Source organism: Pelodiscus sinensis, chromosome 12, assembly GCF_049634645.1.
Source record: "Pelodiscus sinensis isolate JC-2024 chromosome 12, ASM4963464v1, whole genome shotgun sequence".
NCBI lineage: Eukaryota > Metazoa > Chordata > Testudines > Trionychidae > Pelodiscus > Pelodiscus sinensis.
Genome location: NC_134722.1, coordinates 24675368 through 24747456, shown reverse-complemented (window position 1 = coordinate 24747456; position 72089 = coordinate 24675368). Strand labels below are relative to the sequence as shown.

The 72089-nt window shown below is 41.6% G+C and overlaps 1 long non-coding RNA gene across 2 annotated transcripts; it reads left to right on the top strand.

Annotated features, from left to right (window-relative positions):
* The first annotated feature begins 18801 nt into the window (after positions 1-18801).
* LOC142831072 (uncharacterized) lies at positions 18802-60925 on the top strand. Of its 2 annotated transcripts, XR_012906699.1 has the most exons (6): positions 18802-19038; positions 24594-24687; positions 26051-26252; positions 33033-33134; positions 53847-53915; positions 54587-60925. It is a non-coding gene; the product is annotated as an uncharacterized LOC142831072 (long non-coding RNA). The 2 variants fall into 2 exon arrangements; XR_012906700.1 differs by lacking the exon at positions 26051-26252.
* The last annotated feature ends 11164 nt before the right edge of the window (positions 60926-72089 follow it).

The following is a 72089-nucleotide window of genomic DNA, read 5'->3' as shown; positions in this document are numbered from 1 at the left end:
AGGATATGTAGGAAAATGACTAAAATAAGGGGTACCAATACAGTCAAAATTGAATGTTTGCAGCTTGTCTGGTTTCTTTTCAGTCTTTGCTCAGTTATGCTTATGACAATTATGGGGCACAGATACTGGCCTACTTTGAAAAGGGTGTTTTATGCCTTTGCAGTTAGACCAGTACAATGAGGAAGAGGCCATCAAAATTGTCCTGGCCAGAAAATACATGATCACATTTATTGAACATAGTATTACAAACGAATCAGACTAAAATATTAACTATGAGAAGATATCAGATTTGCAGTTCACTTAATTGTCCCCTTTTGGGGGGATTTTTGTTCGTATCTGATCTTAAATCTATGTTTTCTCTATTTTAAATCAGAACTGGCTGCAACTCCATCTTAATGTGTAGAAAAACATAAGAAAAACGTACTGAATGCTACTGTCAAACTGATGCTAATACATTCAGAGTTCAAGTCTTGGTCTACATTAAACCATCCACTTTTGAGCAGAAGTCTCCATTGAAAAGGAGTAGTTCTGCCTAAATATTGATACCATGATTTGGTCTCTTGTTTTGAAATTGTAAACTGAGCATTCTGTTTATTATTTTTAGAGTAGGACATTTCCCCCCCAATATGCACATAATGAATGACTATCTAGAATAACAGCTTATATTTAAAAGAGGTGCTCCATCATGTGCATTGAGTGAGGTCTCGCTCTTATAGAGAAATTAATTTGTGATCATGTCATTAAAGACTTATTATTTCCAGGTGACTTTTTTTTTTTTTTTTTTGGCTAAAACGTTTCTCACCCAAAACTATAGATTTAGGTTGTCTGAAACATTTTGTAAATTCATGTTAATGTTGTCGAATTGGTTTGGGCTAAACAAACAAAAGAGACACAATCATGGCAATGTTCCCCTTCCCATATCCAGGGTACTCATCTGGGATGAGGGACATCCAGATTCAGATCCCCATGCTAGAACAAGGACTTGAACTGAAGCCTCTTCCTTCCCAGGGGAGCATTCTAACCCAGGATCTTGAGTATTGACTGTTTCAGTTAAGTAGCCTGTTGATGTTTTTCAATCTTGCATTAATGACTGGAATAGTTATTGGACAAGAGAGCGAATGACTCTACCTATAGTTTGTTAGTTAGGGCCCTCAATTCATTATACAAAGTCAGAGGAGCCGACAGCCTCTCTGGGACTCTGGAAAAAGTTGGAGGGGCCTGGCTCCACTCTCCTGAAGGGGTGGGGTCTCAGGCAGAAGGGGCAGAGCTGGGTCACCCAGCTTGGAGTGCCAACCAGAGCATGGTGAGAAACCCCCCCCCCCCCCCCACACACACACACACACAAACATCCAGCCCTCAGAAACACACACACAGCGCAGGGTGTAGACTGAAGCAAAATGCAGGACAATGTAGCACTTTAAAGACTAACAAGATGGGTGTAGACTGTTATCCCAGAGGCACTGGAAAGGGCTCCTAGGTCAAAATTTTGAGTGGAATTCTGGCAGCTCATCTGCTGCTGCTTTGGAAGTGGTCTACATTGCTAGGATAACCTCCTGTCCTGAATTGGGGAGGGACAGTCCTGAAATGCAGCATTCAAGTCTCAGTCCTGGGCTGAATGACTATAGGACAGGATTTATCTTGGATTCCCTCTGGCACTGCTCAATGTCTGCTGAAGTTCCTGAGCAGTGTCAGACTTTTCTTAGGGACAGGGACAGAGGTAGGCCTCCTCATTACAGATCACACGCCTTCCCACACAGGGAGCCAGGACACTAGTCAGAGGATACTCTTGGGCACTCTGATACCTTTCACTGGGCAAGTGGAGGGTCTGAGCTTCCCACAGCAGCCGAGGTTTCCTGGATGGATCTTACCATGGCCTGGTTTTGGCTTCCAGCCTTGAGGGTATGTGGCCTCAGTGGAAGAGGAGGAGCAGTGGTATGTCCTCAGGAGATGGAATGGAGCAAAGGTGGGGCCAAGGAGAGTGCATGGCTATTGCTGGTGTTCCACTTTTGAATTTTGAAAAGTTATTCATTCTAAGGCCTGGCCTTTTCAATGTTTATGTTGAGTTATTATTTTGGCAGCAAAATTTTCTGAGGCACACAAGGAAGAGAAGAGAGGAGAGGTGAGGAAAGGAGAAGAGGCAGTTATAATCAGAAATGTATTTCATAGAATAATAGGACTGGAAGGGACCTCGAGAGGTCATCAAGTCCAGCCCCCTGCCCTCAAGGCAGGACCAAGCTCCGTCTACAACATCCCTGACAGATGTCTATCTAACCTGTTCTTAAATATCTCCAGAGAGGGAGATTCCACCACCTCCCTTGGCAATTTATTCCAATATTTGACCACCCTGACAGTTAGGAATTTTTTCCTAATGTCCAATCTAAACCTCCCTTGCTGCACCTTAAGCCCATTACTACTTGTCCTGTCCTCAGTAACCAAGAGGAACACATTTTCTCCTTCCTCCTTGCGACACCCTTTTAGATATTTGAAAACCGCTATCATGTCCCCCCTTAATCTTCTTTTTTCCAAACTAAACAAGCCCAGTTCATGAAGCCTGGCTTCATAGGTCATGTTCTCTAAACCTTTAATCATTCTTGTCACTCTTCTCTGTACCCTTTCCAATTTCTCCACATCTTTCTTGAAATGTGGCGCCCAGAACTGGACACAGTACTCCAGCTGAGGCCTAACTAGTGCAGAGTAGAGTGGCAGAATGACTTCACGAGTTTTGCTTACAACACACCTGTTGATACAACCTAGAATCATATTTGCTTTTTTTGCAACAGCATCACACTGTTGACTCTTATTCAACTTGTGGTCCACTATGACCCTTTAATCCCTTTCCGCCATGCTCCTTCCTAGACAGTCGCTTCCCATCTTGTATGTATGGAACTGATTGTTCCTTCCTAAGTGGAGCACTTTGCATTTCTCTTTATTAAACTTCATCCTGTTTACCTCTGACCATTTCTCTAACTTCCTAAGGTCATTTTGAATTATGTCCCTATCCTCCAAAGAAGTTGCAACCCCACCCAGTTTGGTATCATCTGCAAACTTAATAAGCGTACTCTCTATCCCAATATTTACATCATTGATGAAGATATTGAACAGTACGGGTCCCAAAACAGACCCTTGCGGAACTCTACTTGTTATCCCTTTCCAGCAGGATTTAGCACCGTTAACAACAACTCTCTGACTACGGTTATCCAGCCAATTATGCACCCACCTTATCGTGGCCCTATCTAAGTTATATTTATATCTCAGGGTATGTCTACACTACAAAGTTAGTTCGTGCCCTTAAAGGGGCACGGGCTGGCTACGGTGCCCTTCCCAGGTGCAAGCCTGCCAGCACCCAGCCAGCAGACCCTGCACCTGGCACGGCACAGAGCCACCCACCCGATGCCCCCCAGCCCTCCCCCTCTTCCCGGGACCAGGCTGGCGGCTCCCGGGAGCTTGCCCTGGACCGCAAGAGGCGGGCACCTTCCTGGGCTAGTGCGGACATCGTGGATCTCGTCCACGATCTCTGCACTAGGCACAGGAAAGTGGCCAGCTAGGGCAGGAGAGCTGCCAGCCTGACCACCCAGGAGCAAGTGTGCATGAAAATCAAGGGGGTCCACTGAGACCCCCGACCCTGAGCCCTGAGCTTACAATGGCCGTCCTGGGTCAGACCAAAGGTCCATCTAGCCCAGTAGCCTGTCTGCCGACAGCGGCCAACCCTAGGGACCCTGGAGGGGATGGACCGAAGACAGTGACCAAGCCATTTGTCTCGTGCCATCCCTCTCCAGCCTTCCACAAACTTTGGGCAGGGACACCACTCCTACTCCCTGGCTAATACCACTCCATGGACCCAACCTCCATGACTTGATCTCACTTCCCTTTAAACTCTGTTCTAGTTGTAGCCTTCACAGCCTCCTGCAGCAAGGAGTTCCGCAGGTTGACTATTTGCTTTGTCAAGAACAACTTTCTCTTACTAGTTTCAAGCCTGCTACCCATTCCTTTCCTTTGGTGTCCTCTAGTCCTTCTTTATGGGAACTAATGAAGAACTTTTCTATATGCACCCTCTCCACCCAACTCCTGCTTTTAGAGACCTCTATCCTGTCCCCTCTCCGTCTCCTCTTTTCTAAGCTGAGAAGTCCCAGTCTCTTTAGCCTCTCTTCATATGGGACCTGTTCCCAACCCCTGATCATTTTAGTTGCCCTCCCTCTCCCACCCTCTCTCTTCCCCTTTCCCACCTCCTTTTCCCGGTCTCCCCCAGTTTTGTTCAATAAAGACAGATTCCATTTTTGAACACAATTGTCCTTTATTTTGTACATCAAGAAAAGGGGCTAGGGAAGGGTAAGTGGAAGGAGGTGAGGGAGGAATGGGGTACGAGCCCCCGATGGGGAGGACTGGGCTGGCTCTGGGGGCTTCTGGGAGTGGAAGCTCTCCTGCAGCCCCCCAATTGCCCCCTCTCCCCAGATGGCAGCCTGCGGCAAGTGCAGCCGGGCTGATGGCCGAGTGGTGTGATGTGCCCAGTGTGGGTACTCCGGGCACTCCAAGCCAGAACTTCTTTGCAAGCGGGGCACCCCTTAGAACTGTGTGTCCGGGGTGGGGGTCGGGACCCTTTAAGCGCAGCCCTCGGCTAGCCTGAGACAGCATCTCCATGCTCTAAGTCCTCCTTTTATGCCCTGCTGGCACTGCTTCCGGCCACCCTTAAGCCCTGTTCAGAGTCCACTCAATGTGGACTTGCTAGTTCGAATTAGCAAAACGCTAATTCGAACTAGTTTTTAGTTCTAGACGCGTTAGTTCGAATTAGCTTAGTTCGAATTAACTAATTCGAACTATGTTAGTTCAAACTAGCGCTGTAGTGTAGACGTACCCTTATCTATTTATTTTATACCTCAAAATCTCAATGAATTTCATGGGACAAAGAAAACTCACTTCTCTAGCTGCAGGGCTTTTTACCCCCACCACATTTCAAGGTCCTGCTTCAAGCAATAATACAGATATTAATGATTCTCTAAAAAAGTCAGAAAGAATTCTTTGTAATGGAAAATGTTAGTCAACCAACTTACAGTGGTCATTCCAGCTCCCCAATAATATCAATGGAACATAAAACGAGAGTTTTCTACTATGAAGATGCATGCCAATGTTCCAAAACTGTGTGAGCAGTGGGAGGTGGGAGAGGAATGGAGCATGAAGGACTCATGGATGGGAGAGCAAATTTATTTATTAAGATGTGTGAACCATTTAATAACAAGTTGGTTTGTTTTTACTTTCCTGAAGTGGGGATTCACTTTCAAAAAATTAGTAAATGAGTAGGGTCCTCCTAGTACTTATTTGACATGATATATATATATATATAATTTCATGGCTTTTACAGGATTTTCAGTAAGAACATTTTAGTGTTTACAGTGCAGAATATTTCAATTGTGAGCTAAATTCTTTCTAGCTCATTCAAGGTTTTGACATTTGTAAGTCTTTGCTTGCTCCTGGAGTATTTTTAATGGCTCATATTAATTCAAGGTGTCCCTTTATGCACTTAAAATAAAAAAAATCTTTTTAATGACATTTCCATTTATTCAGAATTATTATTTAAAATCCTAAATTAGCATTCTGCACTTTGGTTGACAGAGCCATTACATTTTGTTCTGAAAGAGTTTAGTTAATTTTAAATTATTAAACCCTATTGGCTGCATGAAGTGAGCATCTTTAAGCAAATTTCTACATTTCAGGTGTATGATAAGAGAATACAAGTACAAACTGGAATAGGATCTGTTTGTCTTTTTGCCTTGCATTTTTATATATGGCACAGTTATTATTCTGGGTTTCACCTGCTGTCCTGGGGTAGCTGAAGCTAAATAACAGATGAACATGCTAACAGCAATATAAATAACAACCTGTCCTATGTCTGTCCCAAGACGCACAGATGATGTTGCTTTTCAAACTAAAGTCAGTGAAACTGACATAAGTAATTATGAGTATGTTTTCTGAAGGAACATGCTTTGATTTTAAAAAATCAAGCTAACGTTAAAAAAGAGAACACATACATTTATTTATATAGGAAAATAATTAGTTCTGTTTATAATCTTTTTTGCCTTAAATTTAAAAAGTAGTAACTAAACTTTTATTTCAATATATTTGGTTGCAGCAGAATTGTTTCAGTTTTGGACTTCAAAGACATTTGCTTCCTGTCAGTTGTTGTAGGTGTCATGGTTTGGGTAAGACCACTGACTTCAGCATGACTTAAGTCATCCACTGATGGTTGTTCCTTCAGGCTCCTGAACTGAGGACATGACTTACGCTACTGTTTCTTTATCCCACAGAGCAATCATCATCTTTCTTAGTACCAGCAGAGTAATTCCTTACATACGTGAAATCCAATGTATTAACTGTAAAGCAGAGATTTTTTTTTCAAAATTACAGTGTGCCTGAAATCTCATCACCCTGGGGCCATAAAGGGAAATTGAAAATATTGTAAGCAAACAATGTTGTTGAAATGTAATTAACTGATTAAATTAACTTTGTGAAGTTGCACTTTTAGTGTGTTCTAGGTATCTAGCAATCAGCAACATCTAGAGCAGTTCACTTACTGTGATTTCAGATGAAATTTGCTACAAATTATAGCTCTTGATCTAATTTTTTTTTTTATTCTGAAAACAACCATGATAATGTACATGCATTACTAGTTTTCTGATCTTCTGAAATTTGAGCTACATAGTCTTGGTTTTACAGATTTATCAGGTGAAACAATTGGGCTAATATCACCTTCATTTAATTAAGATGTATTTTAAATGGCTTGCTGTAGCCCCGGAAATATGTAAAATCTTCAAGACATTTTTAGCAGATAGATGTGGCTTTGTTTCACAGACTTGTTGACGTAGCAAAGAAATGTCTTGTTAGCATGAAAGGTCCCTTAGTGCTTTAAAAGAGATTATGCTGTTTATGTACTAATGTTTTCGTTGATTGCCTAACTCTGCCATTTGTGGGGGCAGGAGAAAATTGTAGTAGTGTTGCCTATGGGACTGGCGTAATTCAAATACTCTAGAACTAGAATTCTAGTTCTTGCACTCATAGTACTGCTCTTATAAAATGCAGTATTTTTCTAAACACAGTACTCTCCAGAAAAGCGCTGCACTATTAGTTACTTTCACATACATGCAGCAGTAGACACATTCACAAGAAACTATACACTGACTCTGAGTACAGATCTGATCCACAGTTCACTGAAGTCGCTGAAAAGACTCCTGTTACCATCAATGGGCTTTGAATGAGACCCTGTAGGAATTTAAATCCTGCTGCTGTGATAAAATAAAAATTAGACTAATGTGAAAGGCAGCCTGCTGCCTCAAGGTTTCCACAGGGAGGGCTGTCAAACATAGTATTTCTGAAGTACCCATGCATCCTGTGGTCAGCATTTAAAAAACAATCAGTGTTTGCTAACAATTTATGGTAGTATCTGAGATTGTCTATTGAGGTACCACTCTTAATAAATGTGCATAAAAAGTTAAGAGGCTGATGAGCAACTTTCCCTCCAAAAGTTATGATCTTTGCAAAATGTAGATTATATATAGAATGTTACCAAATATATATAAGAAGCTCAAGTCCTGACCAAAGAGTTTACTGTGTTACTCAGAAAAATATTACATATGACAGCAGGTTACAATGAAGATGGTTTGTGGACATGGTCAGTGAGGTTAAGGCAGGGAGGCTGAACAAAAGGAGTGGGTTAAATCTTATTCATGTTGTATTTGCCTCCTGTGTATACATGAAATAAATATTAATAACCACTTATGAATATTCAGTATAAGCTTAATATTCCTTTGTGCCTGAAAGTTTGCTTTTGCTTTAGCTTTCTCTGTCAAACCTGGTGTTCAAAGGGTTATGTAGCAATTGTTGCTGAATAACGTTTACATTTATCTGCTGTAAAATAGGCTGAATAGTACCAAAGAGTGTCGTGTTCAGTTTCAAAATGCCACAAATAACAGATTTATAGATTTTTCTAAATACATTATTTTAGCTTGACAGCATTAATCATTCATGCTTCCTTCTTTCATTTTTCTACCTGCAATGGATTATTGAAACAGAAAATAACAACGGGAAAGGCTACAAGCAGTATCAAAATGTCAAGTTTGTACTTACAGTTGTATGTACGTAGACAGGGTCAAGAGCCTCAATTATTTGTATATGTACACAGTGGTACTACATGAAAGGTTATGTCACCTGCAGCTATTTTCTTGCAGATTTAAATAGGACTGATATTCAACTCCACAGTCAGCCACTGACATGGAACATAGAATTGTAAAATACTATGAACTCTCATGTCAGGACCTAAAATATGAACTGGGTGATTGTAAGGTGTAGCTGTGGGCAATGCTACATACTGCAGTGTAAATCCTTTAAATTACTTTGTTATCCCTGACCTGTTCTTTTCATTTAAACGTAAGCCAGGAACAAGATAGAAGTACTTTTACAGGAAAAAAAATTGTCAGTTTTTAAATGAATTTTTTTTGCTTGTTTCTTTGTTTTTGGTAATGTCTCATCTTTTTATAACTGTTAAGCGCAATATGATAATTTTTTAAAAAGAGAATTTCTCTAATGATAACTGATCATTAGCCATTTGACAAAACTGATTTAGCAAAATTATTTGGAGAAGTGGAAGTTACTTAGCAAATGTCATGAAGGTTATCTTATTTCAGAAACCTTTATAAAAATTAGATTTACAACTTTTGTGATGTAGTTCTTTATGGGCAAAATTCACTACTGGGCTGAAGATCAGCACAAGATCTGTGCATCACATAAGCCTTATTTAAGGGCTCCTACTTGTCTTTCGACTGATTGTACCTGATACCAACTTCATTTTGTTGGTTTATGGCTGGTAAGGGTGGATCTAAGACTTATTTTGCTCTTCATTTATCCTTTTTTCCTTAAAAAACCCACCTCTTTTTTTTTTTTAATCTGCTTCTCTGTTGATAAAGTATTAAGATCTCACAGTTCAGTAAAGGAGCTGAGAGAGTTTGTTCCCTAGTTAAAATGTATTATAATTCTCTCATTAATTATATAATCTTTACTGTCATAGATGCCCATATACTTCATATTGTAGAAGAATGATTGTATTATATTCATATATGGATAATTGTATGCATATAGGTTTATAGATTCATATAACAACGGTGCAACACAATACATACACACAAGGGGCAGAACTAGGTCTGTAAAATCAACTTTAGCTTGTACTGGAAGCCATAGACTTCAAAGGGACTAGACTTGTCCCTGAAAACTCAGTTGTGTGACTCTAATATTGTATTAACATTGTTGCTTTGAATTTCAAATCTGTGCCTGGTATCGCAGTGTAATTATTGCTAGAAAATAACTATGTCTTCATTGTAAAAAAAATATTGAGGCTAATATAAGTGAAAAATAATCTTGTCGACTGCCATATTTGTTGAAAACAGTCTAGGGTGGAGGGGCATACATTAGCATCAGTCTCTCTGTCTGCAGTCAGGTGGCACCAACCACTGGTATTTATTGAGCTAATAAGATGATTGTTGCAAACCTGTTTTGAGATATGCTGTTCACTTAGCAATTATACTAATGTATCATACCAATTTGTACAGTTACATCACTAAAAAATTCAGTTCATTTCAGATTTTATGCAGCCTTCAAATACAGACTTCACTGTCTCAGACTCTACTGAAAGTAGGTGAAAGCATTAAGCATCACTAAATGGATGTATTTTCCAGAACATGCAGTTAAGCATGAAAAAAGTTTGTTCACTGTTTCTTCTGGAGGAAAAATGTTCTGTTGTCTATGCAGCAAGAGATTGTAGCTGCCATTATGTAACTCACTGTCTAGTTTTCATCTTTCTCACTGTCAGAATGTTTGTTATAATCATTTAACTTCAAAAATCATTTGCACACGCTTAAGGGACAATTGATTTGAAATATATTCCTGTTGTCATATACGTTTATATCTCTTAAAAATACATATTTTAGGAGAAAATCCAGGGAAACTGCTCCTACCTATGTAACTGAAACAATAAGGGGGAAAAAACTTTTTAAATACTTACATGCAAAGGTAGTTGTATTTAAGTCAATGGGAGCTTCATTTGTGAATAAGGATCACTAATGTCAGTACTAGGTTTGGGTCCACAAGAAAAGATCTCTTTTCTTACCTTTTATTTAAACTTTTTTATTTATGCGGCCAGGCATTAAAATAAGAGGTAAGAATTCGCCATTTTTTGTAAAAAGTAGAGGAAATATCATGTTCCTTTCTCTGGTTTCTGTCAGCCACAGCACTCTCTTCTTCTTAGCTGGTACAGTGAGAGCTCCCTCTCTTGTTTCAGTCTTCTTTAACCACACTGGGCATGTCTACACAGCAGGGATAAAGCCAAAATAAGCTACACAACTTGAGCTATGTCAATTGAGCAGCTTAAGTTGAAATAGCCACCGTGGCTGTTCTTAAGTTGTTCTGCTTTTACTGCAGGTGGGAATAGCTTAGCTCCATAATTCATATTAAAAATAGTTTAATGCAATAGTGGCACTGATGGGCCATGGAGAAACCTGTCCTGCTCTTGCTGGTCAGTTAATATGTCAAATGACATAGTACTGAATATCATTCTGCAGTCATTTTGAATCAAAACTAATTTCCAGCTTCAATGTAGGGCCCCATCTCCATCCAGTGGAAGATGCAAATTGGTGAAATGTTAGATATTCCCAAACATGGGAGGCAAAAATGCTGCAAATTACTTCCATATGTGAATGTAGAGATATATAACTTGCTAGGAAAAATGGGCCAACATACACTAATGATATTATAAACATTCACAATTCTATTTTTATTGTTTAAGTAAAGAACTAATAGCTGGCAGTCGGAAATTCATTATCAGTATTGATTCCAGCATTGAGTGCAAGCTTAGTAGGTTTTAATAACAATGCAGCATATTTCATATTTGCCATATTCACAATTCTACTACACCTATATCTGTATTGCTGTGTGTAAGAGATAATTATGAGAAATACCACACACTTAACAAGGAGCTATACATACATAGTGCATGGCGTTCCTAGATTTTTTTCATTAAAAGTAACTACAGGCAGTCCCCGGGTTACGTACAAGATAGGGACTGTAGGTTTGTTCTTAAGTTGAATCTGTATGTAAGTCGGAACTGGCGTCCAGATTCAGACGCTGCTGAAACTGACCGCCAGTTCCGACTTACATACAGAATCAACTTAAGAACCCCAAGCGTCCCCAAGTCAGCTGCTGCTGAAACTGATCAGCGGCTGATTCCAGGAAGCCCGGGGCAGAGCAACTCTGCCTCGGGCTTCCTGTAGTCAGCGCTGGTCAGTTTCAGCAGCAGCTGACTTGGGGACGCCTGGGGCAGAGCACCTGGGGTGCTGCTGGGTTGCTCCAGTAGCGCTGATCCAGCGCTACTGGACCAATCCAGCAGCACCCCGGTTGCTCTGCCCCAGGCGTCCTGATTCAGCCGCCGCTGAAACTGACCAGCAGCGGCTGAATCAGGATGCCTGGGGCAGAGCAGCTGGGAAGCTGCCCGGTTGGTCCAGTAGCGCCCAGAGCGGCGCTTCAGGACCAACCGGCAGCGCCCCAGCTGCTCTGCCACAGGCGACGGAGAAAAGCCTAGTCTGCTGGGGGGAGGGGCATACTAGCTGTGCCCCCCCCCCCCAGCAGACCAGGAAGACGCGGGCGGTGGACCGAGACGCACCGTGGTCCCGCCGCCCGGGTCCTCCGCAGCTTTGCTCCCAGTCTCCCTAGTCTGCTGGAGACCAGCAGACCAGGGAGACAGGGAGCAAAGCCTCTGAGGACCCCAGCAGCGGGACAGCCGCAGCGCGCCTGGGCTGCCCCCCTGCCAGCTTCCCCCGCGGCTTTGTAAAGCTGCGGGGGGGCCCGCGCAGCGGAGCAGCTCAGGCGCGCTGCGGAGGGGCTCGCGCAGCTTTACAAAGCCGTGGGGGAAGCCAGCAGGGGGGCAGCCCAGGCGTGCCTGGGCTGCTTCGCTGCCAGAGCCCCTCCGCGGCTTTGCTCCGCGGCTTCCTGGTCTGCAGACCAGGGAGACGTGGAGCAGCTTTTCTTGCCCGGAAGTACACGGGTGGCGGGACCACGCGGTCCCGCAGTCCGTGTTCGTAACTGCGGATCCGACATATGTCGGATCCGCGTAAGTCGGGGACTGCCTGTATCAGATATTTCAGTTCCTTCTTGTCTTTCGTGATAACCAATATACAGTCTTTCATATGTGTTCATTTTTTTAATTGTATCCTTTGGTATATATGGTTGTGACTATTTTCTTCCACTACTTCATCTGAGGAAGTGGATCTGGCCCACGAAAGCTCATCATCTAATAAACCATCTTGTTAGTCTTTAAAGTGCTACATAGTCCTGTATTTTGTTTCAGCTACACCAGACTAACACGGCTACATTTCTATCACTTTTCTGATAAAAAAAGATCTTTGTAGTTCTTTTATCACTATATTCTTTGACCAGATAAAGTAAACAGCATTTAGTGAAACAAAATAACTTACAACAAAAGCTAAGCTACTGTCCAAGGATACTGAAAACTTCCAATATGGGTACAGATTTTCAGGTGGCTTGTAGATGATTAGGGTATCCCAACATTTTGACAATTTTCATATAATGCGATGAAGTATTTCAAAATTTTCCTTCATCTTACTGCTACCATATATCTTTTGCAATAAAAATTACACACATCTATGTTTCTTACTCTTCTTCCCATATACAGTAAATCCCACAGATAGTTTATTACACATTAGCTACAGTCTCCCCACTTCCGCCCCATGGGGTCAAACAACAGAACCTCAAATATATTATACAAGAATGGATAATAAACATAAGGAAATGGTGAGATTTGAGAATTTCTCTTTATAAAGATTTACCTATTTTTCCCCATAAACAATAGTGAAAGTCAAGGAAAAGGTTGGGTCATCTACTGGCATCTGTTTCTCTGCACAAGATGTCCCAAAAGAATAATACTAGCATGAGTTATGTGATGGACCATAATCTAGACTTTTCAAATTGTCTTGGCAGCTGTTCACCTGTTGAATAACTCTGACTTTCGAAGGATTTTTTTTTTGCTTGATTGTGTCAAGGTAGAGGAAAGAATTTAGAAATATACAAAAAGCTATCTATGTTCTTCTCTTTATAAATCTCCCTTCACAATATATTCATTTATGAAGCCTGACATTACTGATGAGAAGGGTCAGCCAGACCTTTGGCCATAAGAGCTTCTCTACTGTAACTGTAGTGGAATTTCTTTGTGTAATGTCCAGAGTTTTCCTAGTTTTGGGGGGTTCATTTTTGGTTTTTGCCTTGCTACTGTATTAAGGCTGCCCATATTGCATCTCTGAGGAAAACCAGTGCTATGTGCCTGAAGTTTCCCCAGAATGGGGCGAAATAATTTACTCCAACCCACTGAAAGAGAAGAGCAGGCAAAGGACTGTGACACCCGTACAACGAAACACAATCCCTGATGAAGTTCTGAACATAAGATCAATCTAGGCTGTAGGCCCTAATACTGCAGTGAGCTCTTCCTAGCCACAGTGGTCTACCCATAGAGAGTTCATTGCAGATTCTGGCCATGTTGAATAAAAACACAGACCCAGCCTGAAAGAATCATCCAATTTAAACTGATCTCACTGCAAGTGGGGAAATAAGAAGCAAAGGTGATTGAGGGAGGCAGAGTAAGGTTCTAGGAATAGGTGAATAGTACAGTATACATTATTCTGTAGGGGGAAATGGTTTACTTCTGGGGGGATTCTGCATAACAAAATTCTGCATATTTTATTTCTTAAAATGACACAATATAATCATGCTGGTTTCAATAATTTTTGTAATTTATCTTAATTACATTCAATGGATGGAAAATGGAATTGGGGAGCACTGGTTAAAATCCCCATTCCCCCTCCATCTAATAGTAATGTCCATTTACATCTAGATACTTCTAGAATATGCAGCCATACATTCACTGTTACATCATAGGCAACTGAAGAACAAGCGAGGGTTACTGATCATCTCCAGAAAGGTCAGTAGCAAACAGATCATGGACCACATTTTGATAGGAAATACTTAGCTCTAATCATTAAAGTACCATAACCATTTATAAGGCACCACTGTCCTTTACAATAATGCCCCTTTACACTATTCTGGCAATATAAAGGAATCTTACGATTTCCTGTTTTATATTCCTGGTGGAATTCACTAAGAACAATGCAAACCATTCCCTAAAGGCATGTCTATAGCACAGCATTATTTCGAAATAACAAAGTGAGCATCCACTCATCAAGCCCCTTATTTTGAAATAAATTTGAAATAATGGGCTTATTTCAAAATGTGTAATCCTCAATTTATAAGGAATAATGCGTATTTCAAAATAGCTATTTCAAAATAGTGCATGTGTAGACCCCCTGGGACCTGGGGGAGAAGGTGAACCCTAGAGGACCTGCAGTGGGAGCACATCGCCTGCATGCATGCTCTACAGCGCTCCCTGGACTGGCAGGACCACAGACTCCAGGAGGACCTGCTCTCCAGTGTACCATGTAGCAGGAGTTGCTGCAGCAGGGCTGGTCCCTGTGAGTGGCATTCATGGCCACTGTTGAGCACCTGGGGGCTGCTCCTGTTACCACTCCTGCCTGCTCCTGCTTTTTGTCCCACTCCTACCCTGGCCCCAGCTCCTCCTCCTCTTCCCGCTCCTGTCTCTGCCTCCCACACACACTTCTCCCCCTAGCCTCCCCCCATAGTCACCAAGGCCCCCACACACAAGGTGGTGGGACTGACCGAGGAACTCCCAGCCCCATCCCTGAGCCTCTCCTCCCCCGTCTTCCCCATCCCACGTCCCTCCTCCCCCCAAGTTCCTTTCCCAGCCCCTCACCAGTTATGTTTACCCCAAATAAAAACAGTTATAGTTGTTGGTTTCAAACAACAGGTATGCTTTATTGTCTCTGGAAGAGGGGGAGGAGGATGAGGGAGGGGGTGGGGGGATTAAAGGCACACTGGGCCACTGCAGAGGCCCCTTGTGGGGAGGCCCAGGAGAGAGTCTCATAGCTGGCCTTGGCTGAAATTATCCCCCTGGGCCTCCCAGATCCACACAGCCGTGCATGGCTTGTTCAAAGGCTCTTGTGAGCCACTCAACCTCTGTCCCCATGCAGGCAGGAACGTCTCCCCCTTACTCTCTCAGATGTTGAGGAGGATGCAACACATAGCCACCATCTGGGGGATGTTGGTGCTTGAGGTGGGTGTGGAGGGAACGAAACCTCCCCTTGAGATGCCTGAAGATGCCCTCCACAACCATGTGGGCCCTGCTGAGCCTTGAATTAAAATGTTTCTTGGTGCAGTCCAAGTGTCCAGTATATGGCTTCATAAGCCAAGGGAGCAGAGGGTAGGGTGCATCTCCCACAATTCACATTTGCATGTCCATGTCCCTGACCCTGTTGGTGTAATCGGGGAAGAATGTGCCAGTGTCCAGCTTGTGGAAGAGGCTGGAGTTCCTAAATATGCAGGTATGATGCACCTTCCCCAAGCAGCCAATGTAGACATCGGTGAACTGGCCTCGGTGATCCATGACAGCATGCAGAACCCTAGAGAAGTAGCTCTTGCAATTGATGTAATCCAATGCCTGGTGGTGGGGTCCTCAATAGCCCCTCCCCTGCAGTTGGGGACATCCAGGGTGGCAAGGCCAGCAATGATAGGATCCACATTGCTGAGGACAATGAGCTGGCACAGCAGGACTGTCTTGATGGCCCTCATCACCTGTAGAAGGAGACAAATAGAGACTCACAGGGTTGCCAGGGCCCTCAGGAGGTCCCTGAGCCCATTCGCCCTCCCCCCACATACACACACACACCAGGAGCAACTCCAACTTGCCCCATTCCGCTGCAGGCCTTGGTGAGGGTGGGACTGAAAACCCTTCCAGGGAGGGAGCCTCTTCCACCACCACTACCACCCCATCCCATCCCTCCTTTCCCTGAGGAAACCCTATTCCACCCCAACTCCAGAGGGTCCCTTATCCTGCTTTTCTAATTCAGGAGCCAGGTCCATCCATAGGGCAGCTGGTGTTGGCTGCCCAGTAGCTGCCTGAGTGGGCAGAAGGGGGTGGACAATGGAACGAGAGAGTCAGACCTGCATGACCACAACTCCGATGGTCGATCTTCCCACGCTGAAATGGTTCCCATTGGATTGGTATCTGACCGGCGTGGCGAGCTTCCACAATGCAATGGCAACCCACTTCTGGATGGGGATGGTTGGTCACATGTGGGTGTCCCATTGCCTGAGGGAAGGGGCCACTTCTTGTCATCCCACCATTCCAGGATGGGTGTCCATTTGCCATAATCAGCAGTGCATAGTGTGTGGGGGAGGGCAGGAGTGGTCAAGTTGCAAGAGCAGTGCCTGGAGAGAGGAGGTGCCCTGCACTGACTTGTTCCTGCAGGGCCATGAGGGCAGCCTATGGAAACTACACCATGAGGTGCAGCATAAGCTTTAAGAGCTGTCAACTGCTGGGAGGCAGCTCTGGCTCCATAGCTGGGAGTACTGTGGTGTCCAACAAGGAAACCAAAACGTAGTGAATATGTTTTGCTGTCCCTCAGAAAGGTAAGCAAGCAGGAGGAAAAACAAGGGGATCCCTTTAAGCTCAAGCCTCAGAAAGCCTCAGGAAGCAACTCCAGGAAGTGAGTGCTGTCCAGATGCCCTGCCTGAAGTGCTTTTGGGTGGCTTTAAATATGACTCTGTCCCAGTCTGTGTGGACTCTCTATTTCAAAATAGCTCAGCGCTATTTCGATGGCCATTTACTATGTAGATGTTTCAAAATAAGCTATTTCAAAATGAGCCTGCAGTATAGACATAGTCTAAGTAGGCAGATTGCTACATTCTGCTCTTGCCTCCAGCAACAGAGCCTGGCCCACAACTACCTCCTCAAAAACATCCCAAAGCTCTGTCCTGCCACCTCATGTGTGCCATAATTGTGTCTCTCATGTGCATGACTGCCCAGTCTTCTTCCACAACTTCCCTCGGCAATAATTTTTTATCTCTACCTGCTTCCCTGGGTGGCCAAACCAACTTGTCTGCACTGCTGGGGAGGGACTTGTGTCCACTTTTCTGGGTTTCCTTTATTGTCTCATCAGAAGTCATTTTTATGCAGGGAAGGAAAGAAATCTGCAGGGACCATGAGTTCTGCACATGTGCAGTGACCCAGAATTCCCAACGAGTAAAAATAGTCCTTGGAGGACGTTCAAACAGATAAAATTGATATTTGAAGGATTAATGTACAGTTTAATCATCTCATCTATGCAGTTGTATTAGAAAGAAACAAAAGACTTGGTATTATGGAGACTTGCTGTTTCAGCACCTTTTCTATATTAAATTATGTGTCTGCCTAGCTTATCTCTCTTCTAGAAAGAATTCCATAAACACAATCTACTGCCTCAAGAAGCAAGTCTGAAAAGTGTCAGAACGTATGTCTGAACCTATCCACACCACCTTCATTTTCACTTCTTGCCCTTGAAGACGTTAAGGGTCACTGTTTTAACTTCATTAGTTAAAAGTTTGTGTTGCTACTTAGTTTGGAATGTACAAGTATTTTTCCTCAAATAACTAAAAAATTGAGTATGAAAAAGACCTGTAGGTTTTGGTGCATGTTAAGCCAACAGGACAATGACCTCAAGTTTTTCAAATCACCTTTGTGAAGTGAGGTCCCAAATCTCCTAAGCAACCTTGATAATTTCAGCCAAGGTCCTTTTAGCTCCTGAAGATATTTAGAATGGCATTTTCAAATTCGCCTTGCCTTCGGGGTAAGTAGAGTTAGAGCAACAGTGAGCAGCCTTAAAAATCTCCTCCCCTCTAAACTTTTTCTTACAAGCAGCAGACCCTAGCATCTGAAGTCCTGTTTCTTAGCTGTTGTTCTGCTATTCACCTTCCTAACTGTACCTTCTGCTACTTAATATTGTGGAAGATTATCAGAAAGAGTGAAACCTGTATAGGCATTTGCTACACGTTGCGGTTCCCTGCCTCTCTCTCCTTCTTTTTCTACTACATTTTCAGGTTGTATTCTTTTTTAAAAATCATATTGATTGGGTTTTATTTTAAAGAGTAAATTGGACTTTATCTCTGAATGTACTATTATGCATTCTGATTATTTGGCCAGTTTAAAGCTATGTTTTTATTTTGTGAAGTAGTGAGTTGTGCAGCTCTCATTAGTCCATCTTGATATCTTGCTTCTGTATTTGAAGAGTTATGCTATACAGCTGGGTGAAATTTTTGACCAAAACTTTTTGTTGCTGAAGAATGCCAATTCAGATCAACTAAAACATTTAAGGTGCATCTACACTGCACCGATATTTCGAAATAACTAGCATTATTTCAAAATAATAAGGTGAGCGGCTTATTCTGAAATCTATAAACCTCATTCTATAAGGAATAATGCCTATTCCAAGATAACTATTTCAAAATAAGGCATTTGTAGATGCTCCACTGCTGCTATTTTGAAATAGCCCCTCACCAGGGCCATTCTAAGTTATTCCGCAGTAGTGCCTCCTGGGGCTCTACATTGAGATAGTACATCTCCATTAGGGAAGCCTTCCTCAGACTAATTTTGAGGCCTGCAGTGTAGATGTGCTATTTCAAAATAAGCGATTTCGGAATAACTATTCTGGAATAGCTTATTTCGGAACAGCCGTGCAGTGTAGATATACCATTGGCGAATTATATACCATTGGCGAATTAACGTTTCATTTGTGGAATTGAATGTTTTAATATATTCTCAATGAAACATTTAGGCCATGTCTACACTAGATGATTATTTCAAATTTACTAAGGTAGGGGCACGGGCAGAGAGAGGTGCATCCTGGAGGTGAATGCCTGGCTGCGAGGATGGTGTCGCCAGGAGGCCTTCGGCTTCCTTGACCACGGGGTGCTCTTCCAGGAAGGACTGCTTGGCAGAGATGGAGTTCACCTTTCCAGGAGCAGGAAGGCCTTGTTTGGACACAGACTGGCTAACCTTGTGAGGAGGGCTTTAAACTAGGTTCGACGGGGACAGGTGAGCAAAGCCCACAGGTAAGTGCTGAATGTGCGGGACTGGGAGATGGGTTGGAAATGGGGGGAACTACGGACTATAATGGCAAGGACAAAGGAGAGTCAGGGCACAACAGGGAGGCAAGATCAAATCAGTATCTTAGATGCCTATATACAAATGCGAGAAGTATGGGTAATAAGCAGGAAGAACTGGAATTCCTAACAAATAAATACAACGATGACATCATTGGTATTACTGAAACCTGGTGGGATGGGACGCATGATTGGAATGTTGGTATGGAAGGGTACGGCTTGCTCAGGAAGGACAGACAGGGAAAAAAGGGAGGAGGGGTTGCCTTGTATATTAAAAATGTACACACTTGGACTGAAGTGGAGATGAACGTAGGAGATAGCTGTGTAGAGAGTCTCTGGGTTAAGCTAACTGGGGTAAAAAACGAGGGTGATATCATGCTAGCAGTCTACTACAGGCCACCTAGCCAGGTGGAAGAGGTGGATGAGGCCTTTTTTAAACAATTAACAAAACTATCCGAAGCCCAAGATTCGGTGGTGATGGGGGAATTCAACTATCCAGACATACATTGGGAAACTAACACAGCGGGGCACAGGCTATCCAATAAGTTTCTGGACTGCATTGGAGACAACTTTCTGTTTCAGAAGGTTGAAAAAGCTACCAGAGGAGAAGCTGTTCTGGATTTGATTTTAACAAATAGGGAGGAACTAGTTGAGAACTTGAAAGTGGAAGACAGTATGGGGGACAGTGATCATGAAATAATAGAGTTCATGATCTTAAGGAAAGGTAGAAGGAAGACCAGCACAATTGAGGTAATGGATTTCAGGAAAGCAGATTTTGATAAGCTCAGAGAACTTGTAGGTAAGTTCCCATGGGAAGCAAGACTGAAAGGAAAAACAACTGATGAGAGTTGGAAGTATTTCAAAGGGACGTTGTTAAGGGCCCAAAAGCAAACAATTCCGCTGTGTAGGAAAGATAGAAAATATGGCAAAAGACCAGCTTGGCTTAACAAGGAGATCTTGCATGATCTCAAAATAAAAAAGGAGTCGTATAAAAAATGGAAACTAGGACAACTAACAAAGGATGAATATAGGCAAGCAACACGGGAATGCAGGGGCAAGATTAGAAAGGCAAAGGCACAAAATGAGATCAAACTAGCTACAGGCATAAAGGGAAACAAGAAGACCTTTTATAAATACATTAGAAGCAAGAGGAAGACCAAGGACATGGTAGGCCCACTGCTCAGTGAGGAGGGAGAAGCAGTAACAGGAAACTTGGAAATGGCGGAGATGCTCAATGACTTCTTTGTTTCAGTCTTCACCGAGAAGTCTGGAGGTGTGCCTAACGTAGTGAATACAAGCAGAGAGAGGGTAAGTTTAGAAGATAGGATACACAAAGAACAAGTTAAAAATCACTTAGGAAAGTTAGATGTCAGCAAGTCACCAGGTCCTGATGAAATGCATCCCAGGATACTCAAGGAGCTGATAGAGGAGGTATCTGAGCCTTTAGCTATGATCTTTGAAAAATCATGGCAGACAGGGGAGATTCCAGAAGACTGGAAAAGGGCAAATATTGTGCCCATCTATAAAAAGGGGAATAAGAATAACCCAGGAAACTACAGACCAGTCAGTTTAACGTCTGTCCCAGGGAAGATAATGGAGCAGGTAATTAAGGAAATCATATGCAAACACTTGGAAGGTAATAAAGTGATAGGGAATAGCCAGCATGGGTTTGTGAAGAACAAGTCATGCCAAACTAATCTGATAGCTTTCCTTGATAGAATAACGAGCCTTGTGGATAAGAGAAAAGCGGTGGATGTCATATACCTAGAATTTAGTAAGGCATTTGATACGGTCTCGCATGATATTCTTATTGATAAACTAGGCAAATATAACTTAGATAGGGCCACGATAAGGTGGGTGCATAATTGGCTGGATAACCGTAGTCAGAGAGTTGTTGTTAACGGTTCTAAATCGTGCTGGAAAGGGATAACAAGTGGAGTTCCACAAGGGTCTGCTTTGGGACCCGTACTGTTCAATATCTTCATCAATGATGTAGATATTGGGATAGAGAGTACGCTTATTAAGTTTGCAGATGATACCAAACTGGGTGGGGTTGCAACTTCTTTGGAGGATAGGGACATAATTCAAAATGACCTTAGGAAGTTAGAGAAATGGTCAGAGGTAAACAGGATGAAGTTTAATAAAGAGAAATGCAAAGTGCTCCACTTAAGAAGGAACAATCAGTTCCATACATACAAGATGGGAAGCGACTGTCTAGGAAGGAGCATGGCGGAAAGGGATCTAGGGGTCACAGTGGACCACAAGTTGAATATGAGTCAACAGTGTGATGCTGCTGCAAAAAAAGCAAATATGATTCTAGGTTGTATCAACAGGTGTGTTGTAAGCAAAACTCGTGAAGTCATTCTGCCGCTCTACTCTGCACTAGTTAGGCCTCAGCTGGAGTACTGTGTCCAGTTCTGGACGCCACATTTCAAGAAAGATGTGGAGAAATTGGAAAGGGTACAGAGAAGAGCGACAAGAATGATTAAAGGTCTAGAGAACATGACCTATGAAGCCAGGCTTCATGAACTGGGCTTGTTTAGTTTGGAAAAAAGAAGATTAAGGGGGGACATGATAGCGGTTTTCAAATATCTAAAAGGGTGTCACAAGGAGGAAGGAGAAAATTTGTTCCTCTTGGTTTCTGAGGACAGGACAAGGAGTAATGGGCTTAAAGTACAGCAAGGGAGGTTTAGATTGGACATTAGGAAAAAATTCCTAACTGTCAGGGTGGTCAAATATTGGAATAAATTGCCAAGGGAGGTGGTGGAATCTCCCTCTCTGGAGATATTTAAGAACAGGTTAGATAGACATCTGTCAGGGATGGTGTAGACAGAGCTTGGTCCTGCCTTGAGGGCAGGGGGCTGGACTCGATGACCTCTTGAGTTCCCTTCCAGTCTTATGATTCTATGATTCTATGATTAAGTTCGACTTCTAGGAACCTAATTTTACAAATTCGAAGTTCCATGTCCTCACTACAGGGAAGAATCAAATGTAGTCCAAAGTACCGCATGCACCATAATAGAGCCTGCCTTGGACTCTGAACCCCAGGAAGCACTCTGGCGAGCTGTGGGAGGGCTCCCGTAGGATTAATTTAAATTAGCGGCACCGGAGATCCACATTAATGTTATTTCGGACTTACAAATTCAGGAATAGCATAATTACTCATGAAAAAACAAGACTACAGATTTCAAATTCCACAACACCTTATTCCTGAATAATGAATTTGGTAGTGGATGTATTACTTCGAAAATTGACCACTGGAAGGGGGTTGCTAATTTCAGCCTAAGGTCCTTGTGTAGACCAGGCCTTAGACTTTTTGATTCAAAATGACATTCCATTTTGAAATGTGCTTAAATTTGATCACAAAAACTTTAAAAAAACCCTCAAATAAAATAAAACATTTCATTTTGAGCAGAATTAAAACTTCTGTTCAATTCATTACTGTTTTTCTCTTCAGTCACTGACTGGAAAATAAGTTACTTGCATAGCAGTGCTTCACTAGTTTGAAATGTGGCTAACTGCAGGACACTTACAGAAATAAACTAGAAATATGGTGTGTACTTAGGATTCAATGCTGATTATATTATACCTTGGAATTACTTGCATTTTCAATAAATGGTTTAAAAAGCATCAACTGGCAAAGCTGTATATTTTACTGTTGCAAACTTTAATGATGGAATCTAGCCTGCTTTGAAGACAGTGGCTAACCCACCATTGACTTGAATGGAGCCAGGTTTGCCCCCTGAGTTCTAAATCTGATACGTGTTGGTGGTCCAATGTGCCCATGTAGAAACCCATGGACATCAACATGACTTTGTCCTTTTGAGGGGCTGGCATATAAGGATGACTTTGTAGGATCAGGGCCTTAAAGTTGTGTCTAGGATATTTCCGTGTTCATGCAGCCAGTTTTATGTGACAAATAGTTGTAAGTAGCAATAAGTATGAAGCTTTTGTAATAAGCAATTTGTCTTCTGCACATAGCACTTGCTGAAGATCCCTATTGGCTTATGCACAAAATGGTTTACACATAAAACTAACCAAAAGATATGAAGATATAAAACAAATAGTCTTCATGTAAGCCACTTTATAAAGATACCACTATGAGACACTTCCATTTTTGGCAATGAGTTAATTTTTTTTATATCTGTAGTGAGGTACTGGGACTATTACCACTTTTTTAATATTAGTAAAATTTTCTTTCCATTTTCCAAAGACTCCCTAAGGTCTATAGTTTTCTTTGAGGAAAACTGTTGCCATTAAATATGCTGTATGTCAATGCAGCAGTGAGGTGGTTAATTTTGACTGAATATTATGCTATATAACCACTTGGCATTTAACTTGAAAAATGACTTTCTGCTTCACCTGTCAGCAGCCCAGTTCTCATCAAATAAGTGAGTGAGAAAAATTTTTAAATTTCAATTTCCTGATGCTATTAGACACTACTTCTTCCATACTTAAACAGTTTAGCAGTGCATGTACATGTTTTGGTATTCATGCCATGCATCACACTACATGCTATTACAATAGCTTTTTTGTTTAAAGGGTAAAGAGATGCATGGATCTTTATCTTGGGGTTAGGAAAATGTATTGCAGGAACATGGCCAATCAGGTTTCTGAATAACTTTGTAACATAGTACCATAACCCTGATGTAGTGCAAGGAATTTAAAATACTAGGTGACTCTGACTCTGAGAAAAGAAAGCATTCAGAATGAAGTAAGTATGCACAGTAATCTTGTACTGTACTTCTCTAGAAAATCAATGACTTATGTAGCATTAATCTATTATATTCTTTCTTGTGTCAATTATGTATTTATAAATCATGCAAGAGACACAAGCATTTTCTATATGTGTTTAAGATTAAAAATACATTCAGTTCATCTTATCTTAAAGGTATATCTTCCATCATTTTTATTTCAAACATCCAAATTACAGCTTTCTAATTTTGTTTATATGTTCCCAAACCATAAGGAAGCTAGATTTAGATGAGGCACAAGGCACCATTTGATTACCATGTCTGATGTTACCTAACATCTTATTCATTGCACCATTGATAAGTCCTGGGATATTTTACTTGACTGGGAAAAATGTTTGTCTTTCTGTCTTTCCTCTATTAATTTTATTGTATTCTGTAATGTGTATAAATCCACAATTCTAGAGTACTAAACATCAAACACTATTTGAAGTAATAGTTCATTGTAAATCTATGCTGGTATCACTAAGGCTGTCATTATTTATTCATGTATTTGTTTAGCGCTGACTGTGGAATACACTACAATAAGGATAGACAGAGCCTGAAGAGCCCCTGAAAAACAGAAAGACAGAAAGAAGGTGGCACTTAGGGTGTTAGACTCAGTGATCTCCTGAGGTCTCTTCCAACCCTATGATCCTATGATTCTATGATCTATGACTGCTAATCCAGCCTTTTTTACTCCAACAGTCCTCTCAGGACAATTGACTGTGAATACCAGGTTATCTTTGCTCTTTTTCCTAACTCTGTTTTCAGTTCCCTGCAGATCTCTTCAAACCCTGACTGACTGATCATGCCTCCAACTCCTGGATTTGAAAAACCACAAACCTTTCATTTAACCATATTAAAGGTAACATAAATGTTACAACAGCTTTCATTAACTCATCTTACTGCCAGAGGGAATAGACTACTCTTGTAAGAGCTTGGTAGCACTTCCCCTCATGACCACAATCTAGCTCACTGACCCTCTCTGTAACCCTGTTCCTTTTTCTTCACGGGAGCCAAATGGCACTTCACAATCAAACCCCAAAGTAAAAAATGGGCACTTTGTGGGAGGTTCTTTTCTGGAGTCTGAGCTCTTTATCTCTGTGCATCAAGCAGCATATGCCCTTTTCTGTCTTTGATGCCATCATATAATTTCGAGCTAACACAGACTCTTCTCCATGCATAGTGATAAATTGGATCTGACATTTTGAAAAAACATGGTCTAAATTGTCAAACTGGACTAACGATGGTGGGTGCCTCCACTTTTTGGGTAATGTACTTGAGGGACCTTAATGGCACCTGAATTTCAGCAATTGCTTATCTCCTCTTTGAAAATCAGGTCTCATGTAGGTGTCTCAAGGTGGACACACAGAAATTGAAGCATCAAAAATCACTAACTGCTTTTGAAAATATATGCAAGCATGATCTGAACCACTGCTTCCAATGTAGCCAGCTGGAAGGGGAAAGGTGTTTTGGGTATGGTTATGCCCACTCAGTTGTTTAGCCCTGCTAGGTATTCAACTGTCAATATGAAAATACAGCTCATGCTGGAATGGGAAAGAAATCCTGGGTATGGTTATATAAATCCAGTTTAGCCAGTGCTATATGCCTGATGGGTGGTCAATTGTTAGAATGAAATTTTGCCTATTGAAACTAATTTGGCTGTTGTGGGGTCACAAACCATGTTAACCATAAGTATAGGAATTGTAAAATATGAACACCAGTGTTTGCAGGAGAGACACTGTCATTGTAAAGAGTCACAGATGGACAAGCCTTTCCCTTCCAGACTCAAATGGATTGGATTGGGGGGAAGAAGCTTGAACCAGCAGGCTACATGCTCTCCAGGCATGAGCTCTGAGACTGGTTCAACCTGTCTCTCCCTCCCCACCCCCAGTTCTAAGGATAGAACTAAAATAGACTCCATAAGGAGTCTCTTTATTATTTTAAAATATTATTCCAGTGGAGGCTGGAATCTTTTGGTCAGCCTATGCGGTGGGCCAAGGGATGAAATCACTGAGAAACTGACATCACAAAGAGCTGAAATCAGTAGGTTTGGCTCAGAGCCAGACCCATCTCAGAAGCAGCAGCAGGCAGCCAGCAGGGCGGCTGGCAGGAGCAAGTGGCCAGCAGGGAGGCCAATGAGTGATGAAAGATGTGTGAAAAAAAAAACTAGTGATCGTCAGTTATTTGGCTTTCTTCTGCATGTCTTTCTAAACTTCCCTGTGAAGAATCAGGATCCCCTCAAGCTCTCTTGAACTTCAGACTATGTCCCGTGAATGGATACTCTGCAGAGAAAAGGTTTCTGAGTTCCAGAAAAAAACATTATCAAGACTCTTTATCATCAGCTGTAGCTTTGGTGCCACCTTCTGCTTTTTCACTGTCCTCATCACTGAAGCTTGACTGAATCAACTCTTTCAGCTCTTCGTCCAGGTTGGTGATGTGGGACTGTAGTAGCTCCTAGATATTATCAAATCCCTTCTCTCTAACATGATGACCCAGCTCTGTAATTTCCTCCATCTCATGTCGTTTTTCAAGTAAGCCATGAATACCATTCACTACCTTTAGCCACAAATTTTTCCAATACGTATTGATAGTAGAAAGGTTTATTTCATCCAGAGTCCAAATAGTTTTAATACACACTGCTGTGTATTCCTTCTGGGTGTAATCCTTCTGGGTATGTCTACACTACAGCACTAATTCGAACTAACTTAATTCGAATTAGTTAATTCAAAATAAGCTAATTCAAATTAGTGCACCTAGACCTAAAAACTAATTCGAATTTAATGGGTAGCAGGTTTAAAACTAATAAAAGGAAGTTCTTCTTCACACAGCGTGTTGTCAACCTGTGGAACTCCTTGCCAGAAGAGGCGGTGAAGGCTAGGACTATAATAGAGTTTAAAGAGAAGCTGGATAAATTCATGGAGGTTAGGTCCATAAAAGGCTATTAGCCAGGGGATAAAATGGTGTCCTTGGCCTCTGTTTGTCAGAGGCTGGAGAGGGATGGCAGGAGACAAATCGCTTGATCATTGTCTTCGGTCAACCCTCTCTGGGGTACCTGGTGCTGGCCACTGTCGGTAGACAGTATACTGGGCTAGATGGACCTTTGGTCTGACCCAATACGGCCATTCTTATGTTCTTATGTTCTTATGAATTAACGTTTTGCTAATTCAAAATAGCATGTCCACATTGAGTGGACCCTGAACCGAAGTTAAGGCTGGCCGGAACCAGTGCCGGCAGGGCATCAGGTTAGGACTTAGAGTTTGGCCAGTATACATGGTAGAAGGGCATTGCTGGCATTTGATGGCACAGTTCTGATTACTTAACTCAAGTAGTAAAACTTCATGCTTTTAGATGCAGAATGGCAAAATTCACAACCTGCTAACATTATTAGGGTCATCATTATGGCCCAAATGAAAGGATTCTTTGCTGCAAAATGACATGGTGACGATTGTTAGCACCCCTCAAACTCAATCATTTGTGGCTAGGCTGGTTGGTTTATTAGGATTATGGATGCTGGGTTATTTAAGTTCCATGTTTTCATTAAGGATGGATGTTTAATCCTTTTTGACAGCTTTCACAGGAGTCCACTTTTGCAGTAGCCAATTTTTGAGGGGACCATAATTTATAATTTATCTTAAACTTGAGCACAGAGGCAGAAATGGATGGGAGCACTTTATGTTAAGTGTGATAAGACATGGGAAGACACTTTAATAGCTTTAACACTGAGTACAGTTTGAGACAGCTCTTGTCAGAATCTAATAATTCACAAGAGAGAGAAAGATTTCACTTCTGGCCAAATCCTATTTGTTTGTGGCTAGATGAAACCCCTTTGTCTTGGCAGCCAGTTATGGCCCTTGAATAAATAAAGAGCAACTCCATAAGATGAAGGGTTTTTTTCTATTGGATAACAGGGATTTTCCCCAAGGCTAAAGAAATCATAATTAAAGTTGGGGCTGTTCGCTAACTCAAGTCAATTGTGTGGAATATTTACTTACTGACCTCCATTACAGCATCCCCAAGGGAAGCATATTCATATATCCCAACACAAATCTATGGATCTCTTTAAAACCTCACTGTCTGAAGCTATTTTATTTGTTTCTGAAAGACCAAATCAGCACAGAAGTTAGGAGGCAACAGGTGACAACTGTAATACATAGATTCATAAACCATGCTTCCTCATCTACATTTGCTGGTACCATATGCTCTAATCCATCAATAACACTTGCTAGAAATGCTTTACAAATATTAACCAATCTTCACAATATATGTTCCATTGACAGAGGTAGGAAAAGTACCATTGTCTCATTTTTCCAGATGAGGAAATTCAGGAAAGGAAGTTTACAGAACTTGCCCAAGATTCCAGAGACAATGAAAGAGAGAGGATTTGGAACTCATTTGCCCCAGATTCTTCATGAAACTATGAGAATGTTACTAGGAATATCATTACAAACTGACAGAGAAGCTTGAAAAGTATGAAGCGAGTGATGTGCGTTACAGTGTTTACTTTTGCCACAAACGCATTCATTCCTATGTGAGGTTCAGAGACAGGCAGACTCTATCTTTGTACATGACTGAGTATTGTCCGTGTGTCCAACTACATTAGGCTTGGCAGAATTTGATTTTTACTTTTAAAAAAAGTTTTGACTGATAATATCTGTTTGTTTTAAGCATTTAAAAAAATATTTTTATTGATTTAAATTGTCACTGTTGTGGAAAATTATGGGGGATTCAGATGTGAGAGTAGATGTCAAGATTCATAAAGTTAAACCTTTATAACTGTTTAAACACCAATTGGCAACATCACATATCAAACTACATAAAGTATATACCCTTAAATCAAACTCTAATAATTTTTCAGAGTGTTATTTTTCTCAATGGCCTATCTATAAATTTGGATTATTATCAATGGAAATATTTTTCTCATTTGTGTGTGCAGGGTAAAATCAATAATTATCCATGTTTACAAATAAAAATTTAATTCTTTCAACCCTAAATACCTCGTAATCTTTCTGATCTGTTAACCTCATGACTGGAAGGAAAACCACTTCAACTGCTATAGTTCCCTTCAATTACAATAAATCAAAGAGAAAGAGTATATCAATTCATTCTCTTGTCATTTAATAATGTCTCATGCTTTCTATGTTTCCTTAATCACCTGAGAATAGTTGTACATATTTATAAATCCTCTTGCTTCCTTCAGGAATATCTATATTGGATTTTATAAGAGTTTTATAATAGAGCCAATAACTGTTTGGATGAAATTCTGGGAATTCTTCTGTAGTCACTTTTACATGATAATCATTATGAGATTGCTTCCCCACTGCTTGCTTAATGCAGCTGTCCAAGTTTTGTATTTACTGGGAATCCAATTTGTTTTAAGAAATTAACAAAACAAATACTTAAGTACTGTGCTGAACATATCATAACGTTTTTATTCATTTTGGTGAGAAGAAAAACAAGCATTCTGCTGCTCATGAAACAGCTTTTGAAACCATTTTTATGAAATTGAATCTCTACCAAAAATAATTTGTTCATGTTAATACAGATGCAGGATGGCATCTCAATAATTCTTCATTGCCTTTATCTCTTAACTATATCAAACTTTTCTATGTTGCTAGTCTAATATCTGCTCAGAGAGGCAAGCTCTGTTCCCATGGGTAAAGACTTCCTGCTATATTCTGGCAGCTAGGCCTCTGTTCTGCATAAACTGAGGTAAGAGTCTCATTGCCCAAGAGAGATGTGATCTCACTGTCATATGGGTTGTGCATCAACTGTACCACTTGCAAGCCAGTGTGGGAACCCCACTCTGAACACTTGGGGACAGGAAAAAGCAGTCCCTTGTTCTCTCAGGAGCCCAAGGATCTACTGTTGTCTGGCTATACTGAGAGAAAGGCCAGAAGACACTTCATACAGTTTTAATCAGACCAAAACTTCATTATTAGATAAAAGTGTACAACACAACTAACCCCATTTCAGCTCTCTGATCCTGCTAATCCAGGGAAAGGGGTCTTTCTTCCATTTTTGAACTCTGGTCCTTGGGGATAAGTTGGCATCATCAGGCTGACCCACTCCTCATTTTTTGCAACAGCTTCTAAGCCTTACTCCCACCCCTAGACCCTCTCCTGCAGCAAGCCAGACAACCCTTGCCTCCCTTCCCACTTAAAAGTGTGGTGCAATCATTCTGAGTTAGGGGTGTGAATGATTAACCTATTAACTGGTAGGGGCTGAAACAGCTCCCTGTTCACTGTGGGCAAGGGGCTACTTAGTCCCTCGGGGCTTGGTGCAGGGACCTGGGATGTGGGGGTGTCCCCAGCCCGGCCAGAGAAGGCAAGCATAGGCACATTGCAGGCTGGGGCACACCAGCCCGACCAGAGCAGCCCCTGTCAGTGGCGGGAGGCAGAGCTCCAGCCTGCCCCCTTTAATATGTTAACCGATTAAACATTACATTTAACTGCTTAACCAATTAAATGGGATTTTACATCCCTATTTTGTAAGTAAGTAAGTAAGCTTTTAAGTAATTGCATGGGGGTGAAAAGGTCTCTTTCATGTTTGGTGAAAGGCACTTCTTAATATGAACTCCAGTCATCTGAAGAAGTGGGCTGTGCCCACGAAAGCTCATGATACCATCTACATGTTTTGTTAGTCTATAAAGTGCTCCCAGACCGTTTGTTGTTTTTTTCTGCACAGATTAACTTGGCTACCCGCTGAAGCTTCGGAGGGTATGTCTACACTACCCTCCTAGTTCGAACTAGGAGGGTAATGTAGGCATACCGCACTTGCAAATGAAGCCCGGGATTTGAATTTCCCGGGCTTCATTTGCATAAGCGGGGAGCCGCCATTTTTAAAACCCCGCTGGTTCGAACCCCGTGCAGCGCGGCTACACGGGGCTCGAACTAGGTAGTTCGAACTAGGATCCTGCTGAACGAGGTGGAACGAGGTGTACCGGTAGTTCGGAATAGGAATCCTAGTTCGAACTACCTAGTTCGAGCCCCGTGTAGCTGCGCTGCACGGGGTTCGAACCAGCGGGGTTTTAAAAATGGCGGCTCCCCGCATATGCAAATGAAGCCCGGGAAATTCAAATCCCGGGCTTCATTTGCAAGTGCGGTATGCCTACATTACCCTCCTACTTCGAACTAGGAGGGTAGTGTAGACATACCCTCCATGAGTTAATAAGGGCATAGCAAGAATTTGCATAGCCCACTTTGAGGGAATGTTTTCCTTCAATCTGGGTTATGGAACCTTCTCCCTGTAGATGTAAGATATGGACCACTTTTCCCTGGACCCCACTGGTCATCTCCTCAGTACTCCACTAGCTTACCTTGTGCACTGACCCACAGAGTCTACTCTCCCTGGCTATCTACTGAGAGAGGCTGTGTACTGCAGTGTAGCTCCTATACAACTGCCTCCCTCTTCCTGCATCAGTGGAGCCATGAGAGTTCTGCTGCACATTTCCGCCCCTGCACACAAAAGGTCAGGATTTGTTCCATGATATGTTACTTATGGGCCCAAACCTACAAAATGCTGAGCATTTTTTGCAAAGTTTCTGTGTATACTTAGTTCCCATTAAACAGCCATCCCTAATCACTCTTGAACAGCAAGAGGATTGTGCCTTTATTTGTACTCTTACATAATACAAGGACTGTAGATGATAAAGATGGTGAATAGGGTTGTCGTTATAAATTGGAGGGAAAACTGCTAGGAATGGAAGTTTAGCACTAAAGTAATGTCTGTACAAATAAACTCCAAACCTGTTTTCTGTACAGATTAGATTGCCAGGAATGGCCACTGAAGTTAGTGGGGATTTCTTCCTGAATAAGCTTGTCAAGAGAGGAGCCACTAGAACACAGAGTTCTATTTTATCTTTTTCAAATCTGTTTATTTGAAACCACAATCAGTAGTTTGATTAAGATACATTTTATTCCATTCTCCCCTTGCTTAGTCACCACTCAATGTTGGTCTAAAAAGCAGCCATATTAGAATGGCAGCATTTTACATCAATTTGGCACTATTTTACCATGTGTAAATACTTATATGAGGTGCAAGGCAGTGGAGGATCAGGTCCATCATTTAGAGAGCTCTGTAATTCTCAATCTTGCTAAATTTCCTGCCGACTGGCTGCAGAATAAGAGTTCTTTGCCAGAGACATTAACAAGGCATGGCAGTACAGCCCTTATCACACACATACAGTAGGTAAAATCAAGCTCCACCATAGAACTGTGCTGGAGGGGTATTTGCAGAAGAGGAGAGAATAAGGGGAAACATGAATGAAGCACAAAAACAGTCTCCTATTTTTTTTTCCAGATGTGATTGTAACAGGTGAAATATTTATGTTTATGTAACTATGGTATCTGAGATGGCTGAACAAAGTTGAGTGGTTGATCTTGCTTTGCGTGCATGTTTTTACTGTAAGGAACCCAGTATCCTCCTAGGCAGTGTTTTCTGAAGGCATATTTTTGCATTCCAGAATATGACAATTGCTGTTGAATCTATCAGGGATTTTGGAATTTGGCATCTATTCCAGGTCTCTCTCAGTTGCAAAGCTAAACTGCCTCTCTGGCCTGTTTTCTTGTCATAGTTTCTGCAGCAATATTAACTATATGGTAGGCTTTCCAGCTGCCTATTTTTTTACAGCAATAAAATTGTCCATACACTGCAGGTTGCAGAAGTAAAAAGACATGCTGAAAAAACAGTGTTTAACTGGCATATCAAAACAAACAGTTTTAAAAGTTTTTTTCATCCTATTGAACTATATCTGATCTCAGCATAGCTGAAGTTAGGACTAATTCTTTGCCTCCTTATTAACCACTTAGACAAATGGAGTTAAAACCTTATAGTTTTCAAAATAAACATACAATATTGCTAATTTTAGAACCAGACCACAATCTCACTGATTTCAGTGAAGTTGGATAAAACCTATCAACTTTATTACATGTAAGTAACACAAAAATTTGCTAATCCATAACATTTTCAGCAATAGTTTCTTTTCAGCTACAGGTCTGCCAAATAAGCAGATTATACTACTACATTTTGTGTCAGACACTAGCAGCAGGAAACCATTATTTTAAAAGATTTAAATTATCAGATTTTATTTACCAGAATACTTTTCTTGGGAGGTATCTCACTTCTGTAAGAGTTTTAAATTAGCAGCTTTTATTTATCACAATATTATGCTCTTGGGCTATCACACTTTCTTTTATGTTATTTACCCAGGCCAGTGTGTAAGAAAACAACTGTGTGACATTGGGAACTCTACAACACGAATGTGAAAAAGCCCAGTAGTGGGATTACTGCAGAGAGATGCAACATTCAGAGGTACATCTGGAGAACCTTTTTAATATTGTGTACATTTTGAAGCCACTCTCAGCTATATATTATTTTAATTAAATAGAACAACAGAATATCATTCTATTATTTTACTGAGGCTCAGAAAAGCAAATTCTAAGAACCACTGGTTAACACTGTTCCAGTTTTCAAAAATTCTTTTAGATAAGTTTTCATCATTCATTAAAATGTTATATAGTTTCCCATATTGTTTATTTTAAATCCCTATCTAAATGTATTTAATAACATCTAGTTTTATTTGCCATCATTGTAAAACATTCTTTTTCTAATACTGTTGGTAACATAAGAAAAAATCCAGGTTCTGTAGATCATAAACTGAATATCCATATTTTATATAAACCAGAAAAATACAGTTTCCTTCTCATATGTTCATATTAAAATATTTATTGGGTAAGTTTCCACATCCTACAATTAATAGGCGATTTTTAGGACCCTTTTAAGTAGTATAGTAGTTGTAAATGCCCGTTTATATTTTTACAGAAATACTCAATCAAAATTCTTTCTAGCTGCAAGAGGGAACAAAACCTTCTGCAAAATGTCTTCATTTTTTTGGTAGTTTAGTTCACAGTAACAAAAAACACATTGTACCAATCAGATATTTAATGAGCCTCTAACTCCATTTCTACCTTATCCCAAAGGTATGGCAAATAGTACTGCTTTTTTAAAATATCAAGAAAACATCATTTGCTCTAAAATGTCCCTAAAAGCAGGTTTAAATTGCCAATAAAGGCTAGGTAATTGTATCAGCATGGATCAGAAAGCATTTCTCAGAACTGATGAAATAGTTTGCCGTATTGCAGAACCTGAATGATGCTGTCTGTACATTACACTGTGTACAAAATATCAGAGGCTAGATTCAGTTTAATTTGCTCACTACTGAGAGTTTTAGATTCACAGGAAATATTTTTCACTAATGTGATTCTGTTTTTATTTAAATATAATTTATTTTGGGAAAGTGAGATGATTTTAGCAGTCTTAGGTTAACTTAGAAGAACTTTTGTCAGCTACAGAGTGCTACCTTTCCATCTGTCTTGAAGGCTAGAAAATTGGCAGGGTTTACATTTCTATACTTTATTAAACATTTTAAATACTTGAGGGTTTTTTTTTTAAAAAGAAGGTATAATTCACAAGGTTGTTGCACTGCCTTATCGGTTCTACTTCAGTAGTTATGCAATCACTGAACGACCAAATACAAATACAGTATAAATATTTAAGAAAAAGTAAATTCCATTAAGCTGCAATGTGATAGATGCAGTAGTAGGTACTTATCTTTGAAATATTAAACTCTAGACATTTATATCCATACAAAAAAGAGTTTCCTGCCATTTGATGAGAATTATGTGCCTGGCACTAATAAAATATTAAACTCCAATTTAAAAGATAAGTATCTTATCCATTTTTTCATAATAAAACATTTTACAGTGCACATGAGAGCTAATATACATCAGAATTTCCATACAATACTGTATTTACTAACTTTTTTCAAAGTTTTGTCTTGGCATTTATTAGTTTTTTACTCTATTTGAGCACTTTATTATTTTGCATAATGATCCAGTGTTTCAATAATACATGAAAGGAGGTGTACAAACAGGCTTTATTTTTTGTAGTAGAGTTTTCTTTTGTCACAGGCTACTGCTGCCAGTTAATTAAATGTAGATAGCCACTAAAATTGCATTATCCTTTTCTGTCCCTATTATATCAATTAATGTCAAGCTGATGAAATGTTTCATGTTTAAAATAATAGATATGAGTGTTAAAAATTATACCCTGCAGTTTTCTTATTTGACAGTGCATTATTTTCAGCTGGAAATGTCAGTTTCTAACCTTCTGCCAAGAATATTTTGTAAAGGGCAATAAGTAATAAGTGTTAGTTATCAAATATAATGTCCTTTGAAATTTGAACAATACTGCATGTGGGGGAATAGTCCTAAAATATTGTGTTTCCATTTAAACATAATCTCTTTAAAATGAAATAATCAACAGATGGACACCAATAAAAGAAAAAAAAAGTTCCTTTGAATGAAAAACTTTCCATTTCCTTTAGGTGAACTTTAGAATGGGATTCTTTTCCCTTCATGCTAATGTATTTTACAGCAGATCATTTGTTGTAAACTCTCTGACAAAATATGTTGAAACCTGCAAGTAACTGAGTTTATTTTAGGTACCACCACATAAAGCAGTCTGTTAGTTGCACAATCATTTAAAATATTTGTCAATTTCACATCAAACTATGTGATCACTGAACTATGCTTCAGTTGCTTAATTGAGCAATATGATATTGATTTCATTAAAAGAAGTGGTACATTTAGTTTTTCTGTGCCTATAATTATCCAGTCCTACGACTTACAAAAAATATTTCATTAGAGTCACTTCACCAATTCTTTCTGTGTTCTGATCAATGTCAATAGACAACAATGTCCTTTTTAATTACCAAAGTGGGTGATTAGAGTTAATAAGCTATGAGATGTAAATACTGTGTCATTTCAAATAAATAAGAATACACTTGAAAAAAACCCAGCAAAATACTGAACTCGGGCAAATTGTATTTGGAGGGATATGTGGTAGAAGTGACTTACTAGATTACTTGCAGTAGTAGGATGTGCTTTCTTGCTCTAAACAGGAACATATAGCAAAAGTTTTTCATTTTGTGAAATATCTTTTTGAAAGGTGCAGCTAAAATGCACCATATCTTCAGATCACTAAGGTCTCATGTTTATATTTTCCACTTTCCACTCAAAGAGATATTTGTGATTTCATAAAAATAGTTTATAAACAGAAAGATTTGACTTCCACTTGTCTTCTGAAAGGGATGCCTTTTGTGATCTCAAAGCTGGCAAATTTATATAACCCTATCCAGCTGGTCCTAAACATGTTGTTACATAAAATAAACCCTTCTTTATAAATGTTGTCCTTAATATCCTTCAGGGCAGGGGGCTGGCAGTGGGGTGTGTGTGCAGGACTAAGGGCAAGACTTTGGGGATGTGGAGGAGGGGGAGTGCAAGAGTGAGGGTTATGGGGGTCTCAAGGCAAGGGAGTCCCATCCAGCATGGGCTTTTTCTCTCCTGATAGCTTTCCGGCCTCCAAGGGCCTTTTCTTTCCCCCCTTATACCTCCTTCCCACCTCCCAGCCACTAGGGGTGTTTTTTTCTCCCCGCAAATTCCCCCCCCCCCACACACACTGACAGAGGCGTTTTTACTCCCCCAAGCCCCAAGGCCAAGAGGGGCATTTTTTCTTCCCCTAAGTCCTCCCCCTAGCCACCAGGGGCCTTCATTCTTTTCCCCTCTCTGGGGCTGTGGCCAAGGGCCGTGGGGTGGGGAAAGGGTTTGGAGCGGGGGGGCCTACTTACCGGTCTGCTGGCAGGCAAGATGGTGGAGCCTCAGCCCTGTTGGCCAGTGGACTCTCTACAGGATGGCTCTCCCATGCAGGCTCGTTGTCCCCAGTGGTCACTCTCTTCTCTCATCCCTCGGAACAGTAGCCCCACTCTTTCCATGTTATGGGAACAAGTCCTTTACCCGTGGCTTCTGGTTGTCCTCTAACACTTGCTTTAGGAGAGTAGGACACTGCATACCAATTTGGGAGCCCTAACGCTTACCACTTAGGAGGAGACCTTGAACAAACAGACTCTCAGACAGACAGAAAGACACACACACACACACTCTAAGGGTACGTCTACACTAGCCCCCTAGTTCGAACTAGGGAGGCTAATGAGGGTGACCGAAATTGCAAATGAAGCTCAGAATTTAAATATCCCGTGCTTCATTAGCATGTTCCCGACCGGTTGCCATTTTGGAAATTGACTAGCCCGGAAGAACTGCCCGTGTCGATACACGGCAGAGAAGGGCGATTCCGAAATAAACCCCTTACTTTGAATTACCAGTTAAACCCCATGGTTTAAACCCTCTAGTCAGTTTCAACTAGGGGCTAGTGTAGACGTACCCTAATATATATATAATGCATAGGAATATAAAAAGAATATATTTTTCTATATTATGGAATTCTACACTTATAACTTCAAAAATTGTGCATGTAGATGCCAGTATGCAGCATAGATACATTTTTTCAAGTACAAATGGATCAGAGCAGAAGTTTATAATTAATTTTAAATTGGCTAAGTTACACTATAAGGAGTTTGTTATCTTGTTGTGGGTAGATAGTATTATCTTCCTTATCATTACACAAAAGTTTACACTGTTCCTCATATTTGCTTAGTCTGTGTTTTTCTTTCCAAAAGTGATACACTAGTGTTGTAAATTCGAGGTGGAGAAAAAGAAGGAGGAAAAAGAAGAGGAGGAAAGCTATGATGATCACAAAGCTACAAAACTGGTGCCTAATTATGGCCAGGATAAAATGCATTTAATACATATCTGTTAGCAAAGCAATTTGCCAGATGAGATCTTTAAATCCTTTCCTCATTTTTTTCCACACACATTTAATGTAAATGGTCATACTTAAGAGCCCATTCAAAACAGGTGATGGTTTTGCCTTTTCTTAAAAAAAAATCAGAAAGTGAAATTTACGTTACTATGATGGAGTTTTGATTTTTTTTGTATGCCTTCATGATCAGTTGTCTATCTGAAAAATACATTAATCCCTATGGCTATGTCTAGACTGCAGGCTTCTTTTGAAAGAGGCTCTTTCGAAAGCATCTTTCGAAAGAGCCTCTTTCGAAAGATCGCGTCTAGACTGCAGGCGGATCTTTCGAAAGAGCAATCCGCTTTTTTGAAAGAGAGCACCCAGCGAGTCTGGATGCTCTCTTTCGAGGAAGCCCTATTTACATTGAAGAACGCCTTCTTTCGAAAGAGGAACTTTCGAAAGAAGGCGTTCTTCCTCGTGAAACGAGGTTTACCGCCATCGAAAGAAAAGCCGCATTCTTTCGAAATTATTTCGAAAGAACGCGGCTTGAGTCTGGACGCAGGGGAAGTTTTTTTGGGAAAAGGCTACTTTTCCCGAAAAAACCCCTGAGTCTGGACACAGCCTATCAGTGCAGAGCCTTGAAAATAGTATGTGATGGCAGTCTGCAGTATTTTTTTAGAATGTCCACCTTGCAGCTTCATAAGGCTATATGGCTGTTGTCTGGGTGCTTTGTTGCCTTGTACTTATAATAGTCTATAAGCCTCCATTTTGTGCTTATGACTGTCATTTGACTACCCCTTCATCTAGCATCAAACACAGCAACTCCATGTTTCTGAAAACAAGGCTCTACCCCAGGCAGAGGCTGAGTATAGTGGCATGGCATGTGTGCCTTCTATTTAAGAAAACTGTGTCATTTGCTTTGGTGAAGAAGGAAAAGTTATCAGGAAGAGTGGTGGGTAACTATCTGAGACTGGAGGGCTGATATATTCCCTTTTTCTCTGGTCAGGAGCTAAATCAATTTGTTTTCCTTTAATTCATCTTACGGCCAGGATGGAGAGATGGATAGTTTGCACTTCCATGATAGTGTTATTTGGCTGAAAAGCCATTGTTTTAATTGGCTCAAATAGAATTGCTTCATATAAGGATGTTCATTAACTCATCCAAAACTATCATAGTTCTTACACTACTCTGTTGCTACATAGCAGGAATAGGGATAATGGCTGGAGGAAGTGGGGCATGGCATTTGTATGCTGGTTTTCAGCTGTTTTTCAACTTCCTGTGATCATTTTAACTCCCAAGCTGCCCTAAAATAACCAGAGACTGGTCTAGCATCAAGCCACTTTTAAGCTACTTTTGCACCCTTGCTCCCTGAACTGTGTTCTGTGACTTTTAGCCACAAAGAAGGCTCTGGCTGTGTTTTTACAATGAAATTTTCTTTTCATTTTGTATATTTGTTCAGATTAGAAAGGTTCAGGATTCAGTTTTTAACTGGGGAATAACTACATCTGTATCCTTCTAAAATCTTTTTGCAATGAAAGATTTCAAGTCAAATATGTTTCCACACACTTTTCTTGGGCAGGCAGATTTACATATGCATTAGCTTCATTTTATCAGGATACACACACATGGCAATGACACATCTCATTGACAGAGTGCTGTCTGATGGATGCCTCCATACAAAACATATATTTGAAAGGAAAATAGGAGGAGGAATAGAATTAAAAGTCTGTACATAAATGACATCGTGTTTTCTGAAGACGAACTGCTGGAGTGTATTGCCTTACTTCATATTTCTGGATTATTCACATAAGCTACATGTGTTCTGCATCTCAAAGATATTCACTGCTCTGGAACAGGGCCATGGGCTTCCTGCTAAGGTTAAGTCTGATGGGCGATGACTCATTGCCGAATATGATCATCTTCCATGGGAGTTGTGGACCCACAGATGACTGAACCACAAGTTCTATTATAATGAGTACAGATGTTTCCAGATACAGCAGGAGGTTGTTGACCATGAGTCAACAACCATGAGTCAACAACAAGTGTTCCCTTCTTCCTGTGCCTCTTCTCCTTTTCAGCTTGTCTGCAGGCAAGTTCAAAATGCAGGGATCCATTGTGTAGGACTTCTCTCTGTTTTGACTGATCCTATGCGAGTGTCTCTCAAGTGTCAATGTCAATGTTGCTCTTCTTTAAGTTATCCTGTGGCAAGTTCTTCTAACACTTCTGTGTCCTCCCACATTACGGTACCCTTCTTTTAGCTAAGAAAACAGGACCAGTTTTGGGAGGCGATGGTCTGACATCCGAACAATGTGATCAGTCCATCAAAGTTGCTGATGGATGATCATTGTCTCGATATTGGTGGTCTTTACCTCTTCCAGAAAATTAATATTAATGCACCGGTCTTCCCATTTGATCTTCAAGATCTTGCAGAGGCAGCATTGGTAATACCTCTCAAGGACTTTCAAGTGATGTCTGTAGGTTGTCCAGGTTTCAGATACAAACAATAGTGTCAGGAGAATGACAGCTTGATAGACAAGAAGCTTGGTGTCTGTTCAGATGTTACGATCTTTAAAAATCCTGTGCTATAAATGACCAAAGACTGCACTGACACAGCTTAGATGATGTTGGATTTCTACATCATTAATATCTGCTTTGGATGAAAGATAACTTCCCAGGCAGATTAAATGATTGAGATTCTCTAGTGCCTCTCTATTGATTTTAATAGATGGAGTGGATGGTACCTCATGTAGAGATGGCTGATGGAGCATGTTGGTCTTCTTGATGTAGAGGGTGAGACCAAGACATACATAAGCATCATGCAAGATAGTTTGAAGATCTTTCTCAGAATGGGCAAAAACTGCATTGTTATCAGCATACTGAAGTTCCACAATTGATGTGGTGGAAATCTTTCTCTTAGCTTTTGGCCTGCTAAGCCTGAACAACTTTCCATCCATTCTATAGATGATTTCTATGCCAACTAGGAGCTTCCCAGAAATTAGGTAAAAAATGACAGCAATAAAGACTGTGAACATGGTTGGGGTGATGATACAGCCCTGTTTAATGCCTGTTTGTACTTTGAATTTTATCAGGATACACACACATGGCAATGGCACATCTCATTGACAGAGTGCTGTCTGATGGATGCCTCCATACAAAACATATATTTGAAAGGAAAATAGAAGGAGGAATAGAATTAAGTGTCTTGCCTTTCTTCATATTTCTGTGTTATTCACATACACAAGTATTTTGCAACTCCAAGATATTCACTGCTCTAGAATGGGATCATAGGGTTCCTAGCCTGCTAAGTCTAAGTCTATTGTGCATGTTAATCAGTTATATAATTTATTTATCTGTTAGCTTACATAGATTTTTTTTAAAAAAGCAATGGTGATTTAGGCATTCTCTGGTTCTACAATCTTTGATCTTCACTACCAGAACTCCACAAGCTTCAGAGGGGAAGCCGAGTTAGTCTGTAACAGGAGAAACTGAAAAAACAACAAATAGCCTAGTAGCACCTTAAAGACTAACAAAACATGTAGATGGTATCATGAGCTTTCGTGGACTCAACCCACGAAGCTGTCATCTGAAGAAGTGGGTTGTGCTCATGAAAGCTCATGATATGATATATACACAGGGGCGGCCCGTGACTGTAGGCCGACTCGACTATCGCCTAGAGCGCCACCTTCAACGGGGCACTCAATGACGACATCACTCCATTGACGGCCGTGCAGGCGCCGATCACACGTTCTGCTTGGGGCACCAGCTGCCACAGCCCGCCTTGGGCCGCTCTTGCATCTGCATGTTTTGTTAGTCTTTAAGGTGCTGCTAGACTATTCGTTGTTTTATAAGAACTCCACATGAAATTCACTCCTATATTTATCATTCAAGAAATGCTTCCAGGTCACACAGTTCAGCTTTGGATTTCTTTTTCCAAAACCTAGGTGTGTTTGGATGATGGAGTTTTAATTTCTCTCTCTATAGACACAAGGGACAGAATTATGTACTTTAGACCTAAACCTGAACTTTCTCAAAGGTTTATTTGGCTCTGAGGTTAATGATCCTGGCTGACCTATATCTAACTCCAGTATATTCTGAGGCATTTTATAGACTAACAGATTTATTGGCGCATAAGCTTTCATGGGCAAAGACCCACTTCGTCAGATGCATGTAGTAGACATTCCAGAGACAGGGAGAAACATACAGGCATATGAAAAGAGTACCAATCAAAAGCTAAGACTAGAGATAACAAGGTCAATTCAGTCAGGGAGGATGAGGCCCACTTCCAGCAGCTGATGTGGAGATGTGAACACCAAGAGAGGAGAAACTGCTTTTGTAGTTGGCTAGCCATTCACAGTCTTTCTTTAATCCTAAACTGATAGGCTGTGTCTACATTGGCACCCCTTTCCGGAAAAGGGATGCTAATGTAGCACTTTGGAATAGGCAAATCCGCGGGGGATTTAAATATCCCCCGCGGTATTTGCATTAACATGGCTGCCGCTTTTTTCCGGCTTGGAGATAAGCCGGAGAAAAGCGCCAGTCTAGACGTGATTCTCCAGAAAATAAAGCCTTTTCTGGAGGATCTTTTATTCCTACTTTCAAGTACTTTCAAGTACTTTCAAAGGCTTTATTTTCTGGAGAATCACGTCTAGACTGGCGCTTTTCTCCGGCTTATCTCCAAGCCGGAAAAAAGCGGCAGCCATGTTAATGCAAATACCGCGGGGGATATTTAAATCCCCCGCGGATTTGCCTATTCCAAAGTGCTACATTAGCATCCCTTTTCCGAAAGGGAAGCCAGTGTAGACACAGCCATAGTGTCAAATTTGCAAATTAATTAGAGGGGCATTGCCGGCACATGATGGTATATATTACATTGGTAGATGTGCAGGTGAATGAGCCCATGATGGTGTGGCTGATGTGGTTAGGCCCTGTTATGGTGTTGCTGGTGTAGATATGTGGGCAGAGTTGGCAGCAAGGTTTGTTGCAGGGATTGGTTCCTGAGTTAGAGTTACTGTGGTGTGGTATATAGTTGCTGATGAGAATAATGGTTTATGCAGATTCAGACTAACATGGCTACCCTTCTGATACTTGTCAGTATATTCGGACTCATTCATCTACAAACTTACTGAAGACATGTGATGGGAGTCATTATAAAATCTTATAAAGCTTTGCCGTGAGGGACTTTAGTAGAGTTTATAGAATGTTAGTGAATACGATGCATGGAAAAATTGAGATGCTGAAACGGATGTGTGTCCTTATTGTCCTTATCATGGCACTTTATAGAACTGCCTTTATTTTTCCTGCTGTATGTTTTTTTCATGCCCATAGCCTGGCTCAAGGGTCCTTTCATTGGGGAGACACTCTGTTTTAAGCAATCCAGTTTCTTTGTAAGTTTATGGTAATTTTTAAAAAAATATAACTGAGGTCACCTATTAATTTCCTGTGGGCCACAGAGCACACTTCAATGTTGGTGGTGTTTATCTGATATTATCTTTGGTCACAGCCATATCAGTGACTTGTTGAGAGACTTCTTCAGTAGCAGATCACCTGAGCTATTCCTTTCCAATTTTAGCACATAAGCTTTTTTATTTAAAATCTCTTGGTGCATTCCAGACTAGTTTTAACTTTTTGGGAGCATTGGGTTGGAAGCTAAGAACTATTGAAATCTAATCCTGTCTCTATCCCAAAATCACAGTGAGTCAATATAAATCCTTTAACTTCTGTTTCAGGTTTTCCCATCTCTAAAGTGGGACAATAATATTTATTCATATACCTCAAAGGGTAAATGTTATAAACATCCATTAGTAAATATTGGTAATGCATTTTAGAGATTCTCTGCTGAATGCCCTACAATTATGAGATTTCATGCACAAACAATCATGACACTATAATCTTACAGTAAATTGGCATTTGCTTGTGCAAATTGGAGTAATTAGGCACCCAACTACTGACGTGTTAAGGAATTACCTGGTTTCCATGGATAATGTGGCTATTTGTGTGCTCACAAGGCAGATTTTGACACATAACAACCTAGTTTTTACAGATGAACAAATCTTGCAGCCCTCCTTGCCCTGTAATGCTGCAGGATCTTAAGAAACCTGCTAAGTAAGAGTGAAGTATCAGCTAGAAGTTGCAGTGTTTCTATTTCTTGGGCACTGCACAAAGCCCTATTAGCCCATCAGGACTCTTGGGGGCTTCCAAGACTTGGCAGTATGTTTCACATACTTCTGCCTCTGGGGAGAGGATGAGAAAACTAACCACTTGTGACAGATTTTAAGTCATCTTGATTAGTACACTAATAGAAGATGCTAATGATGGACGTGGTATAAGAATGTATTTAGAATATTCTATGGCTTATTTTGTTAAAGATTTTCTTTGAGCCCAGGCGAGGCCTATTAAGCTTAGGTTTACACTTGAGTCAAAATGTTCATAATTGTCTATCTAAATATAGATTATTAAAACTACATATATATATGCAGTGTATGCCTCTCTAAATCAAGCCTCTTCTTTAGATGCCTATATATGTGTTCAGTCATCTAACTTAAGCGACTTTTTAGAATTTTTGGTCTTTCATTTTTAATTTGGAATCATGTGTATGTCAAATGTGACTTTGGCAAATTCTCTTGGAAACATCATTTTTGATTTGCCAATGCTATTGCAACACAAATGGGAACACAGCTTTATTAGGCACTGCAACCAGTGCAGACTTGCTTTGATGCCTATTCTTTTTACCCTCTTCTTCCAAAACTTGGCACAGAAATAAACAGACTTTGTGTCTGTTCTAAGATACAGTATTGATTTATGAGTGGTGTTATTATCTTTCTTCCTTTATAATACATTTTTAAAAGCCTGTATATGACTTTACCTTGGTTTCACTGCTGCTTATGGGCAATCCTCTGGGTATAGCTTCTTACTTTTTATAGTAAGACCTGATTTTGGAAAAAAAACTGGTTCATAAAAAGAATTAAAAACTCATCAGCAAGCATTGAGGAGAGAAGTTTGATTACTGATTACTTGTGATGCTTACGCTTCTTTTGTTGGCCTCACAGTTCTGACTCATAAGTTAAATCAATTAGACATTTAGAGATGCCATTTAAATGTCAAAAGGACTAGTCAGTTAAGGAAAGTCTAGTGTATCTTGAGGTTAACTTAAATAGTGTTGACTGGCATGAGAGGTTTCCATAATTATTTGATAAGTATTTTCACCATTTATATGGCCAACTGTTGATATTCATAACATAAAAACAGATTATTTAGCTCAAACCTCACCCCCCCCCCGTAATCAGTCTATCAAACAGTCTATCAAATGTCTCATTCAGCTTCTAGTCATTAAACTGTCTTTTTTTTTCCTGTGAAGACATTTGGGATGACTCAATTTCTCTAATCTTGTAGCATTCCTTCTGTCTTTAGAGGGAATTTGTAATTGTTGAATTATTCTTGGCCATCCTTCATTCGGAATTTATGTTGTAATTTCAGCAAAAGGCAGACCTTGTACAGCAGTTTTCATCTTTTTCAAGGCTGCTTCTATTTCTTGAAATGCTGGAGGGTTTCCAATTATTCCTTCTGGTCTCTTTGGATGTGAATTGTAACAGATCATCCGAGAGTCATGGTTCAACATTGTTAAGCTTATCAATATAAATATAATGTTAAACCTTTTTTAGATAATTGGGGCTATGTGTGAAAATGTGACCGATTTATGCATAAATTGGTCCTACACTTGTCTTTTTTTCCCTTTGCCAGAAAGAATTATATCATATGTGGGTTTCAGACTATTCCTTATCAGAGCTTCTATACCTGTTAACTGTTGGTTAGGTTGTTGTAATACCTTGCAATAACTGCTTAACCTGATGTCAGTCAGCTATGAAAACAAAATTAATTAAAGCAAACTGAGTTCTCATCGTAGGAGTTTTAAGGTAAACAAGGGGTTGATACACCAGACATAACAATGAAGTTTATTGAAACAGTCTTTATCATCTTCAAAATCCAAGAAAATTAAAAATGAGGTTTGGTTCATACAGAGAACACTGAGCCTGTCTTAACTCTCTGCCCCAGTCTGTCTATGCTTACAACTATGTGTTTTGCCCACCCAGCCACTTGCAACTGGAAAGCCAATTTCAGATGCTTCATTTGTGTAAAATGTGGCCCAACTGGAATGTGTTCCATGCCCAGGAAGGATTGTCATAGTATTTTTCAAAGTAGTTTATCTATTTCCCTGTATTTATTGTGTTCATAGGAGGGTAGCTTGTAGCCTATCAGTATGATGAAGTGAAGTTTAAAATTACATTGGGACTGTGGTTAAGGACCATCATGTAGGTCCAGGGAGAGGTCTTATCCAGCCTGTTCAGACCTGACTCAACCAAGGCAATCCATTATTCATGTTGACCGAAGTAGCTAATCAGGAGAGCTTGTTTAGGCACAGTGTTCTGTTTCAGTCATAAAGTTAGCATGCTGTGTTGGTGGATGGCCAGCAGAAAGGAATTTTGCAATCTTGGCTACAATGAATGGATTGGCCTCAGAAAGGACTCAGCATGCACAAGAAGGCACAATGAGTAAAGTGAATAAAGGAAGTGGTGAATGATGCACTGTAAAATACTACAAACTAAGCACTGTAAAATCCCTAAAATGATCATCAGTGATATTGACAAGTGGTCGAAACAGAAGTCTAGTATAAGAATGGTGGATACCATTATACAAATGTATCTTTTCCTTCACCATTTTAAATATTTAGTATGTGGTTTAGATGCATCAAATGGGGTATAGTAGACAACAATAAATATTAGCGAAGGAGAGGTCTTCCAATAGCTACACTAAATCCTAAAAATGCCACTTAAAATACAGGCAGTGGTATTTTGTAGCTTAATGTTCTCAACAACTGCATCTTACAACAGGCTTGCTTCGGTGTTTTGGTCCCTTGTTATAGAAAAGGTAGTATTTTTAACAAAGGTAGATCCGAAATACAAAAGTTTTAGATTTCAAACCCAATTCTAAGGCTTAGGAATATTTGGTACTAATGTTTTGATTTAATCAGCTGTAGATTAGCATAAGCTTTTTTCAGGTTCCTGGTTCTGATTCTAAATCCCCTTGTCTTCCAATGCATTTGATATGGGGAATGGAAAATGTCAGGCTGATCTTGAGTTTTATTTTGGATCCCTTTCCAGAAAGTCCTAAATTGACCGTGTCCCCAGACTATTGTTCTTTTAGATAATTTTAATAAGAAAATCATATATTTTAATATGTGATGTATATCATTACCTGTGTTGATGTATATCATTACCTGTTCCCTAATAGTTGTCTATTTATGACAAAGACAGATAATAGTTTTGAAGCAAGATTACAACTGCAAGTATTCTCTTGAATTCATTAAAATGTCAGTCCCCAATCTGTAAATGTTTAAACACTTGTGTAGTTTTACATGTGTGAGTAGTTCTCTTCTTAAGTGATTTCAAGATCAAGACCAGACTTTGTTTTGTGATTTTTGCTTACATCACAGCTTTTGGCCTTGCATTTGGAGGTGAGATTTTGGTCCAGAGTGAGAATTTGGTCCATATTGTTTAGGAAAATTACAGAATGTTGGGGTGTACAAAAAATCCAAATACAAAAATAAAACATACTAAAAATAATGCAGATTTTATATCTATTGGAAAAATATGTAGATGCTAATATACAAAGTAGTTTTGTTATCTGATCATTTTGATGTAGAAAACTCATTTCTGTTTACTTTTCTTTACAGTAGTAAAATGCAGCTGTTGAAAAAACAAGTTGGCTTCTTCTGTAATTGTGAGGTGCAGTGGGACCTTTGCCTATTGGCACTACAGCAATGTGTAGTCTCCCACTGAAAATGAATTTGGTGGTTTGCAGCAATCCAGAGCAGCAATGTGGATGGGTTATTAGGAGTGATACCTTGCTTCAGGTGCAAATATGATGATCATATATCATCCCTTGGACATATCTCTAGCAGTCACTGAAGAGCCCAGACAGAGATAATCAGCTTTCAAAGGCACTGGTGGTCCTGTAAGGATTGAAGAGTAAGGCCGGAGTCTCACTGGTCCCACTGTAGCTTTGCATAGGAAAGGAATCAAAGAGAAACAGGAAAACAGGAAACCTTCTGATTTACCTCATTTGCCATAATTCTTGGAGCTGCTATCTTCTTCATGTTCCTTATCACATTGACCCCAGGTGAGAGAATCAAATTAAGATTGTTCCATATTTTCCTCAGCAATAGAAAGCTGGTGTCTGTCTTTAATTTGCACCATTGTTGGGCCCAGTGTCATGGGTTGTATGGGGAAGTATCAGTTCTTGTAAGAGAAACTCTTCTTGGGTAGCAAGTTAGACTCAACGGGGCTAGAAGACCTTGAGAAAATCTACTAGCTTTTGCTACTCACTGTTTATCCCTTTCTGCTCCCATTGCTGTAGCTTAGCTCCATGAGACCCTGAGTCTGTGTCCAACCCATCTGTAAATAGATTAGCACTTCACTAAATGGTGGGACTGAGCACTTGATGGCTTGATTTTTCTGCAATGCCCTGTGGGAAATTTGTCATCACCAGCACTGGCTCCGTCTATTATTTGCTTCTGTACTAACCTCATTTATCTATACTCATTCATCAATGCAAATTAGTGTGGTTCTGTTGTGCATAGTTTCTTCAGTTCTCTTGTATTTACAGCATATTAAAATATGTCTTTATGAACACTTCTGGTTTGGGCTTAAAGAATGTAAAGCAGATGTGAAAAGGGCTACCCCAGATAACCCTTTTATGAGACCCACTCTATTAGAAGTAGATGCTCAGGGCTCCATATAACTTAATTATAAAGCATCAAAATATGAAGTGACAAAAGTGACTAATGAAAGAATGAAATAATGTATTGAAGTTTATTTTATGAAAATGGAATGTTTTCTCCCCTCTGGGTAAACAGCCCAGCATTTATATTTTAGTAAAATAATGAAAAACAAAAGCTGTTAGCTGAAGTTCTAAATCAGAAGGTATTGTGCAAGCAAGTATGATAGGGTCAGAATATTCATTCAGTACAGCCATATGATTTGCTAAATACCTTGAGTGAGTTATAAATGACAATATTTCTTTTGCTCAAAACCCTATTCTACTGTATTTCATATAATGGCTTTCCTACCCGAAATTGACTGTTGCCTTCTCTGAGCCATCTGCCCTCTGTACATTGACAGTACTGCTAGACTTAAGCAATATGCTAATAGAGGAAGGAGGGTGGTCTTGTGCTTAAAACACAGGACTGGCATTCAAGATACTCGGGTTCTATTTCTAGTCTGGGCATAGACTCCCCTGTATGACCTTGATGAAGCTATTTACTTTGTGCCTCACTTTGCACATCCAATATAATGTATGTAACAATTCTTGGCTACCCCATGGAGATAGAGAGAAGCTTACACAATTAATGTGTAAATTAATGTGTGAAGGCGAAGTGGAAGGGCTACTTGTGATTCTTAGAATGTGATTCTCAACCAAATAATCTAAGAATGATCTGTGTATATAGAAGGACTAAAGTCTTCTTGGCCAAAGCAACTGAACAGCTAATCTCAAAATACATACCCAGCTGACAATTTTCTAAACAAATGATATGTCAGTGAAATGACATCTGATGGGGTTTGGTAAACTCTCTTACTTTCAGCAACATCTTTCAGTTGTTGACGAGCACTTTTAGACATAGTTTGAAATTGTCTGTGGGTTATAACTATTCAAGGTCTATTTTGCCTCGTTATTTAACCCACATCACAATTAATATATAGTAAGGGAATTCAAATAATGCATGACAATATATGAGAAGTAAGTCACTATTTTCTCCATAATCCATGTGTGGAATTTTAGTATTAACAATCAGATATCAATAGAAAGGGTGACGTATATGCTTCCTTAAAACACACATTTTGTGGAATGAAGTCTCTGCGGTGTATTAAGAGCTATCAAAGAATTTACATCAGTGTTTTAGTATTGTTACCAGGCATTATCCATCAAGTCATGAATTCAACTACCTAAGTCCTCTTTCTTCCCATGTATACTCAGGTTGCCTCCATTATTGTTCCAAATGTATCTTTTGTTGATACATATATCATAGGAAAATTACCATGAAGGCTCTTCTGCCTAAAGAATACATAAAGAAATGATGCAAGCTAAAAAATAAACAGTACTCATGTACAATCAACAGTTTAGAAAGCAAGATCCAGCACTCCTATACAGTAATTTCACTCGTATCATGCTTACTTAGCATTGCAAGAAACATTGTTATTGTTAAAGAGTTGGATATGAGAATAATGACATGCTAAAAGTTGAACATTAAAATATTTCATCCAGATTCTGTGGCATCCATTACTCCTACTAGTGCTGCAGATTTGATGCCACTTTATGGACTTAGAGTGATGACTTATGCACTTTGACAGATAAAACATGGAATTTAACACGTAAGAAGAAATCTAGACAGCTTGATAGTGTGTTACTTGACTCCATTGACTGTAGCATGAGACTCAGTTGTCTTCATAAGCAGAAATTAGTTACAAGTTTCAAGATGTAAGTTTAATTTATTTCCATTTTATTTATTTCTAATCTGCTTGAAATACATTTTACACAATAAATGGTCAAAGTTGGAACTCTATGAAAACTCTGCTCAAGAAATTTTCCAAAGTGTCAGTGTTTGATAACTAAAATCTAAAATATAATAGTTACATTGGCAGTTCTTTCTGGGCATATGAACATGGACTTTTAACATTTGGGTAATTCTGCTGTTTGTAGACATAAAAATAAATGGCCCTAAAATTAGTTTAGGGTTGTAGATTTAGTATAGTGAACTAGTTACAGCTACAAAAATAAATCAGGAGAAAAATATTTCTGGCATCACATCTGCCAGATACATCAAGGAACAGATATTTTACATGTCTGTTCCATGTGATTCAGGAAACATGCACTCTCCTATGCTAGACTAGTCAGGTGGGCTCACAAAATTTATATCCTTGGTTCTCCATTTTCTCACGTCTTACTTTATGGCCCACAGCCATATGATTTTTGGCTGAGATATTATCAGCTGTTGCAAACTAAACTGTCTCCAGGATGGTTAGCATTTGAACCCTTCAAGTGAAAATGAAGGAAGCATTTTTGGTGAATTGTTAATTATCACTCTTCTTTCTGAGCCAGTAATTAACAAATGTTCTGTCATGGTATTTTTAATCAATGCTATGTTGTGAGTACTATCTTTCAGGTAATATATAAAATCAGAGTTCCTGACCATTTAAAGATTTCATGGCATGTTTTTGCTTGAGGAGAGAATATATTCTGAGCATTTTAACCACCATCTAATAATTTGCATCATTATGTTGTGCCTGCCTAACATTTCCCCAGTAATTTCAGCTGCATATGGTATTCTTCACTTCCTATCTTAAACACTACCTGCTGAGTGAAGTTCCTTGGATATATCCACCAATCCTTCTACCATTGTGGGTTGAAGAGATTTCTGGCCATAGTGTTATCATGGGAGTAAAAATTCATACCGTGGAGAATCCATTGTCAAATTTAGAACTAGAATACTACTCTCAATCCATAGCAGTTCGCCCACTGATGTTAATCAGAAGTTTGCAGAAAGATCAAGGCTAGAATCACGTAGCTTTTATGCAGTAAATACACTTTTAGTTATTAGCATATTTAAGTACTGATTGTCACTTTTGGTATCACACAAAGGCGAGGCTATGTCTAGACTGCAAGCTGCTTTCGGAAGAAGCTTTTCCAGAACAGATCTTCTGGAAAAAATTTTTTGAAAGAGAGCATCACACAGCAAAAGTGCAACAAAAAAGCCATCTGCTTTTTTGAAAGATAGTGTCCACATTCATTGGATGCTAGCTTTCATTTCAGTTCTGATCACTGTGGACTGAATGGCCACCAGGGCACCTGTACTTTTTCCTGGAGGCCTCTTCTGTTGAAAAAACACTCTCTTCTGTGTCCACACACACTTTTTTCTGAAAAACTCTGCAGTGTAGACATATGCTCAGTGAGTAAAGGACCCTCACTGTTCTTGCTTTTTGTTTTTCTTTCTTCTCCATCCTGTCTCTGTTTCCTGCAGGCTTTATGCTTGACCCTGCTGCTGTATACAGTCCATAACGTATTTAAAATGTTTGTGAATCCTTCAGGATTAAATGCTCCATGGAAATTTAAGATAACATTTTAGGAGCAGATGAGTTGCCATAACGGAAAAGACAGTTAGCCCATCAAGTTAGCCCATAAATTATTACCAATTTATTAATAAAGGATATCTCATTCTTCAGTGTGTAAAATGCCCCCATATTGCACCTAGTCAAATTTATGATGGTATACATGGGTGAGGGTTACATAACCAGTCCATGTGAAAATACACCCATGTGTAAGAGGAGATCACTTGCTCATGGCCTTTACTGCATATTGAACTAGATGGGATGCTTCAGCTCCTTTTTCCTCAGAGCAGCCTGTAAGTTCAGAGTCCATCAATTTGCATGGGGAATTATAGATATTTTTTGCCAGAGCACTACTATCAACATGTTCAAGATGAATGTTACTTGCCATTATCTATCATGCTGTCCTGTCGACATACCGTTATGCCAACTGAAGTTTATTACAATCCTCCATAGTTTTTTACAATCCAAAGTAATGTGTTTGATCAGCTTGCTCTCTATTTCTCTTCCCAGGGGGGAAATTCAGCCCTGTAAAGAGGACCGGTGTGAGGCCTACATGCCACTTAAGCCCTAAATAAATTGTAATGGAGCAACTTATTTGCATCTCTGCAGCACTTATTTTGAAGATTTAAGTGGGTCTTGTGCTGGCTCCTATGCATTGTGAATATTACCATAAGGGAATGTGTGCACTAAAAACTATTACGTTGAATTCCAGACACTGCAGCATTTACAGTGGTTTATGTCCACACTATTCTGCTTCAGTTAGTGGTGTGCTTCCTCATCAGGAGCACTTCCTCTGACCCAAGAGGGGCAGTGTGGGAAATTGAGAGTCCAGCCTCTCCACTCAGCTCCCACTCAGATGCCCCACGAGCACTTGGCCCCTCACTGGCTGTTCTCCACTTCCCAGCTCTCTATTTCCTGCTCTCTGCTGGGAACCCAGCTGCTCAACCTCTTGAGTTCTCTGCTAGCCACCAGGAGCACAGCAGCCTCTGGGACTCTTACCTCCCTGCTGAGAGGGGGAGCATCCACCAGAAATCTTGCCTCCCTGCCAAAAGAGTAGGTGGACCTGGGACCCTGGAGCAGCCTGGGTCTGAGTTGGGAGTGGGGGACCTGAAGCACAGGAAAGCAGGGGGAGGAGAGGAGGGGAGGGGAGAGATGGCAGTCTGTGGGAAAGGGAAGTATGGGCATTGAGCAGCAGTCCACCTGGGAGACTAGGGGACTTTCTTGTCAATTTGGAAGGAGGGAGGGAGGGAGGGAAGGAGGGAGGAAGGAGAGAGAGAGAGAGAGAGAGAAAAGTAAGTAAGTAGCAGGGGGAGTTACTATATAGGTGAAGTCAGGCACTTACAACAGTGGGAGCAAGGCTGTAGTATATAAGATGACCAAATTAGGTTGAGAAAAGCTGTCTTACTTCAACCTGTGTAATGTAGATCAGGACTAAGTGAATGGTAAATAGCATAGGGTCAATCCTGTGGCCATAGCTGTACATGCCAGCCCTTAGAGTCATGTGGAAACCCAATGATATCAATGGAACTCCACAAAGGACTAAGAATACAGATCTCTGTAGATCTGTTTGAGGATGGGGCCCATATGCCATCAAATTTAAGTAGTGTGACTGTACGGATGGTCTGCTGTAAACTCTTCCTAAACTATTAGAAACTATTGAAATTTGTGCCATATGTAGTGAGAGAGATGATTTCCTCCAGATTTGCAGTAATGCCTGAGATTTTACCTTTAACTTCAAGGTTGTAAAATATCAGTGGTCTCTGCACAGATGGTCTACTAGAACTGTTAAACATTTTTGTTGACTTGATAGAACTGTTTAATTTACAAGGACAAACATTAATTTTTAAAATAATAATGTATTTACTCTGACTCTATCAGGATTTCTGAACAGTGTGTGATTTTTTCGGGTATCCCAATGGTTGCCAAATTGTTGGATATTTTAACTAATTCCCTCCTTTCTTTCTCCCCACATCCTTAGCTTCCACCTCCTCTCCCCCTCCCCCCCCCCCCCCATAATAATAATGCTTACATTTTTCTTTCTAAATACATAGGCCAAATTCTGCTTACCTTGAATTTAGGATGAGTGAAGTGAGACAATACATAGTATACAGTAGTAGGAATTTAATATATGTAAGTAATACTGAATTTATAATCAGCTCTATATTTGTTACAGAGAACAGTAACAAATTAGAGTACCGGAACATGCAAAATATTATGGTATTCCATTATTCGTAATTAAGAGGTAAGTGTATAGCTTTTTAAAATTTATACTGGCGATACCTTGCCACTAATTTGGTTACAAATGTGTAAAATATATGAAAAATACAAATAAGTATGTGTGTCTGTTCACTCTGCTAGTTTAATAGGAAAGACTTTCATTCACTTTAGTTTTCTTGTGTAACTACTTATATTGTTATTGTAATAAGCTTAGATCTGTTTGAAAGATATGTGTCCTTTAATATGGAAAGCACATTTTTTAGAAAAGTTAATACAAATATATTGACTGAAAGGAAAAAAAGTACTGATCATGGTAAAAAAGTGGTAATGCATTATGTACCTACAAGTTCTCAAGATCGTTTTGTCTGAAATGTGATTTATCAACTGTTGCAAAGATCAGTCAGATCAGTGATTCCCAACCTTTTTGAGCATATGGTCCCATTTTCAATCTATTAAAATTTCACAAACCTCCCCTCCCAGAGGAAGGAAAAAAAGAAAAGGAAAAAGAATAGGAAGTGGTGGGCCTGATCCTTATTTTTAAACTTTCCATGAATCCCCTGCAGTATCATTGTGGAACACCAGGGGTCTGCAGACCACAGGTTGGGAACCACTGAGTCAGATTCTTGCAAGAAGATGAGAAAAAGTAGAGACTAAATTATTTATATTTTGCAAATGCTAGCATTTTCTCTCTCCCAGCTCCTGTCCTCCACTTTCTGGCTCTCTGTTTCCTGCTCTCTGATGGGAGCCCAGTTGCTCAACCTCTGAGTTCCCTGCTAGTCACGAAGAGCACAGCGGCCTCTGGGGCTCTTACCTCCCTGCTGGTAGGACTACCACCTGAACATCTTTCTTCAACAGGATTTAATGCTAACCACATGCCCCAAAGATAGCCAACTCTTGATTTCTAGAAGATAACACCAACACCAGCAAGTATTTTTCTATTCACAAAGCATAATAATGTAGTAAATGTACCTTTCATTTCAACAGAACTTCCTGAGATCTCAAAGCTCCGAAATAATTAAGCTAGGATTCAGAATTAGGGGCCAAAATTTAGTCTGAGCCATGAGTTAGTCTCCTAAATAAATTGTTGTTGTTCGTCCATCGTATTCGAAGAGGACCTTGACATCTAACGGGTTGTGGACTGTCCACGGTGTGTCCGCAAATGGCTGATAAGGCCGATACGGGCACGGAATGTTCTACCACATGTCGGGCAGACATGTGTGGGCACCACTGTTGCAGCTTTTGCAATTCTGGCTTTACGGAGTGCTCGCTTCTCTTGTGCTATGGTTGTCCTTCTGGCTTCAGATGTTTGACAGCCTTGGTAGATCAGCGTGTGCCATGTTGATCGGTCTTGTGCCAGGGTCTCCAAGGAGGTGGTGTCAATATCCAGGGACTTGAGAGAGGCTTTAAGCGTATCTTTGTATCGCTTCTTTTGTCCCCCGTGCGATCGCTTCCCTTGAAACAGCTCACCATAGAAGAGCTGTTTAGGGATGCGATGATCTGGCATCCTTGCAACATGGCCTGCCCAGCGTGTCTGAGCTTTCATCAGCAGGGTGTAAACTGACAGCAGACCTGCTCTAGAAAGGACTTCTGTGTCTGGCACCTTATCCTGCCACCGGATCCTCAGAAGTCTGCGGAGGCAAATCGTGTGGAAGTGGTTCAATTGCCTAGCGTGCCTCCTGTATACAGTCCAAGTCTCACTGGCATACATCAGGGTAGTTTACACTACTGCTGGATAGACTTTAAGCTTTGTAGCAAGGCTTATTCCATGGCGGTCCCACACTTTGGTCAGCAGTCTGCCGAATGCAGAGCTTGCCTTGGCGACTCTGCAGTTGACCTCGATGTCAATTGTCACTGAGCGGGAGAGGGTGCTGCCAAGATATGTAAATTGGTCCACTGCTTGCAGCTTTTGTCCCTTCACTGTGATGGTGGGCACTTGATGTTGAGCTTTCGGAGCTGGCTGGTGCATCACTTCGGTTTTCTTTGTGTTGATGAGAAGGCCGAAGTTGTCGCATGCTGCTGCGAATTTGTCCATGCTGGCTTGCATTTCCTGCTCTGATCCAGCATTCAGGGCGCAGTCATCAGCAAAAAGGAGATCTCGTAGCACAGTCTCCTTTATCCTGGTGACAGCCTGGAGTCTTCGCAGGTTGAACAGTTTCCCATCGGTCCTGTATCTCAGTCTGATTCCCAAGGAACTGTTCTGAAAGGCGTCTGACAGCATGGCTGAAAACATTATGCTGAACAGGTTCGGTGCCAGCACATACCCTTGCTTGACGCCGTTTGTGACGAGAAAGGCCTCTGAAGCTTCTCCATCATCCAGAACACGAGCTGTCATGCTGTCATGGAACTGACGTACCATCAAGATGAATCTGTCAGGGCACCCAAACTTCGACATGATGCGCCACAGACCTTTGCAACTGACAGTGTCAAAAGCCTTGGTGAGATCCACGAAGATGGTGTACAGTTCACGATTCTGCTCTTGACACTTCTCTTGGAGCTGTCGGGCTGCGAAGATCATATCCACCGTGCCACGCTCTTTGCAGAAACCGCACTGTGTCTCGGGTAATAAACCCTGTTCCAGGTGGTCAATCAGACGATTCAGCAACACTCGTGCAAGGATCTTACCTGCGATGGAAAGCAGTGATATTCCTCTATGATTATCGCAAACTTGTCGATTTCCTTTCCTCTTGTAGAGGTGTACGATGGACGCGTCTTTCAGTTCCTGAGGAATAGATCCTTGATTCCAGAAGGACTGGAACAGCTGAGTGAGTTTGTCGACAAGCACTGCACCACCACCCTTATAGACTTCCACTGGGATAGCATCAGATCCTGGGGCCCTGCCACTGAACAGCTGGCTGATGGCCTGTAAGGTTTCAGTCTCTGATGGTGAGACATCCAGGCTGTGGTTGATATCCGCCTGGGGCATACTAACAATCGCCTCGTTATTGATGGAAGATGGGCGGTTCAGTACGGATTGGAAGTGCTCAGCCCAACGCTGTAAAATCAGAGCCTTCTCAATAATGAGAGTTGCACCATCTGAGTCCAGTAGAGGGGAACTCCCTGAGGGCTGAGGTCCATACAAGGATCTAAGGGCTTCGTAGAACCGTTTGGCATCGTTTCTATCAGAAAACTTCTGGATTTCATCTGCTTTGGCACTCAACCAGGAGTCCTGCATCTTGCGAAGCTTGCTCTGTACGATCCTGCGAATGTTGTTGAAGGCATTTTTCTTAGCTGTTGACGATGGGTCATTCTGATGAGCATGGTGAAGGCGATGCTTTTCAGCAAGTATGGCCTTGATCTCTTCATCGTTTTCATCAAACCAGTCCTGCTGTTTCCTGTGTGAGGGTCCAAGAACCTTTAGTGCAGAAGAGTGCACAATATCCCGGAAGCATTCTCAGTCCTTCTCAGCATTTTCCTCTAATTGCAGCTCTAAAAGTTGGTTGCCAAGATCTTCTGCTAGTAAAGCTGCTGTGTTGGGGTTCCTCAGTCTACCGACATTGATCTTTTTCATCACAGCTTTGTTTCCCTGCGGACGTCTCTTTGGCTTGATGTGAAAGCTTAATTTGGAGATGATAAGTCTGTGGTCAGTCCAACAGTCAGCACTCAGCATGGCCTTGGTCACCCTTACATACTGTCTGTCTTTCCTCCGCACAATGACATAATCAATGAGATGCCAGTGCTTAGAGCGTGGGTGCATCCAGGACGTCTTTTTGCGAGTGGGCAGGCGGAAGATGGTATTGGTGATGATCAAATCATGAGCCACACATGTCTTCAGTAATAGTAGGCCATTGCTGTTACATTTACCGATTCCATTTTTTCCAATGACACCATCCCAGGCAGTGTGATCAGATCCTACTCTCGCATTGAAATCGCCAAGTAGAATCAGCCTGTCAGTGCGCTTCACGGATGAGAGTAGGGCATCGAGATCTTCATAAAACTTGTCCTTTACTTCATCCGGATTTGTCATTGTGGGCGCGTAAGCACTGATCAGTGTGGCTTGCTTTCCTCTCGGTAGTGGAAGATGCAGTGTCATGAGTCGGTCATTCACGCCCTTGGGAAGACTGGCAAGTTTGCGGACAAGATGATTCTTAACCGCAAAGCCAACTCCAGATTCACGACGTTCGTCACTGCTGCGTCCACGCCAGAAGAATGTGTAACCACCTCCTGTTTCCATGAGCTGACCTTCATTTGCTAGACGAGTTTCACACAGTGCCGCAATATCGATGTTAAATCTTGTGAGCTCTCTGGCGACCAGGGCTGTTCTTCTTTCTGGTCGATCTGCTGAAGGGTGTCTTGAAGCGTGTGTACGTTCCATGTGCCAATAATGAGTGGTGTCACCTTTCATTTTGTTTGAAATTTTATTGTTCGACCGCATGAGATGGGATCCCCTCCAGCTGGCCAGGGTTCTGTGAAGCAAACAATGTTTAGGGCACCTTTTCTAGCCCCTTCCTCTTACTACGGAGGTGAGCAGTGCAATCCTAAAGAGGGCTGCTCAGTCACTCAGGTAGACGCCGAATCCAGCTGTTGCTTCAGCCAGCAAGAAGACGACCATTAGACCTGAGCCACCTGTGTGCAGGTGCGCGGCTACAACTCCCAGTGTATCCACACCTGCTGCTTCGTCGCTCGCCCATCGCTACAGGACTTTAAGGTTTACGGGAATTAGGGGATGTCGAGATGTCAAGACTTGCACATGGAGCATTTTGTGCTGAAAAGCTCTGCATGGGAGAACTTAGTGTATCTTACATCTCTCACAGAAGAATCTTGTGGAGAAATTAGGGATTCTAATCTCATTTTCAGTCTTGGGTTTTAACCACAGTGCAGTATCCCATTGACTCATGGAAAAGTAATCCTAGACCATCCTTGACAGGTGTTTCTCTAACATGTTTTTACTTTAACCTGTTTTTAAAAACACAACGTCTGCTGATGGGAATTCCACAGCCAATGCAGGGGCAGGTGACAAAATTCCATTCGTAGTATAAAAAAAGAGGTGGGAGGGCAGGTCTGTTCAACATTTTGGATGTGTATACACCACTAAAAGGAGTATGGGGAATAAACCGAAAGAAATGCAAGTATGAGTGTGTAAAATTATTAATAAATTATTACTTTAATGGCATCGCTGAGACTGGGAGGGATATATTTAGTCTAGATTTTGATTATCAGGAAGGAAATGGTTGTGAATCTGAAGGCTGAAGGCAATTTTTGGCGAAAAAGATCATGAGATGATAGATTTCATGAGTCTAAGGAAAAGGAGGTGTTAGAACAGCAGAATAAGAACAATGGACTTTTTAAAAAGCAGACTTCAATAGCCTCAGAGAGCTAATGGATAAGGTCCCATGGGAAGAAAATGTAAGGGAAAAAAGAGACCAGGAAACTGGCAGTTTCTCAAAGTGAAAGTATCAAAGGTTCAACTGCAAACCATTCCAATGTGGAGAAAAGATAGGAGGAATAGTAAGAGGCCAATATGATGCTAGCAGAAACTCTTTGATGACTTGAAAAGCAAAAAAGGAAAAAAAAGTGGAAATATGGAAAAATTGCAAGGAATAAGTACAAAATAGTAGCACAAGTTTATACGGACAAAATCAGAATGACTAAAGCCAATATGAGTTAGCGAGGACATAAAAGGCAATAAGAAAAGGTTTTATGAATACAATAGAGACAAGAGGAAAATGTAGGTCCTCTACTTAGCTGAGAAGGAGAGCTAAATCTGAGAACTTAAAATCAAATGCACAACTACAAAATGGGGTTATGACTCATTAGGCAATAATAGATTCATAAGATATTAGAACGGACCTTGAGAGGTCATCAAGTCCAGTCCCCTGCACTCACAGTAGGACCAAGCACCATCTTTCATCCCTGATAGATGTTTATCTAACCTATTCTTATCTACCTCCAATTAGGGAGCTTCCACAACCTCTCTAGACAGTGTTGAAGGCAGTTTTGGGTGTTTAACCACCCTGACATTTTGGAAATATTTCCTGATGTTCAACCTAAACCTCCCTTCTGCAATTTAAGCCCATTGCTTCTTGTGCTATCATCAGAGGTCAAAGAGAACAATTTTCCCCCCTCCTCCTTCTAATGCCCTTTTAAGTAACTTAAAAACTGGTATCATGTCCCCTCTCAGTCTTCTCCTTTCCAAACTAAACAAGGCCAATTCTTTCAGTCTTCCTTCATCACTCATGGTCTCTAGACCTTTAATCATTCTTGTTGCTCTTCTCTGGGCCTTCTCCAATTTCTCCACATCTTTATTGAAATGTGGTGCCCAGAACTGGACACAGTACTCCAATTGAGGCCTGATCAGTGTAGAGTAGAGCGGGAGAATGACTTCTAGTGTCTTGCTCACAACACTCTTATTAATGCATCCCAGAATCATGTTTGGTTTTTTTGCAACAGCGTCACACTGTTGACTCATATTTAGCTTGTGGTCCACTATGACCCCTAGATCCCTTTCTGTAGTACTCCTTCCTAGACAGTTGCTTTCCATTCTGTATGTGTGAAATGGATCGTTCCTTCCTAAGTGGAGTACTTTGCATTTGTCCTTATTAAACTTCATAATATTTACCTCAGACCATTTTCTCTAGTTTATCTAGGTGATTTTGACTTATGATACTCCAAAGCAGTTGCAACCGCTCTCAGATTGGTATCATCTGCAAACTTAGTAAGCGTGCTCTCTATGCCAATATCTAAATCGTTGATGAAGATATTGAACAAAACCTGTCCCAAAATAGACCCCTGTAGAGCTCCACTTGTTATGCCCTTCCAGCAGGACTGTGAACCATTAATAACTACTCTCTGAGAATGGTTATCCAGCCAGTTATGTACCCACCTTATAGTAGCCCTATCTAAGTTGTATTTTCCTAGTTTATTGATAAGATCATGTGAGACGGTATCAAATGCCTTACTAAAGACTAGGTAGACCATGTCCACCACTTCTCCCTTATCCACAAGACTCGTTATCCTATCTAAGAAAGCTGTCAGATTGGTTTGACAGGATTTTTTCTTTACAAATCCATGCTGGCTGTTACCTATCACCCTATTATATTCCAGATGAATGCCTATATTGCAGATGAATGCCTCAATTACTTGCTTCATTATCTTTCCTGGCACAGAAGTTAAACTGACTGGTCTGTAGTTTCCTGGATTAAATGGTAGCAGGCAGGCTTGAGCAGGCCTCATGCCACGGGCAGGGAATTGGCAGCCTTGCATGGGGCTCAAAGCGGCCTGTGGTGAGCCATGGGTGGGGGTCTGCCACTGGTTAACCATTACTGGATAAGCATCACCCATTAAGGGTTAACTAGTTACCCATTCACATCCAGGCTGTGTCTAGACTGGCAAGGTTTTCCGCAAAATCATCTGCTTTTGTGGAAAAACTTGCCAGCTGTCTACACTGGCCATTTGAATTTCCTCAAGAACACTGACAATCTCATGTAAGATCATCAGTGTTCTTGTGGAAATATGTGCTGCTCCCGTTTGGGCAAAAGCCCTCTTGCGCAAATCATTTGCGCAAGAGGGCCAGTGTAAACAGCACAGTACTGTTTTCCACAAAAAAGCCCCGATCTCAAAAATGGCGATTGGGGCTTTTTTGCGGAAAACCACGTCTAGATTGGCCACGCACGCTTTTCTGCAAAAAGTGCTTTTGCAGAAAAGCATCCTGCCAATTTAGATGTGCTTTTCCAAAAATGCTTTTAACAGAAAACTTTTCCGTTAAAAGCACTTTCGGAAAATCATGCCAGTGTAGGCATAGCCCGATAGTGTGAAATGTGTTGTTCTCTCTGTTTCCATGGGTCTTCAGAGTGTCTAGAAGTTAAGCTGGGGTAAGGGGATTTTAGTTATCCTTTCTAAAGGCTGTTCCAACTTTTTAGTATGTCTTAGCTCATCAAAAAAAAATGCAGAAAACAATTCATGAAAAAATTGTTGTTGTTTTTTTGTGAAAAGCATTTGTCATAATTTAAAAGTTTTGAAAAAATTCAGCCTCTCTCTAAGTTGCCCCCTATCTCTCATAAATCAGGAAAAAATTTTATGGAAAAATTGTACTGACATTTCAAAAAAATTCTGCCAGTTCTAATTTTCAGTAAACATCTCAAATGCTTAACTGATTTCACCACTGTGAGGTAAGAATGTATCTTTATCCTTGTTTTACAAAGGCATGGAGAGGGGGTGATTTTTCCAAGGTTACACAAGAAGAATGTGGTAGAACTAAGAAATTAATCATATTTTCCTTGATCCCAGTCAAATGCCTTAGCCACAAGCCCAACTTTTCTCTCCTCTCACTCCATTTTCCACTCTCCATTATTGTGTTTGAAGCAATTAGACAACTGGGGACCTACCCCTGAACAAATTACAACAGGGTCAGTTCAAAAAGCTTCATCAGTAACATTTTTTTCAGCTTTCCAAAGCCCACTATCTCTAAATTTGATTGATTAAATCAAAGATGGATCTGCTCTCATCAGACATGTTAGATCTGGAACAAAGACCCTTAAACTGTTAAAAAAAACAATTGAAAGGTCTAGGAGACAAGATTAATGAAGCACAGGTGCAAAATTTTGTAGTACTAAATCTGTAAGAGGGTTTGACTAAAAGACACAGCTTTTGTACATGGCAAGATTAATATAATTGAAAACTTTATAAAATCTCAAGTCCTCACTGAAATCAATGACAAAACACTAATGGACTTCAGCAGGCCAGGATTTTACTCTAAATCTTTATCCAACATAAAGTATTTTGGGACCGCTGGGGGAAAAATGCTCTGGAGAGGGGAACCTGTTTATTTATTTTCCTCACCTTTTCCAAACATAGTCTATATATTTCTAAATATCCAACATTAAATTATTGTCTCCTTCCGTTCTATGAATTTTGACGGTAACAGTGACATTAGCATTTCTGTGAGGCCAGGAAAGTCTCATCATCAAATGTAATGAAGCACACAACAATATATATATTTCCTGAAGTAAGCATAACTAAAAAATATGGGCACTGAACTCAGAATTGTCACAGGATTTCCAAGCTTCTCTGAATGTTTTGTTTTTGTTTTTTATTGAAGAATGTTACACTTACTCAAGACAATAATAATAATAAAGATCACACACTTTTAAATTTGTGAAAATATCATATTCTGACAGAGCAGTGTACTCACATCAGTGAAGATTTCTATTTAAAACTGTTGCCTGCCCTTGGAATTAGCCAAGGAATAAGTCTAGACAAAGGGTGAACTTGAGCAGCACTGAAGCTTATTCATTAGTACAGATTGTTAATGGTATGACAATACTCACACACACACATCACATTCATGTTGACAGTTTGGAGGCAGACTGTCGACAATTAGTTTTGATTTCACAGGTTGCTGAGACTGTCCAGGCCACAGCTTCCCTGGACATTGGCTATGAGGTGATAGAGAATCCCTGAAGTTCTTTTGGATCCACGGGAGGGCTCTTGTGCTTTCAGTCCAGTCCTGAGCTTGGTGTGCTATTATATATTTCGAAGGCAAAAGCCCCACCTGGGCATCTTTTACATCCATTTAAGCACTTTGCAGAATTCTTCTTTATAGCCATAAAAGGTATTACATGCTCTTCTGCCTCATGACTGGCTGTTCTCACTCACACTTCCTCATGCATGCATACATATTCATAAGCAGGAGTACAATTGATCCTATTAAGGCAATGTGATTTCAATAAGCATGTAACATTACTGGAGACTTTCTGAACAAGAACTGTCTAGACCGTAGCTAGTCAACAGGAAACTTTGTTCAAACTGCAGCTGAAAAGGCAGATGAGGGGAAGGAGGGCTGCATCCAATTACAAAAACTATTGGCACCCTCTGACCTAGAGTTAGGCCAAAAAGCATCTTATTTAAATGACATTAGTGGTGAGTCCTGATGAAGATGTTTTAAACAATTGTCTGATGTCTGACTATGAATCTTTTTTTTTCCCACCCTGCCTATATATCTTGAAATGCTTGATGCTTGTGTGTGTTGAAATGGAAGGTTTTTCTGATATTGAATCTGAATTGCTAAGGTTTTTTGTTTGTTTCTAGTTGTTCATTTGGTCTTTCAGTCAGGATTCTAAGACAATATTGTTCCTCTGCTGCATTTTTTTTTGGTGCCTCTTCTGGTAACTGCAGTGCCAGAGTAAGTGGACTGCAGAAGTGTGGAATAAGTATTTTGTAGTCATGGCGTTGATCCATAGTATTTCATTTTGCATCCAGTTGGCTATATTCCTCTGATTTCAAGTTCCAATATAACTATATTCTAGTATGTTTAAAAAGTGCAAACTGACTTTTCCATTTAAGAACCCCCAAAATAAGTCCTTTGCATGAAGGACTCTGCTCAAGAATTTTAAGTGCTATTTAACCCCCTCTGCTTTTTAATATCAGAGCTGAATGGTAAGGACCTGAATCCAGGTTGTAGAAACAACTATAAGGCCTCCTGTCTAACACCCTTTGAGCTGAGTGAGGTGACTGAGGACCCAGACCCAGTACTGTATCTGAAGGTGATATTGTTGCAGTGAGAGATGAGACAGCGGCAAGATGTCTTTCTACAAAAGCCAGGCAGTACTTCCCCCAAGGAACTGGATCTGTCCATGTGCATTTTTGGCTCAGGACTTCACTGTCCACTGACTACTAACTCTGAGTGGGGTTCCCAAAGTGGTAAAGTAGCTCTCAAAAGGCACGTTTGCCCACTAGATGTTCATGTTGGCAAGTGGGAAAACTGAGGCAAAAGACTACTAAAAAAAGTACTGAGGGGGTAGGTATTTTGATTAGTATTTAATAAAAATGTATTGATTTATTATTGTTTTCCCAAATTAATGCTGTGGTCCTTAAACTTTCCTTGTTTTATACACAAACTCAGTGCTTGTGAGAGAAGAAGTATTACACGTCAAGACAGTGCAGGGAAGGTGTTTAGTTTTTTTCAGGTTTCTGTGAGAGATGCCCTTAGATATTTGACTTTTTACTGCCAACATCACCTGGCCAAATGGTTACACTAAGAACAATAAATATATCACAAGTGTATGTGTGTTTGTTGTGAATAGGCTGATTATATCATCTTCGTCTGTGTGACTATGGCCAAAATTATCTTAAAGCAATATGAAATATAGCAGGTATAATATATATAAAACAATCTCCCACAGAGATTCCCAGTACTAACTGTGTGACAGATATTGATAAAAGCCTGATAATTGAAAAATTGACACAACCTAATTTGAAAGGGTTATATCATCTCAAGCCCTGTACTTGTGTAGTTCAAAATAGTACACATCTTGTCCCTTTAACTCCAGGTGTGTGTGTCTTGCCTTTTCTTGGAAGTGGCTGTGTACAGGCAGAACATAATTGGCAGCCTGTGACATCCCTGTCTGCAAGTGTCTCTCTAAATGGAGCATATTTCAGCCTTTATCTAGTGATGGCTGTTACCTGAGAGAAGCCCAGGGCCATCTCAAAGGGCTTGTAGCGGCTAATTGTGCCTGTTAGGACTAGCAATTAGCTGGGGATCTCTCGACTAGGCAGCTCCGACACCCACTAGCTTTCAGCTCTTTTCACTTCCTTTCAGTTAACTAGCTGTGCCTAATAGAAGAGACAAGGGACAGGTAGGCAAGTGTACAGTCACACAGAAGGAGGAAGAACAGGGAGAGATACAAAAGCATTGAGGAAAAAATAGACAGAGTTATAATAACAGAAAAAAGTATGCTTTGCTTATTACAGAAAAAACACAGTAAAGTACAGTGGCCTATCATTTATAAATAGGTATCGGAAACTACCACTGCACTATTTGCACAGTTTATGCTTTAGCTTTAAGATAACAATAAAATCTAATTAGGTATAGGTCATAAAAGAGATCACATACATATGGTGGTTGCCGGTTACCATGGTGCAAACAATGGTTTCAATGGAAACATGTAGCAGAACATCTGAGAATTAAGATAATAAATCAGTTTCATTGAATAATAAAGCCTTGCACTTACCCATTAATTAAGGATAATCGTATGCCATAAGCTTTTGTGTGCAATAAGTAATTTGTTACTCTTTACCATAAATATATAGATGATTAAAAATTCAATACACCTTACAGGTAGTGAATTCATACAATCCTCTGTTTATGTTACAAAAGAAAGATGTGAACATTCTTCTTACACTTATTATTTTCGTAGTGGGGGAGAATGTTTCAATTATCCAACAGAATTTGAGTTTTTGTTAGCATCTGAAAGAACTGAGAAAATCCGCTGCTGTTTGAGATCTTTGTGAAAATCATTAAACATTATGGAGATAATTCAAAGGTGTCTACAATTGTTCATAAAATAGACCAGATTTGTGTGATATGTTGGATTCCCAATAGTGATTTGAGGCATATTGTATAATGCGATGTACAGTAACACAATACACATTGCTCTTATAGTGGCCATTTCATATGATGTGTCCTAAGGTGCTTTACAATCCCTAACAAATACACCTTCAAATCCATTGAACTGTGTATGCAACTGAGAATAAATGTCTTAAGACTAGCCTTCAAACCAAAAATAGTATCTGGCTCTTGGACCAAACAAGAGAAAATATTCCACATCTATAGGGTGTCAGAACTAAGGAGCCAGGACCAGCAGTTTTTACCTGGCAGATATTACTCAGAGTCCATAGCAGTGTAAGAGTGCTTTATGCATGATTCCTTTTAAAAAACGTATTCTGACTTTCATTAAAATCCAGTATAATTTAGGGGGAAAAAATTGCCACAATTTTATAATCATGTTTATCAAAAGCCACCTTTAATGTGGAATAATAACAATACCTGGAACTTGGCAATTTTCGTCCAGAAATCTCAAAACACTTTACAAAGGAGTTAAGTATCATTATTCCCACATTACAAATTGGGAAACTGAGATGCAGGGAGATAATATGACTTGCAGAAAGTAATCCAGTAATCTAGAAGCAGAGCTGGGAATAAAAGACCAGTCCAGTGTTCCCTCCACGAAGCTTCATCATCCAACAGATTTTATTTTTATCATTGAAGTAAATGTGCAGCAACATACACTTGTAAGCAGGGTCTGAATCAATGCTTCCATTACAGCCAGCTGGAATGGGAAAGAAATCCTGGGTGTGTTTATGTAAATACAGTTTGCCCCTGCTTTGCTTGGATATGTTAGGGTATGTCTTCACTACAGAGTTAATTCAAAATAACAGATGTTATTTCGAATTAACTTTAATAGCTGTCTACACATACAAACCGCTATTTCAAATTTAATTCAAAATAGTGGAGCCCTTATTTCGAATTTGGTAAACCTCATTCTACGAGGAATAACGCCAAATTTGAAATAGCTAATGCGAAATAAGTGCAGTGTAGACACTTATTTTGAATTAGCCTCCAGCCGTTCCCAGGGAGCCCTGGTGGCCACTCTGGGCACAACCAGGAGAACTCATCTGCTCCCACCCAACCTTGGAGCCCTTAAAGGGGCAGACTCTGGCCACAGTGCCTGTGCCAGTTGCTAGCCTGCCAGCACCCAGCCAGCAGACCGTGCACCTGGCACAGCATGAGCCAGCCACCCACTGCCACCAGCCCTCCACCTCTTCCCAGGACCAGGCTGGCTGCTCCCAGGAGCCTGCCAGGGGCCACAAAAGGCGGACGCCTTCCTGGGCAAGTGCAGAGATCGTGGGCCTCATTGAGATTTGGGGGGAGGCCTCCAATGCCCATAATCTTTGCACTAGGCACAAGAATGCGGCCGTCTACAGCCGCATGGCTGCCAGCCTGACCACCAGAGGCCACATGCATACCCAAGAGCAGATGCGCTGCAAAATTAAAGAGCTGTGGCAGGCCTACGCCAGGGCCTCCCAACCAGAGGCTGACCCAGAGGTCTGCCTTCACTTTGAGGCCCTGGACCGCATCCTGGGGGGTCAGATGGTCCGTGCCCCCTTGGTCGTCATTGACTTCAGGGCAGAGGGCCCTGCCCCTGACACAGGGGAACAGGAGGAGGGTGACGGCAGCCAGGAGCCTGCAGGGAGCCTGCCCTGCACCCAGGACCCCCAAGCCATCCCAGAGAGCCCATCAGCAGCCTCATCCAAGGCTGGGGAGGCCTCCACATGTGAGTGACATCACGGTCCCCTTAAGTGGGGGGGGGGAGGGAGAGCCCAGAGACCTTACCCCAAGGAGAGACACTGCACACTGCCCTCCCTCCAGATGCCCCCTCTACACAGAGGCAGGGCACATCTCCTCTCCCCCTCCCCCCACCACCACACTGTAGGCAGCAAAGGGGCTGGGGTGCAATCCTGGGCAAGCTCACACTCCTGGGGATAGCAGGACGTGGTGGTACGGACACCTGTCGTCCTCGCCTTGCAGAGAGGAGCTGGGTTTCACCCACTGTGTCCCCAAGGAGAACTGACCACTTCTCTTGTTTCACCACAGTCACAGCACCTGCGAGTGCAGGATGCAATACCCCGTCTGGACCCTCCACCCGAACCCGGGGCAGCAGGTGCACCCGCAACCTGGAGAAGTTCCAGAGGCAGCAGCTGCGGTTGCAGGGATGGCAGGTCCACAGCCAGGAGCAGTGGGTGCAAGAGGACCTGCAGCTGCGGTGAGAGAACTTGAGGGAGCTCTGGGAACAGAGTCGTGCCGTCCACGAGCACCTGCAGGCCCTGGTGGACCGATTGCTGCCTCCTGCTGCCTCCTGCTGCTCCAGCCCCTGCGGCCGCCCCACCTATCACTCCTCCTCCCACCCCTGGTCCCCCTCCTGCTTCTTCCGCACCCCCCGTCCCTCCTGCCCTACCCTCCACACCCACTCCCCCCCGACGCCCCTGCCCCCACAGTGCTGCGAGACGGAAGAGCCAGCAAGACCCCCAACCCTGAGCTTCCCCTCCCCCTTCACCTTCTTCCCCTTGCCTCCCCCTTCCAGATCCCTCCTCCCAGGTTTCCCCCCTCCCCTCTCCTGCCCTGATTCCTCCCCACCCCAGTTATGTGAAATAAAGACTTTTTTTGTGGCCACACAGGTATTTTTATTGTAGATCAGGAAGGGGTGTTAGGGAGGAGAAAGGAGAAGGAGGTGGGGGAGGAATGTAAGGCCCAGGCCCCAGTGGGGCACGCCAGGGGGACTTCAGTCCTCGTCCACCTGGAAGCTCTCCCGCAGGGCTTCCCGGATGTGGCCAGCCCCCTGAAGGGCCTCCCGGCTGGCAGCCGTATGGGGCTGTGTGTACTGGTCAGCCAGGCGGTCAGCTTCTGCCATCCAGGCTGGCAGGAAAGCCTCTCCCTTCCTCTTGCACAAACTGTGGAGCACACAGCACGCTGCCACCACGTGTGGAATATTGTACTGGGAGAGGCCGAGGCAGGTGAGGAAGCATCTAAACCGTGCTTTCAGTCAGCCGAAGGCCCCCTCAACCACGATGTAGGCACTGGCATTAAAGGCCTGCCGGGAGAGGCTGAGGTGTCCCATGTAGGGCTTCATGAGCCAGGGCTGTAGGGAGTCCCCCACCATGCCCACTGGCATGTCCATGTTCCCGACCCTGATGTGGCAGTCGGGGAAGAAAGTCCCAGCAGGCAGCCTCTGGCACACGGGGGAGTAGCAGTACACCCGCGCGTCGTGTGCCTTGCCGGACCAGCCCACACTGATGTCCATGAACTGGCCCCGGTTTTCAGACACAGCCTGCAGGATCATGGAGAAGTACCCCTTGCGGTTAATGTAGAGGGAGGCCTGGTGGTCCGGGGCACGGATGGGGATGTGCATCCCGTCGATTGCCCCTTCGCAATTGAGGAAGCTGAGGGCGCTGAACCCCTGGATGACCGCATCCAGGTCGGTGAGGCGGACGACTTTGCGGAGCAGCACCCTGTTGATGGCCTTGACCACCTGCAGAGAGACACACAAAACCGAGGGTCACTGGGGCGCCTGGGTGGCTGGGAGTGTTCGTTCCCCGCCACTGTCCCATACCCCACTCCCAGGATCAACCCCCGCTGCAATCCTGGCCATTGCGGGCGGTCTGTAGCGCAGCCGGGACGGACTGACCCCTCTTGGGGAGGGCACTTACACCACCTTCCCCCCGTTTTCCCTGGGGCAGCCCACGTCCTCCTTGCAGCCCCCCGTCCTGGCCTAGTGGCTGGTGAGTGCCGTACCTGCATGATCATCACTCCAACGGTGGATCTTCCCGCGCCAAACTGGTTCCTGACGGATCTGTAGCTATCCGGCATGGAGAGCTTCCAGAGGGCGATGGTCACATGCTTCTGGAGGGGGATGGCAGGCCTCAGGCATGTGTCCCGTCGCTGCAGAGCAGGGGCGAGCCACTCGCGGAGCTCCAGGACGTTGTCCTTCAGCCAATCAGATGGGTAGCCGTGTTAGTCTGAATCTGCAAAAGAGCTGCGGTGTCCCAAAGGAGAGTGACCGAAGTAGGCAGAGATGAAAAAGCTTTGCTGTCCCTCGGCGAGGTAGGCAAGCAAGCGAGAAAGCTGAGAACTGGCTGTCCGGGGGGGTCCCTTTAAGCACTAGTCTCAGATAGCCTTAGATAGCAGCCACACAAAGCAGCTACTGGCCTGATGCCCTGCTGGAACCAGTTTCAGCTGCCCTTAAATGCGATCCAGCATCCAATCAGTGTGGACACGCTATTTCAAATTAGTTTTTGGGTCTAGATGTGTTATTTTGAATTATTTTCAAAATAAGTTAATTCGAAATAGTGCTGTAGTGTAGACATACCTTTGGATATTTGGCTTTTACAATAATGTTTTGCTCAGTATAATCAACTTAGCTGGTGTTGGGGGTCAAAAATTGTTTTAATTCCAATTGCAAAGTCTGTAATTATTGAGGGAATGCAATAGGGAAGAAAGTCTGAGATTAACCTGACATAAACTATCAATTTAAATAATGTAATTCTGGGTGTGCTCATGTAAAATACAGTTCACTCAGTTTGCTTAGGTCCGCTCGATATTCAACTGTTACAATGGTGTTTTGCCCATTGTAACCAATTTGGCTGTTGTGGGGGCACAAACTGTGTTAACACTAAATGCAGGAATTGTGAGATATGATCACCAATACTTGTAGTTATTGTGGGAATGCGGAAAAGTCAAACTGTGTTTAACTTAGTTAAAAGTGTCAGTGTAAATACACTTGGATGGATAGAGGCTTGTCTTCCAGAGCCCTATGAGATTAAGCTGGGGAGGGAGGACTTTGAATCAGCAGTCTACATGCCTTCCAGGCGTAAACTGTAAGACTGGTTTAACCTGTTTCTCCCCACTGTTTCAATGATAGAGCAATGGAAAGGCTTCATAAAGAGTCTCTTTTAATACTTAAATTTACTCCAGTGGATGCTGGAATCTCTTGTGGCTGGAGTGTGCTTTGGGCTAAGAGCTGAAATCACTCAGGGTATGTCTACACTACAAAGTTAGTTCGAACTAACGGACGTTAGTTCGAACTAACTTTAATAGGTGCTACACTAGCGCTCCGCTAGTTCGAATTTGAATCGAACTAGTGGAGCGCTTAGTTCGAACTAGGTAAACCTCATTTTACGAGGACTAACGCCTAGTTCGAACTAGCTAGTTCGAACTAAGGGCTGTGTAGCCCTTTAGTTCGAACTAGTGGGAGGCTAGCCCTTCCCAGGTTCCCCCTGGTGGCCTCTCTGGGCACAACCAGGAAAACTCTTCTCCTCTCCCCCAGCCCCGGGCCCTTAAAGGGGTAGACTCTGGCCAGACGGCACTGGAGTCAGCCAGCCCTGCCAGGAGTCTCTGCCCCGAACCAGTGGCCCCACCATGAGCCAGGCAGCCAGTGCGAGTGACACGTCCCCTGCCCAGTCCCCCAGCACCCAGGGGCCAGCCAGGGGCCATAGACGGCGTGCGGCCTCCTGGACTAGTGCGGAGGTCATGGACCTCATTGAGGTTTGGGGGCAGGCCCCCAACGTCCATGATCTCCGCACTAGGAGGAGGAATGCGGCCGTCTATGGGCGCATAGCGGCCGCCATGGCCACCAGGGGACACAGGCGCACCCAGGAGCAGGTGCGCATTAAAATTAAAAAGCTGCGCCAGGCGTACGCCAGGGCCACAAGAGGCGGCGCCACTGCAGGGGCTGCCACCTGCCCCTACTTCACTGCCCTCCACCAAGTCTTGGGGGGCAGGGCGGTCCGTGCCAGCCCGGGGGACATTGAGCCGGGACCAGAGGGCCCTGACCTGGGCACACCGGAAGGGTCACCGCCAGCAGCGTCGTCCAGGGAGACTGTACCAGGTAAGTAGTTTGAATTAAGTAGTTCGGGGGGGGAGGTGGCAGGG